This window comes from Pteropus medius, unplaced genomic scaffold (assembly GCF_902729225.1).
Source record: "Pteropus medius unplaced genomic scaffold, Ma_sr-lr_union100, whole genome shotgun sequence".
Taxonomy (NCBI): domain Eukaryota; kingdom Metazoa; phylum Chordata; class Mammalia; order Chiroptera; family Pteropodidae; genus Pteropus; species Pteropus medius.
In genome coordinates, this window is record NW_024354875.1 from 20,188,489 (window position 1) to 20,260,577 (window position 72,089).

Below are 72,089 nucleotides of genomic sequence, written 5' to 3' on the forward strand. Positions count from 1 at the left end.
AATATTCCAAAATTAGGTTTGGTTATACATTAGTTACAGAAACTCAGAGACAACATGATGACTTTAAAACAAATTAAGTATTTAGCAGAGACAGAATAAAATGTTGAAGTCAATGTAAATGTGACCATATCAAACAGTATTTAATTCTTTCCTCAACTTTCTAATATTTGTAACCTTGAAATTTTATCATAATGTTTTGCTTGCTTAACTTTCAGAGTGAGTTGCCATCATGAGTGAATTAAATTTGGTCTTAGACAATCACTGAAAATTCAGTTATTTGGTTAATTTTTGCTTATTTCTCTTGAAATATATTTTTAATTTCAAAGAATATAAAGATAGCATCCTGGTCATAACAATTTGCAATAATCACAAGGTATAAATGGTTAATAGCTATAATAAACAACAACTAAAAATTGATAGGAAAAAGACAAACTATCTGTGGTAGTTTTAAAACACTGGGCTTAAATTGTTTTTGTAAAAGTCTTTAACAATTCTTCCAGTGAGAGATCCAGTCTATACACCTTTCCCTAGAATCTGGAGAGCCTTGTACCTGCTTCGACCAATAGAGTGGGGCTGAGTAATACTGCGTACTTTCCAAAGCTGTATCGTAAAACACCAATGCAGTGCCAATGCAGCGTTACCAGAACACACTCTTGGAGCTCTGATCCTCCGTGTAACTGTTCACCTATTCTGAGGACACGCTAGTGTGAGAAAGCCAGGCTTCACGGGACACCTCAGTTGGGTATTCTGCTCAGCACTCCTTGTCTTTGAGTCATCCCAACTCAAGTACCAGACATAGAGAGAATGAGTTTGTGTGTGTATTAGTGTTAATTGTGTGTATTAAAATATATGTGTTTTAGTTTCTTACACTACTGTAATAAATTACTGCCAACTTAGTGACTTGAGACAACCCAAAGTTATTATCATGCAGTCTGAAAGTCAGAAGTCCAAATGGATTTCACTGAGATAAAATCAGTATCATCAGGATTATGTTCCTTCTTAGATTGAGGACCTAAGAAAGAATCCGTTCCTTTGCTTTGTCTAGCTTCTAGAGACTGCCTGCATTCCTTAGCTTGCAACCCGTTGTTCTATCTCCAAAGCCAACAATAGCCCATCAAGTTTTTCTCCCATCACATCACTGACACTTACTCTCCTACCTCCCCTTTTCATTTACAAGGATCCTTGTGATTACATTGGGCCCAGCAGGATAATCCAGAATAATCTCCCTACCTCAAACTTCTTAACATAATCACATCTGCCAAATCCCTTTTGCATATAAAGTGATATATTCACAGGTGCTGCGGATTAGGAGGTGGAGAACTTCAGGACCCATTAATCTACCTATCACAGGTGATATAGGCAAGACCAACTTTATAATTTTCAGGGTTCGGTGTAAAATAAAATGCAGGATTCCATATTTAAAAATTATTAAGATTTTCAAGACAGCCACAGCAGAATATTAAACCAAGCCTGGGTCCGTTCTAAGTCCAGAGCCCTGTGTGACTGCCCAGGTTGCACATCTACTTATGAAACTGGCCCCAGACACAGCCCGCAGTCATCACATCACTGTCTAGGTTTTAGTCCCCATGGCTGATGTCTCAGACATCATGTAGCAGAGATGTCTTGCCATCTTGCCATGTCTTTCCAAATTCCTGACCAACAGAATGCAATAACGCAATAAAAAGGGTCTTTTAAGCTGCTGCATTTTAGTGTAATTCAGTATACAACAATGGTAAATAGAACAACATCCAGTAGAAATAAGATTACATGACAAAAACATTACATTTCTCAGGATAAAGTTTATAAATAAACAGCCAATACATATAGAAAAATCATTTTAACTTTATCATTAGTCAAATAAATGCAAATTAAACAATAATATAATATAGATCTGTTCTTTTATGTTGCCGAGAGATTGAAAACATCTTGTTATTGAAAGAGTAAAGAAATTTTGGTGTTTATAAGTTTGTGCAAACATTTTAGAAGGGCAAATTATTAATACCCAATGACATTTAAAATGAGTATGTCCTTTGGCCAATAATCTACTTCTGCAAGTATTCTTTAACATCTGCTCAAGGTTACTGGTACAAATATTTTGACTGTGGTATGATTTAAAATTGAAAAAAAAAAAACATAAATGTGTAATAATGAGAAAAAGGTGGAATAAAGTATGGTACAGGATTATTATGGAATATAATACAGTCAATAAAGGAAGCTATCTCAGTAAGAATTAATATGAAAGTTTGTTTATATAGTGTCAAATAAAAAGAATAAAATTTGCGCAGTAGTTCTAGTTTAATCTTGTTTTGTAAAAATACGTATATTTACATACACATAAAAAAATATCTGGAAGTTTATATCATTAAAGTTTAACAATTGTTAATTCTGAAGAGTGAGTTTGGGAAGCAGGAAAGGGGACAGAGGAAGTGATTACAAGATTGGTCCCGAGGGACAGTTCTGATTCACTTTTGTTCTTGGAGTAATTATATGATTATGAATTACTTTTACTCTCGAACGTATTCCCATTTAGCTAAGATGGTCACCCTAGAAATAGGGATTCTCATTTCTTAGGTTGTTACACACTTCTGTGTTTTCTGAATTTTCTAAAACATGTATTTATTATTTTGTCACATACATACATCCTTTTAAAGGTCAATTTGATAGTGGCTCTAAAAATTTTTAATGCTTACTCACTTTATTTCCCTTCCAGAGAGTAGGTAGAAAGATTTTCACTACAATTTTTTTATAATAATGAAAACTGGAAATAAACTAAATTTTGTCCTATAGGAAAAAGTTAAACCATACACAAATTAGCAGAACACTAAGCAATAGTTTTTAAAAATATAATTAGGTTGATAGAACAATACATACAGACATGGGACAATTGAGAGGAAGAGACAGATGAGAGGAAAGGTAGAGAGAGGGACAAGGACAGGGGCAGGGATGGAAAGGAGGAAGGAGAAGGGGAAGGGAGAGGGAGAGTTTTAATAGTTAAATAAAATAAAATAAATACCTAACAAGAGGAGTGGTTAAATAAAACAGGAGGTCTTCTAACATGGAATACCATACAATTATAAATAAAATAATTTAATTTTCCAATGAATTCAATTCCTGATTCTAATAAAATAGATATTCTGTTCAAAATATACTATAACCGAAAGAAAATAAGAAGTTACTTAAAAATTATAAACTTTTATTGTTTTAAAATTTAAAACACAAAAACATTATTGCATAGAGTGGATTTGCTGTTTTTTATTTTTTATTTTTTATTTTTTTGTTTTACACTTTTAATCTTACTAAAATAACCATATTTTACTAGTGTGTTCTTTCAAATTTTTGAGAAATAGATCTTTTCATTGCTCTTCCATATGTAAGATGAGCTTACTTTTATTACATTGGCAAATTTTGTATTCCAAAGCATTAACATTTCTAAGAACAGGAAAGCTAGGCTGCTTTTACTTATAAGTACAGGCAAATAATGCTGAATAAAATAAGAGCAACTAAATTTAAACAGCATCAAGAGAATTCACCATAACCAAATAGTATTTATGTGTAATTATTATTTACTATTAAGAAATAAATTAACAAATTAAAATTAATTTTCAAAAATAAAATGTTTGTTCAATGAATATTCATAAGGAGCTTAATAAAATGCAATACCATTCCTGATTAAAAATATAAATAAAATCTTCTAGCTAAACCAGGAAGGGTTCTTACCTATGTGCTAAGCCATTTAATACATTAAGAATATATTATTTATATTTATAAATTATTTATATTTATTTATAAATATAAATATAATTATATTTATAAATTATAAATATAATTATCCAGACATGGCCTGGATAATTATAAATATAATTATAAATTAAATTATAAATATAATTATTTATATTTATAATTATCCAGGCCATGTCTGTATTTATAAATATAAATATATATATTTAATACATTAAGAATTAAGAATCGTGGTAAAGAGGAGATAACATTATTTTCTTATAGTATTATTGTAACAATAAAAGCAATCACTCTGTCTCTTTATAAGTCTTTAGTTGTATAAGCTATGAATTTAATATTCAGTTTACTATTCAAGCAAAACATATCAAGTCAAATATTCCCATTATGCTTTTCATCAGTTTCAGGTCTGCTCTCATCTACTGTATTTACATAAAAATAGTTTTATCTTTCATAATAGTTACATTTTTTGGAGCAAAAATGACTCTCAAGTTATTAATAAAATGACAAACACCAATGTGTACTTGATTCTTCAGGAATTATACATATTTTGTTAATTTAATCCAAGTGTCATCCTGTTCTCTTAAATTAGAATTAACACAAGTCCCATTAATTCAAGGAGAAATCCATTGCTCTCCCCAAGATGTCCACAGATGTACAGATAATTATCCAAGCCATGTCTGTATTCATTGCTCTTCTCTCATCTTTCTTATCGCTCTCAGGAAAAATCATATTTGGCTTTCTCTATCTCAGATTTCTGTTCATTTCTGATATTAGAGGATTCAGAAGCTCTCCAACAGTCTCTTTTCTCTTTGAGCTTTCTACAAGCAAAAAGAAAAACTTTTTGCTTTCTAAGCAAACTAGCAGTTCCTTCCCTAAGGAGCATTCGGATGTCTCTTGCTACATAAGTTTACCTCTTCACAGTGCACAATTACATATGTGTATTATCAATACCACCTGCTTGTAAGATGATTTGCATAAGAGTTAAAAACAAGTCAAATTGCTTTGGCCTGAATCCAGAATTTCTCCCTTAGCAGCTATGTGACCACAAAGGTGCAAAGTAGTCTCTTTGAGCTTAAATTTCTTCATCTATGAAAGAGTGGTCATAGAAGTACAAATTTCATAGGTTATTATGAAAACTAAATGAGGTAATCATTTGAAAACATTTACCATAGTGCCCCATAGTAAACCTCAAATTAATATTTGTATTCATATTATCTTTACTAGCTTGCTTTTTGAGCTTATTTTTTGTTTATAGAAATATTGTAGTTTTTTAAATAATTATAATGCTGAATATTGACAAGTATTAAAGTACATAGTATACTTTAAAAATTGATATTTTTCTTTTATATTAAAAAACAATTGTAAATAATGAAATGAAATACTCTACTCATAATAATAACAAAATATTACCTAGGTTTAAGTCTAGCAACAAAATTAAGAGTTTATGAAAGAAGATCTAGGTAAAGAATCCATCTGGTATATTTCTCAATAAGAAGACAATATTAAATGATGACCAATCATCTCAGCTTTTAAAGTAATTCTAATAAAAACCAATAGGTTTCTTTTTTTAACTTTAAAATTTTTATTAAAATTTCATCTAGAAGAATAAACAGGCTAGTATAGCTAAAAATTCTCAACAATAATGTCTCTATACTGAGAATGATTTACTGATTATTAGGAAGTACTTGTTTTTTTGAAATTCATATCCAGAAAACAACAATGCTCATCAATAATGGCATCACCATTCCTTTTTCATTGAGTACAAGTCCTAAGTGTATTGTTGCAATACTGTTCACATTTGTTTTAAGGCAATAGTAAAGGAAAACAGGATGTAAGTATTTTAGCAGAGTGCTGTACACAATTTATCTACCTACCTCCTTCCCTAAGAGAGTTTTATTCCTTGCTTTTCCACACACTTAACGAGGAATGTTAAGAACATGATAAAGAACAACAACCAAAATCTTCTTGGTCTTGGTGTCTTTTTATGACTGAATGTTTCCAAGTTGAAGAAATGTGTTACATTTAAATTTCAGCCCTCTTCTTTTGACATTGAAAGGCATTTGTGTTTTCTAAAGCAAAAATAAAAAAAATGATAGGACCAACTTTTTGCTGTTTTCTTCTACAAGATAGAGAGTTCGCTCTTGAAGGCACATGTGTGTTTTTCTTTCTTCCAAAGATGCCATTTTAGTTCTAAATATACAAGAAATGAATATTTTCTGAGTAAAAGAAGACATGACCTGAGAGCATTCTAATGCTTATCAAGTTTTTTTATCTCCTGACTAGATATAGATTTATTATTTTCAGAGTCTCTATTCAACTTACGGTCTAACTTTAAGAGAAAGAGAGGAGGTGGAAGAGGGTGTTGGTTAAGAAAAAGAAAAAAAACTTGCCTAAGGTGAAGAGTGACAACAAGAAGGAATATTTCTGACGTCATTAGATTTCAATAACCATCTTTTCTTTTCTACCACATAGAAATCATAAAGGACATATGTAAAAATTAAAAATAATATGAACAAGCTTTTTTATTCAAGAAGCAAGCTCTTTCTATTCAGATATAGTGTCACAAAGAAAATCTACTTGTATAAGAAAAAATAGAAATAGCAAAGAAATTTACCTGATTAGTTTTCTCTTTCACTACCCATCCTCTTTATTAGCTCCATATCTTGGACTATTTTAATTATACTGCCTGAAAAGTCCCTCTCTTAGATTGTGCGATGCAAGTAAGTTTACTTTGGAATGACTTCTTTTTATCCTGCCATCTTGGAAACATAACCATTTCCTAAAGTTCTGCTCTCAAGACTCTTTTTTTTTTTTCTATAAGCTTCTACGCAGGGAATGTAATCATTGCCTTGATTTCACACTTAGTTCCCTAGTTGTGATAATAAATTCAACTCTTCTACATTTTTTGTTTTTTATGTCTCAACTATGTTTTCAGTTTCTTAACAAGAAAGTTAGACTCAGGTTTTTTTTACTCTCAATTTTATATCACAATACCTTTTGCATTATACATTCTCCTTCCCATTCTTGTTGCTACCACCCTCATTCATGCCTTTTATATTCTCTACCATGACTGTCAGAACCACCACTCATGTCTTGTCTTTCCCCACTCATATTTATCCACCCTACACACTGTAGTTAGATTAGTCTACTCAAAGGCACTACTGAGATCCCCTCAGCCAATAGAAATTCTAATCTCTAGTTTAAGGTCCACTCGAAATGCCACCACCCCTCTGGCATTCTTCTTGATATATACACCATTTATACTATTTCTCTCCTTTTATACCACATAAAATTCTGTATATGTGTGTTTTTATGTTACTTATCTTATTCCTACAGCTATTTATAAGGAAAAGCACATAAAAAAGAGAAACTCAAAACTTTTCAAAAAACCAATGTGACAGAAATGAAATAGGTCTCCCACAGTTATAGTTGGCATTCTTTGTTTATATAAACTTTCAATCAGGGTATTAATTTGATGTCTCTGTTGTTAAATATTCTGATTCATTCTTCAAAATGTTAACCATCAAAACTGAACTTAATTATTCAAAAACTATGTCAGCCAGTAAGATTTTCACCATTCTAGAAAATGATAATTTGGTACAAAACAATTGTAAGTAAAAAGAGTGAGAGAAAGCACATAACTCAATCTGTATGTCCTACGACAGTTTTGTGAACTTTGAATTGAATTTCTGAATAAAAGCAGCTCACTTTTTCACTGTCTAGAACCTGTCCAAAATGAAAAGTCTGCAGCCTATGATTCCTAAAGGCCACACAAAAGCCCAACTCTAATGATGAAAACTAACCTCCACTCCTGTTTCTTGGCCTACTGTCACTGATGGCTTTTTAAATGGTTGCAAAAGTTACAACTGCCTAACTCCCAGGGGGAAAAAAAATGCACTGCTAAAGTCAAGGGTCTAACTAGCTCATTTATATGGATTAGAAATATTAATATTCTTTAAAGTTATTTCTCATTCTTGTAGATGTAACATCATTGAAATTTAGCATCCCAAGAAAATTATATTTCTTTTATCATTCTTATGGTACAGAATTGCTCTCATATGACTGGAAATCTAAAAGATGGGTTATCTGTAAAAAGAGCTTGAAAAAGATAACATATTTGGAGTCCATGTGACCATGGTCACAAGAATAAACAATTTGCTTAACCTTATCCCCCACTCGTTTGTTTTCCCTAAGATGAAAGAATTATGCTAATGTAAATTAAATATTAAATTAAACAACTTAAGTGAGAAATACACAGATCTGATTGGAGGACAGGGAAAGTTGAGTAGAAGGCAGAGATTACTTATAATCAAGTTTTTGTGTGCAGAGTATCAAAAACAAATACAAGGAATGCCCAACTCAATGCCTGCTAGCTTCATAATAACAATGGTATCTCCTTTCACTTTTAGGAAAAATGGAAGCCTTAATTACTTAAATGCTTAGAGGCAAACGTTTAAGGCAAAGTGGAGCTCTTGGCTAAAGGTATAAATTCTTTAAATTTTTGGAATACAGAAAAATCTAAAGTAATCTAGAATGTAATAAAGCAACATCTTTCAAATTCTTCTCTACGGTTCATTCATTTTCCTAATGAGAACTCTCTAGATTTTTGAAAATCTCAACTAGGCCCAGTCAAAATTTGATTTTGTAATCCACTTCACTAATATTTTTGTATAATATTTATAATTTATAGAGTGATGAAGCTTTTGGTAAATGATCTATAAGCAGACCATCAGAGTTGTCGTAGAACATTTGTGTAAAGCATGGGTTGGAAGAATCTAAACTTCACTCCCAGTAGAATTCTTGCTTAAAAATAAGAAGTCTTTTCTCTTTTTCTCTCTCCTATAAAACTCTCTTAAAGCCACTTTGCTTTGTTAACTTTCATAGCATGTATTCTCACCACAGCCTTCAACACCTGAAAAATTAGTGGAAGAATTTGACTGATTATAGAGGCTGTTTTCCTTGTTTCACGGCTTGTTCTAAAAGGGATACTCAGCAGAACTTGCATTTTTTTCTTTCATTTTGTGCTGTCTGCATGAGTAATTACCTCCCTGATTTCTGAGATGCAATTGAGTAGCTTCCACATTAGAAAAATTCAAAGATTGATAGAGCCATCGCTCCTAAAGGATTAGTCTGCTGCTGTAATTCCACAGAGTAGGTCATTCAAATAGCAAAATGCAGGAAAGCTTAATTTCTCCTGTTTTTAAAAGCTAGATATTGTTACCAATTTCAGGGAAACTGGAAAGTTCCCATGGGTCCTTTAAGTAGATGATGATCTTTAAATTTCCCCCGAAGGGTTGTTTCTTGCCCTCATGGATGTGTCATCCCAGAGAATGGCTTTGTGACAACCAAGGTGCAACATTCACTTTCTTGAAAAACAAAGCTTATGACAATTCCTTTACTCCTCTGTTAATTACAATTTCTAAATACCTGTGCTGATAACTTCATAATAAGTTTAAATCAATTATGCAAAACCCCTTAGCAGTATTTGAACTATGAAGAAGCTTTATAACCTGGTTCAATTATAAATTACTTCTTTTAAAACAGGTGTCATCATAGGATGAGGTAGCCTCTCTTAATCAGCTTAGGGGTGGAGGGGGTGATAACAAAATACCATAGACTGAAGTGGCTTAAACAACAGAAATTTATTTTCTCACAGTCTGGAGGGAGGAAGTCTGAGATCAGGGTACCAGCATTGTCAGGCCTCTGTTAGACCTCCTAACAGAATATTAGAGAACTCTCTTCCTGGCTTGCAGGTGGCTGTCTTCCTGTGTCTTCATATGGTGATGTGTGTGTTGGGGATGGGAGGGCGGTCGCGGGTAGGGGAGGGTGTGTGGAGAGAGAGACAGAGAGAGATCTAATGTTTCTTTTTCTTTTACAAGGACACCAGTTCTTTCAAATCAAGGCTCCAACCTTATGACCTCATTTAACCTTAGTCACCTCCTTATAGGCCCAATCTCCAATGCAGAAATATGGGAAGTTAGGGGTTCAAAATATGAATTGGGAAGGGGAACATTCAGTCCATAACACAGCCCAAGAATAGAGATCCACTGATTTTTCACACATGCAGATGCTCAAAAACTACACAATTCCAAACGCATATTATGTGTGGAATCTGGCTAATGCTTCTGCCTTTTTTTTTCTTTTTTTTCTTTTTTTTTTTTAACTAATCAGTCTAGTAGTCCCTTGTATCAGGCAGGTATCTGGCATGTATACTGCAGAGACTGCAAAAGCCGTTACAAATACAATTATTTGTAGCTAGCCAAAGAAAATGGAATCGAGTTTTGTTTATTCCCTAGTACTTTTCAAGTTAGCTTGTTTATTATATTTACTAGCCTGTTTAATTTGTTGCAGATGTTCAGGGGGAAGTTTTGTAAACATTCACTGTTAGAATGTTTTTTCATAAAACCCATTTTCCAAATGTCTGAATAATGACAAAAGACCTCCTAACAGAATATTAAACCAGGAAATTCATCTAAATATCACAACTGTAATCATAAGCGGTATAAGTTGTAGTTGCTGTCTGATTAATTTTGTCTCAGAATTGTGTTGTTAGAGAGATTACTTTTGATTTAATTGTTTTTCTCTTACATAAAAACACCAAAGCAGAGAGGACACAGGAAGAAATATTTGTTTTTTTAGAAATTTTCCGTGATACTATTTATTCTTGTCTTTTAAAATTAATTCTATTCCATAGTTATTTTAACTAAGAAGCAAGATCTTTGTAAGTTAGCTGCACATTTAATTAATTGAAATTTAACCTTGCAATACAAACTATAGATGCTCTATATATTGAGTACAGTGTCTTCTAACCAGCTGTACTAATCTAGGCAGTAACACTGCCTTGTAGCTAAACATCTGGACAGAGCTAGAAACCAGAATAATAAATTGTTGTAGAATCCTATCAGACAGATACCTATACATGACATCAGAAAATATTTTTTAAAAAGAAAAAATATATATTTGTTGCCAAATACAGTTTATAATGTGAAATCATGCAAATTTCACATTACTGTTCTCAACAAATTTGACTTAAAGCAATAAGATTTTCCATTTTATAACTAGCTGTCAGACTACGTTGTACAAATCTTAGAATTTAAACAGATGTGAAGTTGTACAGTTATAAAAATTGCAGCACAGTTTGTAGACACAAAGGCACTGGCTCTCTTACATTTAGTACTATGTCAGGAATAAAGTTAAATTCCCTAAAATGCATCATGTCAAAAAATGCTCCCTTGCCCTAACCCTGCCCACTGCATTAAGACACCACTGAATTCACAAGAATTGTGAGGAGTTGCTTACTTTTGAAGATTCTATTTGGGAGGCATATTTTTCTGTCTGTACAGAATTCACTATAATAGTTGATATTTGTTTTCACATTAACACAGGTGGAAGTTAAAAAGGACTTCTACAGCACTTGCTTTAGGTGTCAGGATTCCAGAATAACCAACCAACTTTTAATATTTATATTCCCAGGGCAGATTTAGGAATTTTGGTAATATGAGGGAAAATAAAGAAAGTCTCATGCCTAATGGCAAATTTCCATTATTATAGGAATTCAGAGCCTATGTTTATCTAATAAACATATCTCTTCTAGCTAGACCAGGATTACTTAGAAAAATCTTCCCTAATTTCTTATTAGAAAAATAGGAACAACCAAGTAGATATAATATTCAAATAAGTTGAACATAAAATTAGCATAACTAATGCATACAAAATAGAATAAATGAAAACTTTAGATTTATTCTGCAGAAAGATCGGGCATTCAGAAAACTGGTTGGTTTCCTCAATACCAACTCATAACTCTAATTAAGAGGTCTAGGCAATCTAAGAAAAAATATTATAAAAATTTTTTTTAGATTTGTCACTTCATGATTAGGCATAAACATTTATATGCATAGTTCTTATTTTACCCTTTTGATGTTATTTCAAATATATATAGAAAATGACTGGGCATTTAAAACTTTCTTTTAGATGTAAACATAAATATAAACATTCATAGAGGACAATATTATTCATTTATGGTATTAGGCCAAATGTTTTTCTATCTTAGCTTTCAGATTTTATTTCTTTTATATTCAGATGAAAAAGATGTTTTTATATAAGTGAAATTTGAGGGAGGTTTGAAATTTTTATTATTTTTTTCATTGCAAAATGAAGTAGTAGGGTGTGTACCGTTAGGAACTCACAATATCACTGTAGCTGAAATTCATATACCAGAAATTTATCATTTGATAAAGAGGAATGAAAGGATATCCTTAATGCTGGTAGTTTGCTTAGCATCATTTTCACATTAATAAAAAAGTAAATAAGTTTCTTAGAATATATCTAGAAAAGTATGAAATGAAGAAAAAAGATTCTCTCATTCTAACATTTAGTGCCTTGATTGAAAGGCTGAAAGATTGGGTAGCAGAGGAGTCCTAAAGCAATCCTATCAGAAGATTAAGGTCATAGCTAATAAGAACCAGGAAGACAAAATTACATTAAGGTCATAATTATGGGAAAATACCAGAAAGAATAAGCTAAACATTGAATAAGGTATAGATAAGGGAACTAACATTTATTTACTTAAATTATAAACCCAGATATGTGTGTTTTTACATAATTATATAACTAAAAGGATAGTTAAGTAGATTGGTAGCTAGATATATATGGATATTTAACTGTGCCCAAAAATCTATACATATATTTTTCCAGGAAATAGAGCCTAATTTCTAATTGAAATCAACATAGACTAACTTCCTCAGGTAACAAGAAATAAATCTTACTTATACAAATGTAGTAGTCAGTTAATATTTTATACATATTTCAAAATGCTTTTTTGTAAGTATATTATACATAATGCTCCTAAAATATAAACCTTGTTAAGACAACAATATGTAAGAAAAATAGTCTTGCCAAATTATTTTGGATAACATACTTGACTCAAACTATTATCTGGGAACTATCCAACCTAGATAATTATATACATAGGAGGATATCTTCAACAACATACATAAATTTTTTAAAATAATTAATTGGAAAAAAATTAATCCCAAATTATAGAATTAGAGTTACATATAGTATAATCAAAACATTATATACACATATGTATTTGTGCATATATTTATATCGTACATATACTTACATAATCTATATACATAAATAATATTTTTTTAAATAATACATTTTACTATTAAAATATTAGTATGCATACTGATACGTAGTGGAATGGCTTAGACAAATTAGAACTAAGATTTGAATATTATAGTGATAGCAAAGAGATCATCAAAAATCCAGAGAGAAGAGTAGCTAACAGTGGGTATTCCTCATCCAGTTCTGTGACCACTATGATGTTCCTTGAGGATATCAGGTATGTTTCCTCCTTAAGCAATTGGACTTGGCTCTTCTCTCTTCCAGGAATTGTCTGCCACTACACGGATGTACTTTTCTCCTTTGACTTCTTCAAATTTTGTTTCATTAAAATTGCTCTTTTGCATCCCTGGTTCTTGTACTTCCAGTCATTCTCACTTATTCTAACTTTTATTGTTGTGTTGTTGTTGTCGATTTTCATCTAGAGCACTTACAACTTTCTAACATATATTCAACTTATGTGTTATGTTTACTGTCTATATTATGTTTACTGTCTATATTATGTTTACTGTCTATGTTCACTGAATATATTTTTAAGGTCTTTACTCCTTTCAAATGTTCTGCAAAATATCTACTATAGCATTCATGATCACAAGAATGGAATTTCTCTATTCACACTAAACTGTCATCTTTCTTTCTTGCTCTGAGATCCCAGGGTTACCTTGGTGATAGGGTTATAATTTAGTGAAAAAGAGCACTCCACATGCTCTAACTTCTAAAATATTTTCACCTGTATGGGCTCATATTCTATGATAGTTCTAATAAAATGCTCTTAACCAACATTGTCTGGCTATATCAAACTGTGGTTTATTTTCTCACTATTTCATGTCTACTTCTCTATATCCCATTATACACTAGATGGGATTTCTCCTGTGAATAAAGGGCACTTTCATGGTCTGAGACTGTGAGGAATTTAAGACAGAGAAATGGCATACCCTACTTTGTAAAATGTAAATTCATTGCATTCCTTTAATAAAAAGTAACACCTCACATTTTTACAGCACTTTATTTCATTGGATCTTTACAAAATGGAGGTAAGGCAAATATCATCAGTCTTCATTTTTCAGATAAGAAACAGAGGTTTAAGTAAATTAAGTTTTCCAAGGTCAAATTTCTAGTAAGATAAAGAACTGAGACTATAATACGTCTCTAGCTTTTAATACAATGTTATTTTTTCTAAATCTTTCTGCAACACTTATATCAAAGCATAAGTCACAGCAACTTTTATGCACTTAGGGAAATGATAGCCAATTTGAAGGCAACCTGAACCATAACTCATGCTAATTCATTTCTAATTTGTTCTACTCCTTTTGTTCTCATAACTTTTAAATTTCAGCGTTCTCTTCAAAAATAACAATAATAACCAAAATTTACACGACTGTCATTATACTAGTTGTTTTATTCATATTACTTCATTTAACCCTGTAGTATAGGAACTCAAAAAGATGACAGTGGCTGGGAGGAGAAATAAAGAAAGGAAAAAAGGAGGGAAGGAAGAAAGGTTGTGTCTATTCTGTCTTCTTCCTGGCATTCTAATAAATAATGGACTGTGTAGATTTCAGACATTCACTTTTCTATTCTTTCTAAATACACCCAGAATGAATGTAAACATATATGGTATTCATTAGAAAGGACTGAAATTACTCTCTACATTTATAGTGAAAACAGGACTTCTTAATAAGCCTAACAGATACATGTATATACACATCATTTCATGTCCCTAATTCCATAGGACCACTTAAAGACCGAAGGAAATGTTCTGTTCATTGAACAGCAAGGCTTAGATTCTTGGAAAAATTTTACTAAATCATTTTATATCACTTACTGCTGGCATGGATTCACGTGTGATAGAACACATGTTCTCTACCCTACTAAAACTCCCTATACCGGCAAATGTGATCTATTATTAATTCTAGAAATATTATAAGAAGCATTAAAAATAAATAGGGAACATTAGCATTAGCTGAATCTTTTGATAAAATAAGACTTTTTTCAGGTGCTATCAAATGATCCGCTCTTGTTTTCATATCCAAAACAATAAGTGTAGCAAAAAAGGATAAGCATATGAACATTTAGGGATAGACTGCCTAGTTTCAAATCTTCCATTGCTTAGCTAGTGCTTTATGCTTGTGTGTTTGTTTCATTTGTAAAATGAGGATGATGACAATATATATCTCATAGAGTTGTTGAAATGATTAAATGCATTTATATATAAAGTGCTTAAAACATTATAATCTATATATGTGTTCACTTTTATTATTCAAGATATCATTTCTACCAAAGTTTGCAAATTCTCTCATTTTAGCTCAATAATGTCACAAGTCTAATGTAAAGATCTAACCTGGAAGTGAATAAGTCATCTTACATTACAAAGAAAATAGAAATGAGAGTGAGAACTGCACAAAGGCAATAAAAGAACACAATATTTAATCAGGGCTCTTTTGAAAATGCTGACAGCTGTGCTGTGCTCCACAAAACTAGCATCTGCCAACACAGTACTGAGAAGGGCTTCCAGAAAAAAGCTGGGGCCATCCAACAGCATACTGTCACTTCTCAGGTCCATGGACACCTTTCTACAAAGAATGTCCTCTCTTCCTGTACTTTGTCTCTCTCTATGGTTTTGAATTATATCCACTTTTACCATTTTGTTTCTATTCAGGCTCCTTATTCTTCCCTTCGTTGAACTCTCTCAGTTTGATCCATTATTTCTATATTCTCATCACTTTTCATCCACCTTATTAAGTGGTTCATTATGCTCTAGCTTTTCACTATTCGGAAATACTACAGAGAGTGATATCTACTACTAAATAATTTTGAATAGGGGAAAGAAGGTAAGGAAAGAATGAAGGGAAGGGGGAAAAGGGACAATAAATTACATTCACCCTTTAATTTGTGCCTATGTGCAACTCCAGTAATTTTTTTTATTTTTAATTAATTGATTTTCCAATTACAGTTGACATACAATATTGTATTAGTTTCAGGTGTACAACATTATATCTTACAAAGTGATACTTTCCCCCAATAAGTCTAGTATCCATCTGACACCATGCATATTTATTAAAATATTATTAATTATATTCCCTATGCTGTACTTTACATCCCTGCTACTATTTTTGTAACTGGCAATTTGTACTTTTTAATCCCTTTCACCTTTTTTACACATCCTCCCAACTGCCCTCTCATCTGGAGACCATCAATTTGTAGAACAGAAAGAAATTCTTTGCCTACTAATAGATTATGTTCCAAAAGTCTACTTATAATGTCATTTATTTATGAGTCCTTAGTAACATTTTCTCTGCCTGTTGAAAGTGGGCAGACTTGGAACAATTTCATTGCATTGGGTTTAAATTTTAGAAAGAACATAAATTTAAACTTAGAAGAGAGTCTGTTTGAGGTCTGGAGGTGTGTGCCATATCTGAGTCTCACTGCAAGAGAGTAAGATTGCACCACAGATCTGTTGGCCCTGGGTTTGGAGGATGACAGATGTTCCTATTGTCTTTCAAACCAGCTGGTCATTTTGAGTGTTTTTCTCCTATACCTTCTGAATTCCATGTTCTTCAGAAAATGGAGCTTGCTTTCTGAAGCACATCAGTTGTGTCCCTATGATAAAAATATGTTAAATGCCAAAAGACAAAAAGCAGTGAGCTTCTGGCTAGGTTAATAAGCATCTTTCTCTTTGAATATTCTCTTCTTTCTCACATCACAGATAAGCAGTCAGTTTTGTGTGTTCTGGACTCATGAATTTTAACTTGCATAAATGGAGTTAAAAACATGAAGAGATAAAGGCAAGTGTTCCAGAGATTAGAGGAAGTAGGCTTTTGCAGTCAAGGAGATAAGTAAGAGGTCATGTTTGTTATCTCTGGAATAGCAGTGATCATGTGGATATGTGCAGAATAACTAAAAAGATCAAGTTCTAGATATTAGAGTTCCAGGCTCACAGGGTCCCTATGCCCCAAAGGTGACAAAATTTGAAGAACCACCAGACTGAAAGGGACTTCACAGCATGAACCAATGACTGTGGGTCTAAAAACCTCCTTTATATTTTGGTTTGGAGGTGACCCTTTAAGGAAAGTGTTAATTAGGTTTAATTTTCAGTTTTGCAGGAAGAGAATCCCAGAGTCAGATTTAGGTGGATCTTTAAGAAAATAAAGAAAAATGTTATCTCCTACATACTGAGTTTGTGAGCTAAAACCTGGTAAGCATGAAAGCAACACTTACTGTAGAAATTCTGAAGGAAACCATGTCCTGTGATTTTGGAGATTCAAGCAGAGATAGCAAGAAAAAAAAAGTTAACTATAGGAGTAGAATTACAATGCCTTTAGATAACATAGAGAAATAAAAGGATCAGAAACTGAAAAAAGAATGATTCTTTTAGAAAGGTAACAGGGAGAACATTGTTTTCAGGGAGACTAATTTTGTATACTTCAAGTGTATACTCAAGTCAAACTTCTATAATTTTTACATGTGTAAAATGTGGAAAGTCTATTTCAATTACATTATATTTCTCAACAAAGCTGTCATTGTCATTGTGATCACATAGAGTGAAAATACTCCAATTTAATAAAATGTTAAGATAGGAAAGAGGTTACCTTTAAGATAAGATGTAGATATTTTCATAGACAATTATGACAATAAAGTATTTGTTAGCCTTATCTGATCTAAAAAAAGAGGTAAATATGATTCTGTTCTTGGGGATCTCAAACAAAATCTATGAATAAACAATTTGAAAACAATTCATCTATCCAAATGGCAGCATATGTGGTAGACATTATAAATGGATATCATTACCATTCAGAGAAAGAGAAGACACATGGCAAAGAAATCGTCCCAGAAGATAGAAAAATACTCCAGAAGAAATTCTGGCCAAGAGAGATCTTTCTAATGTGTATTTTCTATGAGCGTTACATTAACAATAGATAAGTAGTGTCACTATATTCCAAATTAAAGTAAAAATAAAAGTAATTTAAATAGAATCATTGGTGGAATCTTCAATACATCAACATTTAAGAAATAAAGATGTCTAAGAGCAATTATATCACATGTATGTTTTATGTGTCAAATGTACATTAATTAGCACAGTAAACATGAAAGTTTAAATTACAAAGGCCCATGGGAAGATAAAATGATCAAGTCTCAACATTCTAAATTTTGTCTCCATTTTACTCCAGATACATCCTGTCATTCACTAAAACACATGGTATGACTTCTCATAATAAAACATATGCAAATAAAAAAGATCCCCAGGACCTGAGATTCCCCAAACTCTTAAGCAACAGCTGTGAGAAAAGAGCAATTGAACAAACTTTAAACTCAGCCCATCATGAGTCTCCTAAGTAAACTCTGAGGGTTTGGTAAAATGATAAAAATCCACTCCCCAGGGGGAAGCCTAGTTGACTACAATAGCTAGGCATGGAGCTCTAATCATTATTCGGTATGTCTTATAAAAGGTCCAAAGTCATTGCAAAACTTTTTTTTTTCCTCACTTAAGTGGCACACGAGGAGGTGAAAACCTACAAAAGCCATTAAACATAGTTCTTATTAACCAACATTAACTGCCTGCCCTGGGAATTGAGTTCTGGTTCTCAAAAGCAAATAACAAAAAGTAAATTTCATCACACAGAGATTTTTTTTTTTTTTTGGTTGGGTTTACAAGTGTAGGAAGACGATTAAACACAATGGCCTTAAAGGCCACAAATGTCCTACAGAGAAGGCTTGCTTCCTAGGATTCAAATCTTTTGCAAGAATTACCTGTTTTTTCAGAGACAGCTTTCTTTTGATCTCTATAAACTGGCAGTTTTCCCTTATGCTCTCATTACATTACACAAGAACCTTTTACTGAAACTTCAATTAGTTTCATTGTGTATCTAAGTGAATAAAAATCTACCTCTTCATTGCAGATAAATCAGATAAAGCATTCACATTATTTTGATAATTGGTGCATGTTGATTTTTCAGTATTTATATGCAATGTGTTAAAGAAATTTAGAAAAGACTATTAGCAGATATATTCTGATGGATTCCCTGTTGTGTCAGTTCACCGATAAAATATCTATTTGGCATATAATTTAATAACAAATATGAGATCGTTGGCATTATTAGACTTCAAAAATATGCCACGAGAATAATTGATTATATTTTTGTTCCGTTATTACCAACTTAATTATCGTGATAAAGTTAATTATTTAAGCCACCCAAATATTATGAAATGGTAAGGTGAGCTAGCCCATATAATTCTCTACTTGGTTGTGACCATAATACTCAGGGAACAAAACTTCCTGGACAAAATTTTAGCAATTTAACTAAAGTCTAGAAATTAGAATAATAAATATATGTGTTGGTCTGTGATTCCTTGTCATATTCTCTTGTTCTATTTACTATCTAATTACCAATCTGATTTTAAATAGAAATTAGTAATATTTTAGACATATGCAATTAGAAATTCATAAAGTAAAAGAGATTAACTGTACTTAACACTTTTAAGCTACATGCTTTCATCTTTTCATTCTAAAAAGACTTTTTCTAAATTCTAAATTTCACTAAAGGAAAATGCTTCATCCTTTCAGAGTCATCAAATATCCATGTTGATCTGAAACTAGATTGCTTTATTATGCTCAAAAAAATACTAAAAAAGAAGCCTGTCCTTGGTTATATTGAGGATTTCAAACTCAAATGTCTACTCAGGCCAGGAAGTTAATAAAAATGAGTTAAGTTGTCCAGGGGTGGACTGTTTTAAACTGGACAAACATGGCTTACCCATCTAAAAGGAACAGCCACCATTCAGCAAAAGCTTATTGTTTCCAGAAGAGAATAGAGCCCAGACTAGCCAAACCTTTTGACATTCCAAGAGAAATCAGGGTTCTAGATTTTTAAGTGGGGAGGGGGGTAACAAAAACTCATCATTTTTAAATTCTAGGACCAACTTAAATATGTTTAAAATACTCACTATAAAAGTTAAAAGAAATACATCTGCTGCCTGAATTAGCCCAGTTTGGACCTCAGAATTAAACAACGATGCACTTCAATTGGGATAAAGGTCATATTTGATTCTTGAATGCCATTGTAGATTATTACCATTCTTATCCCTTTTCATTTTAGAAAGTTATCTAAATTTTATGTTTGTCACATTTTTTTTATTTTATATATCTTTTCATCATTTAATTTAAAATGATTTATAAGCGAATTAGGGTTAAGGAAAAGGGTAATGGTAAGGAATGTTCATATGAACAACAGTAAGAGTGGTTAGATAGCTTTTTCCCAATTATCTTTTATAATTTAAATTTAGATTTTCCAACCTGACTCAAGTAAACCTTCAAGGAAAATACAGATTCCTATTGGCTCTTGTTAACTGAACAGAACTAAAGATCAGTGTTTGATCCCTATAACTACTAAGGCAATTTAAAACCACCAGTATATCTCAACAAATCTAGACAACAAACAAACAAATAAATAAATAAAACCCTGAAGATAGCAATTGGAAAACTTCTAAATTCTTATCTCTATAATTCAGAACCTAAAGACATTCAAAAATCCTATCAATGTATTCAATATACAAGACCACCGACTATCAATCTAGCTTCCTGTGCAGCCTTTTCTGTCTAAGAGGACAATAAGTGGTGGGGAAAAGGGCCCCTCAATAAAGTGTGATTACATAGAATAAGGACATTTTTCAGAAATCCCAATAAAAGGTCAATAAAGACATCACAAAGGAAGAATTAATGATTAATTTACTTGTGTCATATTGTGATCTCTCAATAACACATATGATCAAACTGATTCACTTAAGTAAAACCTTTCCTCTTCGGTGGAAGAGTCATGGGAAACATGGCATTATCAAGAGCTAAGAGACGCAAGAACTGAAATCGTTTACCAGCCAAGAGGCAGACATGATTGTGCTTCTGCCAGATCATTGCTCATTATAATTAAGAGAGAGCATACAGCATTCTCTGGTCAGACCTGACAAAGTGTAAGAACTCAGTGAGGAATTGTTGATTCAGACTAATAGCCTTCATAAACATAGCAAAAATTCTTGGCAAATATTTAACAAATTAACTCAATAATACATAAAAAAGATTGGTATATAATGACCACATACAGTTTATCACAGAAAAACAAGGTTTGTTTAATATTGGAAAATCAGTGTTTTTTACCTTATTCCAACAAATACAGGAAAAGTATTCAATAAATTTCAACATCTTTCTGTTAGAAATTCTCTGCATGCTAACAATTGAAGAGATCATCTTCAACTTTATAAGAGGCATCTGATTTAATATTTATAATTAATATTATAACTTAGTAATACTAGAAACAACCTAAGTGCTCATCCGTGGGGCAGGATTGAATACGATATATCCAATCAAGCAACTAATATAGACATGAAAGATAAAAAGTGAGAAGAATATGTTGTAGAAAGCTTTATAAGATATATTGAAAGAAAAGGTAGGGTGCTACACCCCGTCTGGAAAGTGGAGTTTAATCCATCACCCACCCTTTTAATGTGAGCTGAACATAGTGACTTGATTTCAAATGATAGAGTACAGAAGGGGGAAAATAGCAGCTTTGTAGTGGGGAAACAAGGCAAGCACTCAATCAAATAAAGTTATCATCACAAGTGATAAGCCAGGTTGATAACACGTCCCCCCAGTAAGATGCAATGAACACCTCATCTTGTGGTGTTCTTCCCACAACCCCATAATCTCAGTCTAATCATGAAAAAAAAATCAGATAAACCCAACTCAATGGACATTTGACAAAATATCTAACCAATATACCTCAAAAGTGCCAAGGTAATGAAAAAAAGAAAAAACCAAGAAACTATCACAGACCAGAGAAGACTAAGCAGACATGATGACTAAATGCAATGTGGGATCATTCATAGGATCCAGGAATAGAAAAAAGACATTAGTGGAAAGCTAGTAAAACTCTGATAAAGTCTGGAATTTAGTTAACGGTAGTGCACCAATGTTGGTTTCTGGTTTTTGACAAATGTACAATAGTAATATAAGATTTTAACTTCAGAGAATACTGAATGAGGAGTATTTGGAAACTTTCTACTATCTTTGCAATTCTTCTATAAATCTAATATTTTTCCAAGATGAAAATTTGATTTAAAAAAATGTGAGTTATAACAGAGTGTATGTAATATAATACCTTTGTGAGAAAATAAAAACATAAATATATACTTTCGTTTATTTAAAAAAACACAGGAAAGATTAACTAGAGGCCAATGAAAGTAACTTCCTTTAGAAAATGGGCAGGATTGGAGTGGATGGGATACACGTGGGAGCAAGATTTCCCTGAATAAATCATTATCTATAGTTTTGATTTTTGAAGCATGTAACTTTTGCATATCTAAAATATATAATTGAATAGAAAAGAATAAAAACATTGAATACGAACAAACAAATGATTCTAAAGTTGTCCTTGCTAGATTTATTTGCACTAAATCTTGAAGAAACAAAAGAATCCAGAATGCCGGTTCTCCTACAGGACATCTGAACTGAACTTTTTTTTTTTTTTTTTTTTTTTTTAAAGAACTCAAAGTCAAGAAGAACAGAGTAAGGCCTGGGAGGAAGGAGGAGATGAGGTTGGGGGCGCTATTCTAAAGGTCACTAAAGAAAAACAACAATTAATTATTATGTGTGAATTCTGACTGGATACTCAATTAAAAGGGAAAAGAAATGAGCTATATGAAACACTTTGGTGAAATGGAAAAATTTAGTATTTAGTGTAAACAACGTACTATAATTTATTATTCCATAAGTAATTGAGATATTCTTGGGTGCAATGATGGTGCTTTTTTTGTCAGAGGCTGTCTTTATTCCTGGCAAACCTGTGCTGAATTTTTAGGAGAAAGATATTGTGATGGCTAAAACCTGCTTCACATGATTTGGCAAAGGGGATTGTATGTCTTTAGAGTGAGATGGAACAGACTTGGCAGGATATTAACAGCTGATAAATCTAGGTGTGAGATACGCTAGTGTTCATTGTATTATTCACTAGATCTTAGCAAAAAGGCCGAGAAAACAATTAATCGTAATGTTCTTTTAACTTTTCATAGGTTTGTAATTTTTCAAATAAAAATTAGATTTCAAAGAGTCAACTTAATCTCTTTTATATTCTTTCCTTTTGATGAGAAGTCTCCATCAGGCACTTCAAGGAGTCAATTTCATCATCTACTTATATTCATTTTATCTATAATTTATTGACCTATTTATGTTTTCTATTTCTCTGATCAATTTTGTATTTTCTATTCTTAGAAATCATCTATATTTTTTTATTGTTTAGCATTCTCCATATGTTAAAGAGTACATACAAGGAGTATTGTATAAATTATAAGCATTCTGCTCCCAAAAAAGTTTTACTTCCTTTTATTCTTGTCATTGACAGAAGCCTAACTATAGAAATAGCTATGAGCAGTATAGGCCAACATAGTCAGTGCCAGTTAGCGTGCTAAAATTCCATTAGATTTGAGAGTACCAGTACTAGTTAGCTAGGAAAAAGTGCTGGTCATATCTTTTTTGGGGGCCAGTGCTAAGAAAAGTGGAATCTAGTATCATTATCCATTAAATATACGAATGTATACTTATGATTTTAACCTGTCTTGCTCCTAAATGTCTTTCTCTCTGATATTTTCTAAAGGACAGAGTACAAAGAGCCACAGTCATACAAATTGGTTACAGGCCAGTAACACTACTGGGTGCCTGGCCGAAGCAAAGGCCAAACACACAGTGGGGAAAGATTTCCTCAAATGCAAGGTGTTTTCCTAAGTGCACCATGGCATTTGGGAGACTTTTTCTAATTGTGTCTCTTTCTTCTCTTTAAGTTTACTCTCTATACTATAAATATTGAAAACTTGCTATCTGAATTATAAAGAAATTGAAGACAATATATTTTTTTTACTTCTTAGCCTCAAAATATTAAAATCTTAAACTTGAAAAAATACTCACCAAATATGGACTTAAAAGCCTGCTTAATGCCTCTATATATAATACAATATGAATATTCACCCAGAATTTTTAATGTCCTTGGTATGATTTTCTACAAACATTTCAAGATTATTCAAGAATTTAGAAAGCTGGATTGTAAGAACAAGTGGATGTTTGTCCTATATTTTAGCTCTTTATTATAAATAGAAGAGGGTGATAATTTAAAGAGTTCTAAAGGATTGGAGGACTAAAATTTTATACTAGGTATGTGGTTAAGTGCATAGGCTTTCTGAATTCAAATCCTAGTGCCACCACTTCATAGCCATGTCATGCTGGGAATGTCACTTAGCCCTTGGTTTTGATTTCCTAGAACAGGGGGAGCAAATACCTACAAGATAGGATTATTAGTAAAAATAAATTGAAAGCTAGAAACAAGGTAGACTAAACAGAAAATAAACAGAATGGATCAAATATGACAAATATATTTTAGAATTTGTCTCCCAGAAAGAAAAAGGAAAATCTCAGAAGTTGGAAACAAAAGAGAAAACAAAGCTATAGTAACAATGCCACATCTGATTCTCTTTGAGTAGGAAAATGGGGCTATCAAAGTTAGTTATGACCAAGAGTTCAGATTTATTGCCTACACATGGAAAGATTATTAAAGATTGAGACTACAAGACGCATGAAATCAGAACTGGCACACCTTACTTACTGAGACCTTTAAAGGACTGCATTTTCAGTAAAAAGAGAAATTAGAGTGGGGGAAGATCAGTCTACCTACTCAGCAAAAACGAAGAAGTTTGTATCTCTCTAGTCTCTAGGAAAAAAAAAGTCTCATCTGAGAATTTGAAAATCAGACTGTGTCTTCCTTAGGTTTAGAGTCTAAATGTGTATTACATGTATGGTATAGTAAAAATCAAGCTGAATTTAATCCAAGTTAAAATAAAAAGTGAATAAGGCAAAATTTAGAAGCACAGATTGATACAAGGTACCAATTGGTGTTAATGGCTCTCAGTAGATCAGATGTGAAGTGTAAATGTGAATGATTGTATTAATCCAATAAGGAACATTTACATGCAGAAAGACATGGAAGAGTAGAAATTGAGGGTGTTGGAATTATAGGGATTCAAGACTTAAGCTGAATAATATGGGAAGTGAAATTATTTGATACTGAGAGATAGGAAGTGGTAAGATGGGCACAAGAACTATGGGCATCACAATGATTTTGAAACAGGTGCAGTGGGAGAAACTGAGTGAGAGATCTGAAAGATTAGGTGGTCCCATTGAGAGATCAGTATGCTACATTTACTATGCTAAAATTTGAGATTCCTATGATGGAAAAGGTTCAGGATAAGGCCACAGGAGAGAATTTCTGAATAGTAAAATTAATAAAAGTTATAATTATTAAAGAAGTCAATGTTAGGTTAAGGACGCCGACCATTTTTCCCCTCCCCCAGGATTCTGGTTGATAAAAACAAAGAGGTAGGGATCAAAATCTCAGCTCATAAATAAGAGTGCCATGCCCTCCAAATGTCCAGCTCTATAACAAGCTAAAGAGAATTATCCTGCTGGCACTTGAGACCAAAGTGAAGGCCTTCAATTGCCTGCACCAAACAGACTTTATTATTCACCTGTTGGGAGAGTTAAGTCTGCAAAGCAGATTCTGACTTACCCATCTGGTTTTACTATCAAAGTGAGTCATGAGCAAAATGGAAGGTAGAAGAAAGAGTGGTGACCTTCCAGCCTGATTATGCTTATCACATAGAAAGAGAAAGTAGAGGAGTCCAATTCTCTTCGTAAAGGACATAAAAGTGATAGAAGGAGGGAGGGGAAAGATACAAGGGAGGGAGAACAAGAAAGAGAAAGAGATTGAGAGAAAGACACACACACACAGAGAGAGAGAGAGAGAGAGAGAGAGAGAGAGAAGAGACCCATGTTCCATTTTTGAGGCTAAGTAATAGCATATGCCAGAAAAAGAAAAGCCTTGGTTCAGTGGATGTTAAGGTCTGCTTAATTTTCCCAACATATTAGCCACCCCTTTTCATTTAGACACAAACAAGAGTGGTACAATTTTTAAAATGTGGCAATTCCTGTTGCCGTGTCTGAAAATCATTTCATGCTGACCATGCCAGTTATTTACTTACTTACTTACTTGTGTGCTTACTTATCTATTTTTTGACTAGAAAATGTTTTCTATGCTTATACTGCAAACTACATTTTCCAAGCTCCATTGCCAGCTGGCTGACAGCTAAGTTCAGTCCGTAGGAGCATTGACAAGACATAAGAGGGGAGGATGAAAGGAGAAGCCAGGATATAGCTCAGCTTCTCTTATTTCCTCAGGTAGCATCTCCAGTAGCAGCAGTAGCTTCCACAGGGTAGGATCTTCCTCCAGGTCACAGCTTCCTCAGTCAGCCCCTGCCATGGATCCACCTGCCATCAGGCAGTCCCAACTCTGGGGCTCTAATAAAAAAATCTTCCCTTTGTCTTCCAGGTCTAGTTGTGCTGTTGTTTCGCCCTATAACAAGAGACTGGGCTTCGTCACCTTGTTTTTTGTTTTCAGTTCTCCCAACAATTTTGTAACTAGCTGTCTGTATTAATTCCCTCTATGACAATACATAGCATAGGCTGTGTTTTCCTGATGAAGCCAACTCAGAGTTAACAGTGATCTTTTTCTTATATATTGACTCAATGTGCATATGATTCTGATAATATTTATAGCCTTATAGATAGATTTTATTCCTAGAAATGAAACACCTATGTTTGCAAATCTCATAGAAAGTAGAAAGAACTAAAATAATTTACGAGGATTAGGGACATTGCTGAGAACCATAAGGTAATTCTTTTCTTTAATAAAGTGAGAGTTTATTTTTCACATCTATCAACTCTGTCATGGGCAGCCAAAGACAGGCTACCCCCAAAAATGTACCTCTAAGTGAGTAGCTTAAACAATAGAAATTTGTCTTATAATTCTGGAAGCCAGAAGTCAAGATCAAGGTGCTAGCAGGGTTGGTTCCTCTGAGGAAGCCAGTTATAGCTCAGCTTCACTCTCTTCCTCAGGTAGTGTCTCCAGCAGCAGCAGCAGCTCTCAATGGACAGGCTCTCCTTCCACAGTCCCAGTTTCCTCTTAAAAGAACTATGAGGAAAAATCTGTGCCTCTCCATAGCTCCTGGCAGTTTCCTGGCAATCTTTGTCATTCCCTAGCTTGCAGAAGAATCACCCCAATCTCTGCCTTCAATCTTCACATAATGTTCTTTCTGTGTTCATAGCTGTGTCTAAGTTTCCCCTTTTTAGAAGAACACCAGTCATATCAGATTAAAAACCTGTACTACTCCAGTATGACTTCATGTTAACTGATTACATCTGCAATGACACTATTTCCAAATAAGGTCACATTCTGAGGTCCTGGGAGTTAGAACTTCAACATAACAATTTTGGGGGGCACAATTCAACCTATAGCACAGGCTAAGGTGCACAGTAGGAGAACATAGTTTTTTAAAGGTTGCTGTAAAATCTAGATACTTCTTTGAACATAGTATTCATTCCATAAAAAAAAAAAATAGAAAATCTGCAAGCATTTTCTTTTCTTTGCAGATCATTTGGAAAAGAAAAGGGAGAAAATTCAAATGTAATCAGGCCTCACCTTTATTCATAACCCTAGGTACTAAGTGATTTGTGTAGATATCAGCTTATGTTTCACTTATATTATGGTATTGAATGATGTAATTCTATATAATTTATGATGGCTCTTCCAATTAGTTGAGTTCCTTAAAAAGTCAGGTCACCCAGAGAGGTTCTGGAAGCATATTAATTAGAATCAAATAAGACAGATTGGCATTACATGCCATCACTATAAAAGGCACAGCAGATTCAGAGAAAGAAGAGATTTGTTATGAGCTATTAGAAAGAGGAGACACTGTATCAGGGGGAGAAAACTCGACAGGAATAAACTGAAACTGATGCCCTGAAATCTAAGAAAGAATCAGACTAAAATATTGCTTAAGACAGCCTATAAGTAGAAAGAAATAAAATATTAATAACACAGAAATAAAGCTTAAAACCAAGTGAGAATGAATTGATACAAAGATCCTAAAAGCAAAGTAGTTACAATAAAATATTTTAAAATTGTACTTGCATTTTTCTTGAAACAAGAAAATCACTGACACAATATATGGGAAGGGTAAAGCAGGTTATCTACCACCATCATCTCAAGGCTAAGAACCTCTTTATGGAAAGGTGCTTGGGAGAAATAATTTTCTGAAAAAGACTGCTTGGAGAAAAGAAGTACAAATTTCTTGAGCTCTCACCACATTTGTTTCCAAAATCTTTGAATTTTGAACGGAGATATTGGAAGTTAGAAATGAATTAACTTTCAAAGCCACACAGAGCTCTAGCTTTGACAAAGCTCTAGCTTTGACAGGACTTGAACTCACCTACGGGGCACATACTTTCTTTGATTTTTAAAACCACTGTAGTAAGTATTTTTAGTCAGGGAAATGCAAAACAGAGCTCCTCTTCCGAAATAAGGGAGTTTACTATGCTCCAAGAAAGTAATCTTCTCTGTATGGTTGTATGAAATAGTGTTGTGGGAAATAGTGCATCTCTAGGGTCATGTATCTTTCTGAGAAATATTTGAAATAATAATTTGCAGTTAAATAACTCTGGAAATTATTGTTTTTGGTGTATGTGTGTTCTTATTCAATCAACTGACATCAGGAAATGGGAACTAAAACCATGAACGCTACAAAATCTCATATTACCCTCAAGCTAGAGGACAACCTATAACGGGAGAAAGCAGGACAGGAATAAACTGAAACTGATGCCCACAATCTAAGAATCAGACTAAAATATTATTGTTTAAGACAGCCTATCAGTAGAAAGAAATAAAATGTTAATAACACAGAAATAAAGCTTAAAACTAAGTAGGAATGAATTGATACAAAGACTTCAAAAGCAAAGTCTGCACTTGGTGATGCTCGATTTTACCTGACAATGTGTCTTCCGAAGAGGCTTATGCCCAGCAGAATAAGTCAGATTCTGGGCAATAAATTAATGTCTGATTATATTTTCTAATATGACTATACTGTTGGATACTAAAGATAAGAGCAACTTCTATGAATAGGGTATGAGTAGGGAGTAGATATCCTAAAATGGAGATTTGGGATCAGAAGTCGAGGACTTGATTTTAGACTAGAGTGAAGAAAGACTTATTTTCCCCTTCGGGAGGCAATTAGATGCATGCAGAGGGCTGGAACTACTCAGCGCATGGATATACTGAAGTCTTCCAAGTGTAGTGGTGGAAGAAACACTGTTCCTTATGATGCACACAGGAGTCTAAGGAGTTATATGTAATATTGAATCCAGTTTGACGTGTCCTTGTACTGGGTACTCTTCTGTTATTCTTAAGACTTAAGGAACAACTTTTAAATGCTACAATCTGGTCTCATCTGTGTTTGGGAGAATTAGGAGCAGAGTTTATGCCCGTGTTTGGAATCGAGTAGAAAAGAAAAGCACCCTTATTCTTCTTCCATAGGTCAAATATTGACAATAACATGTTCCCAAAGGAAATCACTTTTCTAGAACTGCAGAAGATGATGGGCAGCATAACAAATAAGAGGTCTGACTAGGTGATTACAAGACTAAACTTAAGCATAAGAAGAACTTTGTGGGAGAACTTCGATGGAGGAGGTATTTCTCATAATTTCCAGAAGTGTATCTAAGGATAATGGGAATTTGGGGTCAGGGTCCCATTATTACTCATAAGGTAACCACTGAGCAAACAACAGTTATATAAACTTAGAAGTTTCTATGCTTTATATGCTGTTTTCTGTATAGTATTATTTGATTCACCTCTGATAAATAAGTTAATGTATGCTGTTCTTACAAAACATGTTTTTAAAAAGTAAAAGTAATAAGTACATTTATCTTTTCTTCGTACTTGAGAAGATGAAATCCCTGAGTAATAAAAATATATATCTCATTTCAACTAATAATTTCTTTTTCCTCTCTTGCCAACCACTCTACTCTGACACTTAAAACTTTTAACCAGTCCTGGAAAATAGTTTTAAAAAAAGTGCTGAGTTTCACCTCCTCTCTCTGCCTACTCTTTGATAAGCTTGTTAATGAGTAATGAAATAACCAAAAGGTGAGGAGAAGAAGGAAAAGAAGAGAGGTTAAGGGGCTTGAATAATCAACACACTAATTATTCTCATCTGACTAATCCTTGATTCATAGAGGAACACAGAAAATGTCCCCAAATATTAATATCATTCTGACTAGATAGACTATTGATATTCTCACAGGGGAAGGAGGAAAAAAAACCACCTTTGCTGTAATTATCGAGGAGGAAATGTCCAAAGAGTATATTTCAGGCATAAAGGGTAAAAACAAAGTTCTTTCAGGCATCTTCTAGCACTAATATAAATAGAAATAAATTTGGAAAGGGTAAATAAAGGGTCATTTAATTCATTCTTCTGTCTTCTGACAGAATAACACCTGTATTTGTTGCCTCACAATTAATAAGTCTACCCAATAAAAGGAGGTAAGTAGAGGAGAGCCCTACATTTTTTTCAATAAATATTTTGTGAAATGTACATAAATCAAATATTTTTTTAAAAAAGTATACTCTATTTTGTCTAAAGAAATTGTGTAGTGTTCTTTTTTGTCTAAGTAAATATTATTTTAAGATTAAATAATTACCTTATGATATTTTTAAAATTAAGGTATGTCTGTGTGTTAACAAATAAGTTAATGCAAAATATTTATTCTATCTATGCCCCCGTAAAGAAAAGAAAGGTTAATTAGAAATTTTATGGACTGAATAATTTGTGATATTTCCTAACAAGATATCTTACCATCCTGGACACAGAATTTCACTCCCCTTCAATCCCTAGTACATCCCATGCTTTACTAAGAGGAAATGCTTTATTTGAGTTAAATATTTCCTGTTGCTAATCAGTGGCAGGACTAGGTTCAGCGCTCTTTCAATTGTACTACCTTGTTTGTCTTCAATACTGCTCTGTTCGAAACTTGGGTTCTAAGTACTCCCTGGATGCAAACATTCCCCTCAACCTGTCTATACCTTCTTTTTCTAATTTCTACTCTGTTTCTCCACATCTTCTCAATTTGATATTGTCCATGATGCAGCCTGATAATGCCCTTTCAAAGGTAACCTTCAGGAGAATTAGTTACGGTTATACCAAAAAGAACACCAGTAATCAATCTTAATTTCTCTTTTCCTGAGAAAACAATTATAATGTCCTTTAAGACCAATAGGTCCAGTTGTTTAGGGAAAACAACACTGTTATAAGTTCCAAAGGCCAGCAATCCAGGAAGGAAAATCTTTCCTTAAGAAGAACTCAAAATTAATTCAAAAAATTGATATAATACAGAGGTGATGTTTTTTTCTATTCTGTGCCATTTGTTCATTTGCATTTTCCTAGACCAAGTGGAGAAATTCAGGTTAAATTTGTGCCCACAAAGATCTGACCTGATTAGTTCATGCACTATAAAAAGAAATTATTATGTTCAAATGAGTAAAAACCTACTGTGGATAACTCTGTTCCCTTCTTCAGGAGAAAAAGAAAGAGACTTTACTATTTAAAAGTGGAATATTATATATAGCTTTACAAAAAAACCTCATTATTAGACTTTCATTGTATTTTAATTTTTTATATATCCTTAAATGTCTGAGAATAAAAATATTCAGATAGCAAGAAGAGGAGTGAGTACCTGGTCCAGGATAAAATACATTTTATTTGACTAAGGAGAACTAGATGCTATAGTTCTGTTATAGAAAACATCATCAATTCCCCCAAATCAATCAGGAAACCAAATTATTTCTCTGTAAGGAGGAATGGAAGAGCAAGAAGGAATGAGAAAACATTTGTCATGCTAGTCCTACTCTAATGCTTTCTGGGACCTATTTATCTCTTGCTTATTATGTAGTTGATATAGAAGATACAGTCTCTAAAAGCTGTCCTGCAGCTCGGGGGAATAGTGAAAAGTCATATTCCATGGACTTCACAGAGAGAACGGTCTCTCCCTTGGAATCAGGTATGGCTTCCCATGGCTACTCAACCTTACAAACTTGTGGAGTGTCCACGGTCCAGGAACTATTAAGGTAATTTTGGTCTGGATAGAACTCAGAGAGGAGCTGTTCTTCACGTGCTATTGATCACAGATGGAAATATATCTTCCTTAACTGGGTGTGCTGCCCTTTAAAGTCTCCCACTTTGATGTAATGGGACAGATTGAATATTTTTCCATGTTAGTGGGTGGAAGTTTTTCCAATGCCACCCAGTTGCTCTTTTCTTACAGAAAGCAAAATACAGATTTCCTTTGGGTGCAACAGACATCAAGAAATAAAAAAAAATAGCTGTCTCACATGCAATGCAAAATGACATCCAAAGAAATCACACATCAGAAATCACACATGGCAGACGTAAGCTTCCTTTTCGAAACATTTTGGCACCTGACACAAGAGTAAAAAATTGCATAGACCACCTGAAAAAAAAAAACCATGCTGTTATAAAAAATAAATTAAATAATATATTTCTTACAGACTTGTCCTGAAAATATAGATTGTGGGCTGCCTGTTCAAACACAATACTTTTGGAAATATGTTTACCAAACTAAGAAATAGCAGTCAGATCTGTAAGAACAAATTGTAGCTGGTTCGATTGCCTACATGATACAGAATCTGCCTTATATGTTGTAATCTAAGCAAATCAGGTACAAATGGACTCAAACCATTATGAAAGTTTTCTGGTTGAAATGGTCAAATAGTTCCCAAGACTTAAAAGAAATTTCCTAAACAGAGAAGGTTTCCCTTAAGTTCTCGTTCAAGTGGGTTGCAATACCCCTTATTGGATAGAAATCCCAAATACAGAATTTCAATGGGCTAATCATTTTTTTCTTAAAAAGACATGTTTCCTTTGAAATTTCCCCAGTCTTCCAGAGATAATGGAATTCTCCCAAAATAAGTTAGATGGTGATCCCTGGAAGCAGATTAAGGGAAAAAGCGTGTCTCATTCCTTGAAAAGCTGCATTTTTGTGTGTCTGCAAATACTAAATACCAGAGACTATAAGAATTGAACTTTATATAGTACACCTGTGTGAAATATTAATGAGACAAGTTCCCAACCTGTGTGTAACTCAATGAAAGAGTTACCTAGGCAGGGAAATTGGCTCAGGAACGTCTAATATATTGGTTGAAATGTTAGAGGTGACATTCGAAGTTAGTAGTCTGTCAATGCAGGTAAGAATATGACCTACTTCACTTGTTACAATAGCTTACATCTTTTCTGGATTTTTCTTTATAGCTTCACAACTACAATAATTTTAGCAGATAAAGTTCTATAAATTATACATCTGGTGTCATCGTGTGCTTCTTGGTCTTTCTTCGAAGACGAGAGAATTCTTTGCAGGGGATGAACAAATGTTCGAAATTTCCTTCTGATTCTTTATTTTTTTTATTCTGGCTGTATTTTCACTGAGCTTTTCTGTAACCCATTGTTATGTATATTGATTTGAATTTGAAAGTTTCTTATTAAAATTTTTTAATGGATATTAATATGACTTTAAAAATACCACAGAGAAGAAAATAGCTCAGAGGAGAGAAAACATAATCCTGCCCAAAGAGATTTAGAAAACCTCACTAAGAAGATGTCTTTGAGCTCTGAAGCATGCATAGAAATTTTCTGTTTAAAAAAAGAATTTCAAAATTGAGGAATAGCATGTTCAGAAGAATATAGTACTACAAGGGTTTAGTGTAATCAGGAAGTGACAAGATTTTCTGACCAACTATAGAATAGAATAGAATATGAGGAGAAACAATGGGTTGGGGCCAGCATAATTATAAGCCAATGCAAATTTATTCTTCAAATAACAGTATTATGAAAATCTCCATTTGTATGGCGATTCTGCATATGCCTAACTCCACTTTACCTTACAATCTTGCTCGAAATGACACAAGATATGTGTTGTATGAGCCTGCCAGTTGACAAAGAAAACCGATAGAATATACTTTCTTTAAAAGAGAGACTAAAGTTAGAAAGGAATCGGAAGCAAAATTCTGCAAATAGAATGAGGAGATAAATCCTATATTCACAAAAAGATAACATAATGGGGGTAGTATATGGGGTAAAAGGGATTAAATATATGATGACAGAAAGAAAGCTAACTATAAGAGGTGAACATACAATGTAAATATATATATGCCTTACTGTTAAAATGTACAGCTGAAACTTATCAGATTTCATTAACCAATGTCACCGTAAAAATAAATTTAAAAAAGATAACAGAAAATTTAGATAGAAGAGGAAACATTACCTGACATTAGTATTGGATGAAATAAATTGAGTTGATGAAACTGTATCTGCGCAAAGAGGTGATAGACACAATGACAAGTATTTGAAAAGGGAAGGATAATAATATAGACAACAATTTTCTTATGTATCTTGAGCCTAGACACAAAAACTATTGGCTGTTGTTTCCCAGTGTTTGAGGTGGCTGATATAAAACAATATAATACATATAATAGACTCCAAGGATTTTATTCTAAGACTACTTGAATCATTTACTCGGTTTGGCCTAGTCATTGGGTTATTTCTCTGCAAGTGAAAAAATTCCCATACTAAATGGGACATCATGGGAGACCTTTATGAAAGGGGATAGTAGTATATACAGATTTGCTTCTTAGAAGATAAACAACAGGTGACACTTTAAAAACCTAGAATGTAAAGAACCACTAGACTCTATAATGCATAGAGAGTGAACGAAAATTAACATGATTTAGATGATGAATGAGAAATTAATAACTGATTACTGCTAATAGTTTATCCAAAGTTAATGAGGATGGAAAAGCGAACTAGCAACAGCCAATACAAGCTACTCTATGAGTTGGAACCACTTCTTTCACTGCACTTGCCAGGATATGGTATAGCTTATGAGAGGACCTATAGGAAGTTCAGTCAGTCTGGTCATAAGATTTAATCATGCAACTTTGCAGGAAGTTTGGAGAGAAACGAGAGCAAAGCATTGATTATTATAGAAAGAGATATGGCTTTCAAATAGTTTCTAAAAAGCTGGCACCTGCTCCAGAATAAATAACTACAAGCATAATAAAATGCCATTTTAAAAGTCATCACATGAGGAGGAAAAAAAAAGGAACTCAAATGTATTCTTTTGTGGGTAGAGAAAGTATTTGAGGGCACCTCACACTGGCTTGGACATTAGACTTTCAATTTTTTCTTTGGCTGGTAATAATTAATAAATCGAGATCATTAAGGACTTCTAAAACATCTGTAGGCTCGTGCTTTATATAATAGGTATGTTCTTTAGATATTCTTTGAACATCAAAAATTTTAAATCTAGACATTTTAAATGTCGTAAAAGGAAACTAGTTATTTAAACATATCCTGTGATAGATGCTTGCTAAAGGAAGGATTCTTTGGTAACATGAATAATTCCCCCATATTTTAGGTTAGTCACTTTGAATTTTCATGTACTGAATTATGTGTTTTTTAAAGGGAGTATATCCTGACTGGCAATGATTTTATGTTACAAAGTGTATATTTTACATTTATTTCAAATTTTAGTGAAAAATGAATGCAAATATTATTCCAATCACCTTTACACCATAAATATGCCAAAATATCTTAGCTAGTGAAAAACTCCCCACCGCTAAATACATGTTTTCATGAAAAACAAATTAGATACATTTTCCTAAGGAAAATAATTTAAATGTATTCTTTGAATCATGCTCTACAATTTTTTTTCCAAAGCAGCTTATGCCGTTCCTTACAAAGTCAATGTTTACCAGTATATTTATATGATTTTTTTCTTTTGTTTTCTCTCTATTTGGCAGAACACACAGTACTATATAGGCATGTGTCTGAATATTTAGCCATACTATTGCCAGGAGTCCACACAATGCTTAGGACTGTTTAGTTTAACAAAGAATGTGTGGCTTTTTCATGTGCTGGCACATTTATATGAATGGCTCCAAAACTCTATTAATGGCAGAACATACTTGTCACTTGAAATTTAAAAAATGCAGTGAGTTTAAACAAACCACCACCAACTTTATAAATATTTCCTTTTTAAACTTGTTGAAAAAAAAGAAAAAAGAAAAAAACCTGATGAGTATTCGAAGCACGGGGCAGTACATCAGAATTTGGGGAAAAACTCTAGGGCCACCTCCTGTGGGTGCCTTTTGAATTTGCCCATGTTCTGTTCAAAATATCATTTATAACTTTTCATAGAAATCATTTACAAGTGCTGGAAGAATCAAATATTTAATAGTCATTCAATCTGCCCATAGTTTATATCTAGTTTGAAATCATTGAGTTGTGACATTGTGTGTAGTTAAATTGGGTAAAACTTAGGTAATTACCAGATTTAAACATAATAAACTATTCTCCCTTACATGGTGGAGAGCTGATGGAAAACTATCTTTTCTGTCTTTGGATTTCTATGGATAACAGGGAAGATTTCTAATTGAGGCAGGTATTTGAATCATTCACCAGTAGAAATAGTATAAATGCCAAAAAGCTATTTTACCTAAATGGAGGTGTCTGCTTTATCATACTAGTGCTTCTCAAACTTTAATGAAATATCTGAGATTTTGTTAAAATGAAAATCCCGATTCATTAAGTCTGGGTAGGGAGCCTGAGATTCTGCATTCCTAACGAGCTCCCAAATGATGTTATTTTTTAAAATTAAGTTTATTGGTAATATTTGAAAAAAAAGTTCTTATTAATTTATTGGGGGGGTGAAATTGATTAATAAAATCGTATAGATTTCAAGTGTTCATACAAGTCAATAATACGGCATATGTATTTTGCTTTGTGTATTTACCACCCAAAGTCAAATCTCTTTCTGTCACAATATATTTGATCCCCTTACCCTTATCTCTCTCTGTTCCCTCATCCCTTTCCCACTGGTAATCATTAAACTGTTTTCTATGTCTATGAGTTTTTATTTGGACAACATCAGCAGTCAACATTAATTATTATCCTCTTTTGCATAGTGTTGTGATGTATCTTGTATTTTCCTAATTACCATTCTTAGTTTTCTACCTTTCTTTTAAGTATTAAAAATTATCAGTCTGGAGTTGCAACATTTCTGTTGCATATCCAATGATTCTTCCTCATGTTGTTTAGAAGGAAAAAAAATAAAATATAAACATGAATTCTGGAATTACCACTTTGTATTCTTCAGATTTTTGGAAGGAAACAGATCAATTTTAAGAAAGAATACATGTTGAGAATCTGAAATTGTTTCTCTAAAAATATTCATATCTGAGTACTTTCTGCAAATTCTATGTGTACCTTCAGGGGCACACCAGAAGTTTCATATTTAAAAACCTTTCTTCCTTTATGTTTAAGAGTAATACCTACCTTACTTTCAAGACACAAAATCAAAAGTACCTCTTTCATGAAGGTTTCCTGATCGATGTTTAACCCACTCTCCTCACCACACAAACACACAGCTAAATGTCAACTTCCCCTTTTGAAACCTCATAATAGGATTATTATTCTCTTTGTAAGATACTTTTTAATGGGACAGGTCTGTGGTGTAGATATAAACTTTATTTTCTAATTCCCCTATTAAATAGCAAACTACACAGTGCAAAATCTGTCTTAATATTCTATGACTCTGAAATATTTAGCACATTGTTTTGTACATGGCAGCTACTCGAATAGTTTTAAGCTCTCATTTTTAATACATATTAATTTATTTATAAATTATACTTATACATATACTTGCTAATGTATTAATATAACATGCGCTTATAAGACATACAAAAAAGTAAGGATAATATTATGTAAAATAAAAAAATAGAAATGCTAACATTTTCACCCAATACCCTAAATGCACTCATTGAAGTTTGGAATTCTCTCTCTCTTAGAGACTATTAAGCACATAAATATTGACTTCTCTGCTATATGACTGTATATCTAGTGTGAGTATAATTTATTGAGACCATTCGATGTGTTAAATCCTTAAACACAACTTGAATCAGAATCCACTTATTGTATACCCTTAATCAGAATCCACTTATTGTATACTCCTCCAGAATGCTTACCACAATTAATTCTTCTCATCTAGAATCTAGTTCTTCTGTTCTACAGGGCAAGAGGACTATCCTGGAGTATCTTAAGGAGTTAGATGACAAATCTCTGATAAAACACAATTACTAATGCCTAACTGTTTCCATCAGCCAATAGTCATTCTAATCCTGCTTAGATATTTAATAGAAGTTAAAGGGTGCACATCTACACCTTATATACATCTATTACATCTACCTGAGTTCTTGTATACCCAACAAGCCACAAACATTTTGTAAAGGTGTCTTTATAGGGAAAAATGTAGAAGGCACAGATATAGAAAAGATAGTTACTAGTTGTCACAAAATAAATAAATAAATACATAAATAAATAAATAAAAGTGGGAAGAGAGCTAATGGATTGCAGAGAACAGAAGGAACGATGAAAATGAGGAACTTCCTTCTTCCCACCATCCTTCTGGCACTGTTAGTTTTGGTAGATCTGTGCTTTCTTCCCACAGGGGAAATGTTCGTTTCATCTTGTTTATCACATCTTACGTTACTAAAGAAAAAGGAGACAAGTTTGGAATGGTTTTTTCTAAGAAAATATCTTGTAACTATTGTTTTTCTACATGCTAAGATTATCTGAATTTTTATGAAGTCTTTTTGTTTTTTTAACAAAGGCATAAAAAATTGAGAAAGCTAAATCAGTCTTAGGAGGAACTTAAGAATCCATAATCCTCTTCTATGTCTTACCAGGATTTGGGTGATAATTTAATTTCATATTCTAATTTATTAGAAAAGCACATCATTTTATGCCACAAGGGTTCATTGGTCACAAAAATGTTTATTTTTTGAGGCTTTATTAGAAACCCAATATAGAAAAGGACTATCACATGTGTTTTCTAAAGGCAGATTGTTCAGCCAATTAAATTTCGTGAGGAAAATAACTTCTCATGACTTCCAATCACCATTTTTCTCCATTGGAGTCCAGTATATTTTACCCAGCAATATCTTACCACAACAAATCTATGGATCAAAATGGGAAAATTCTAACCAAATATGGAAAATTTGTCATATTAAGGTTAAACTGGGTCAAAAATAAGCTTCCAAAAGAAAATAGGCTCAAGCTAATGAGATTTTATTCATGGACTGCTTGAATATGTACTACAGAGGGCTATAGCTTAACAAAGAAATTTAATTACTTTGCCTCAGTGGAATGTGTTAAAACCAGCTCCATTCTAGTTTATATGGGTAACAGGATTATTTTCTCTGCTGGTTTCAATGGTTAATGGGGTTAACTACCAATAATTGTCACTGAGAAGGATGACATATAAATCTGTTTTAAAGAGTTTAGTCATCTGAGTTTCATAGGTTGGAGGTTCACCCTTTTTGTAAATTCCTAGAGGCTTAGAACCTTAATAGTCTGAAACCAACCTTGAATTAAATAATATGACTAAAACCACATGAGTAACATGAAGAGTAAAATAGTTCCAAATGTTAAGTAAAAATCTCTTTGTTACACACATACCTATCTTCTACCCTAAGAATTAAACCGTGATCCAATTTTTAATAAAAAGATGCTTATAATTTTCTAAGACCTCATATAGAAATATTTTTATATAAAACTAATACAGCATTAATATGAGAAATGATCAGCCTAAGATACTTTTCGAGGGCCTAGTAATCAGCATTGTGTAGTGATATCTTGGTACCTGCCATCATGAGCTTTTACAAAGATAAATAATATTTAAATACAAACCTATGTGCAAAAGTGTGTGGAAAAAAAACAACAGATGCCTTTGGAATCCTGACTGTGGAGGAGAACAGGAATTGGCACAGATAAGAAGGATTGAGGGAGGAGGTAAAATTTAACCTGGGCCTCAAAGAATTGGATAAGATTTTAATAGGTAAAGGAAATTTGTTAGAACTTTCTCATTAAGGAGAATAGCTCTTCGCAATTCCTACTTACTATCTAGAAAACAATAAAAGCCTCACCAGGAAGCTCTAACATACTAGGAGAAGATGGGGAAGTGGCATCCTCTCTGCTGAGAAATTTTTCTTCCAGAAAGAAAATGCGACTTTTTATACTCTGCTTAGCAAGAAGGGAACACTAGATGAGTTTCATTTAAAATAAAAGTAAAAAGACATGTCTATATTAGAGGCATAATCAAACATGGATCCAAAACATATCGACTCTGCTTGAAACAAGTGTTGAACAACAATTTACTTCTATGAAAAGGTTAGAAATTCCAGTCAACAGGTATCATTATATTTGTAAGCCAACAGAGAAAACAGTAATACAAAATAACGTCTTTTTTAAATGCCAGTAAAGATTAAAGATCTTTAAAAGTTATTTTTTTAAAATGTATCTCCTATTTCTTTCTACAAACAATTTATTTTTCATTAATTTCATACAGTTTGGAAAGACTTACTTATGAAAGCCATAGCTTGTTGGAATTATGATACAGATGTTTTAGATGTTCCTGACAAGTTGTATATAGCAAATTTCTCTCAGCTCTTTTTACTGTTTGGAGTAAATCCTTTAATAAAACAAAGATTTTTTTTTTCTTTCTATGACTCAAATGTTTAATTCATATATTAATGTTTTTGCTTGGAGTTTTAGATGATGCCAAGTTTTATTAATGTTGAATGTGACACAGAATTCTCTGTAACCAAGAAATGAACACAAACGCTTCAATGACATGATGTATGAATATGCATCATAGTCTATTAAAGCAGAGAGTGAGATTTAAAGGTATGTTCTAGTACAATGTAACATCAAAGCTTGAATAATTTTTTGTTTGTTTGTTTTTCTCTCTTTTTCTCTCCATTATTGCAAACCAACAGCATTAATGATAAATGGTATTTGTTGAACTCTAAAAACAGAAAGATACCATGCCTTTCTAAAACAGTTGCCTACATTCAGTACATGCATCGAATATATGTGAAATACTTTGTATTCTTTGGAAGTACTTTCAAAAATATCTGCCATATGAAAAGAAAGACAAAATTGATGTTATATTTATGCAATAAAATCTTACCAGAAAGACCCTTTCTTTACTCTCATAATAAGTTGGGGTATTCTTTTATTTCTTCTCATGTTACATTTCAACAAGTCTCATTTCTATTCTCTTTCCTTCAGCAATGAGAATTACTCATTTTGCTTTGTGCAAGTGAATTAATTTGAAGAGTTCAGTTGAGTACTTTACCTAAACCCCACAGATGGATGCCATATAATTGTTGCCACATTCTTGATTATCATCAAGATACATTGCTGTGATAACTTGAAATCCTTGGCAAATTTAATGGACATTTTATATAGTGCATCTTGGCTTGAAAATGTCAAGCAAAAAAAGTCAAAGCAACACAGTTTATATAAGCTCTCCACTGAATGTGATGGGCTGCCTAAGACATGTAGCTCTGACTGCTGGGTTTCTAATCACAAAGCTAAATGACTCGAGTGTTATCAAACTTATTTCTTCCAAGTATTCAAGTACTAAAATGACAAATCATAGGGGTGGCTGTTAGCCTGAAGACACTTCTGTTCTATTATTTAAAGTCTGTTTTTTTTAATGTCTGAGATTTCTATGTGGAAAAAATAATGAACTTTAAGAAATGTCACTTTTACTAACAGAAATTATGGCTTGAACACCTGAATATGAATATTAAATACAAAAAAGTACATTTAAATAATGTTAAGGTTGTGACACAAACTGACAAAGGCAGCAAAATTCAAAGTTAAGGATGACACTCCACCTTAACTCACCCCGTTATGAGGGGGAAAAGGGCACCAGAGTGTACAACTGGAAACGCTATCTTGGCCTTCATTCTCTGTCACCTGATTGTGTCAGATAGTGTTTTACCCTTCATATTATTTAATTGGTTTTTGGCATTTGATTCCCTCTTTTGCTTAAGAGAATTTTTGGTGCCCATTTATAAAATGTCATCTGCAAACCTGCACATATTTATACTTATACTGGTTTTTAGGGGGTCGCTTTTGGGAAGGATATCATTTGAGATTTTTAGAGAATATGTGTGGGTTGTGTGTGTGTATGTGTGTGTGTGTGTGTCTATCCGTCTGTCTGTCTGTCTGTGTTTGTGTGTGTTAGGAGAGAGGCATTTATGAAACAATGTTAGTACCAGGTATAAGACAGAAAAGTAATAAAAGCTAACAATTTTTGAGTGTTGAGTCTGTTCTAGGAATTATTTTAAGTGTTTACAGCATTAACTTCTTCAATCTTCACACACAGACACAGACACAGACACACACACACACACACACACACACACATCTATGAGAAGATTACCACTGTCATCATCATCACCATTATTATACATACTCATTTTACAGATGAGGAAACAGTGAGTTTGGCTAAGATCATATAGCTAAGAACTGCTAAAGTCAAGATTCAAACCTGGACTCTAAACAGTTAAGTTCTTAATCACTATGGCCAACAGAAACAAATACCTCAATCAGCGTGTTCATCTACAGCAACTAGTACATAGCTAAAGCCAATTTAGGTATTCTAGGTCCCATTCAACAAGCATCATTTATATATTAAGCACCTATTATTTGCAAAGCTTTGGAATATGTGCTTTGGATAAAGAGAAGGAGGCAAGAACTCATATTTATAAGGAACCTGCTACATGCCAGATACTTCACTGAGGAACATGCTTGGGATAGCTCTCCTAATTGTTTCAAAATCACTCTAATATTTGTTTTATAGTGCTGGTTTTAAAGATGAGTAAATTGAGGTTCAAAAAGATGAAATAACTTGGCCAAGACAATACTCATTTCCTCATATTGTTACACATTAGCTGTACCAACTCATTCAATATACCTAACTTCTCTGAATCTTACTCTTCTTTTCTTTAATATAAAGATTTAAAAAACAAGTCTCTTATGGTAATTGTGGTTCACTCTATCTTTCATTTTCCAAGAGAATCCTACCTACTATCAATCTGTGAATTAACAAATATTTGCTTGAAACTACCAATAGATCTACTAAGTTTTCTGGGATTGAAAATTAACACAAGATAAATTAATACTGGTCATGGCATAACATATAGGCTTTGTTGGTAAAAATGGTGATTAATGGCAGCCAATTCTATCATGTTTCCACTTCAGCTAATATCTATTTAATAATAAAGCAAATGCCGCATTAAAACATTATATTATATTATTAAAAGAAATTCTAGATGGTATCTCAACCAAATTTCTTTTTATTGATGCATAAGCTGAGTTTTTCTAACGATTATATAGCCTGCCAACAGCAGACCAAGGGTTAGAGTTAAAGTTCCTGACTCTCAGTTGAAAACATTTCACTTCACCATTCCTTATTTTGTCATCAATTGTAGAGGCTACCTTTGCTTTAGAAATTGTGCACTGTCTCCTGATTATTTTTATCCAAATTTATTGAGGTAAAGTTGTCTGACACTTATCACAATGCTACCAAAATACTACACAATATGATGGTGGTTAGGAAATAAACATTGATGAAATTCAAGATAATTAGAATTATATTTAGCTCAGCGGAACATCAAGGCTTTATAAAGTGGGATATACAATGTAAAGATACAAACTTTCATGCAAAGTCAACCCTCATTCCCCCAAACTAAAGAAGGGAAACAGGATGCAGGTGACCGAAAATATGTAAATCAAGAATCACTAATGATAGTAACTTGTGAACTGGGAATTACCACCAGATCCAAGCTCTACGCTTTTCTCCCTGGTCTGGGCCACAGTAAACTGATCTGTGAAGAAACAGAGGGAGTGTGGAAGTCTCTGTTTTTGTGCTTCTTTTTAGCAATAGCTACACTCACTCCCCAATACAAGTTTCCTCTTCTGCTGGGCAGTCCTCCTCCATGTTCTCATGTTGTCTTGGCCTCTGGTAACTGCTTCTTTCCATGACTTTTTATAAATAGATAGTAGTGATGTAGATGGTATTATCTTTTACCAATATTCGGGGCACTTCACTATACATGAAATACACATCCTGACATGTTAAAGTCAGGTATGACCACATGACCAACTTTGGCAATAAAAAATAAAATGACTTGTGTCACTTCTCAACCACCCTCTGCAATGCTCTCATTTCTCTCTGCTGTGGTCACAATGTTAACAAGAGTTGCATCATCAGCATAAACAGGTCCTAGAAGGAAGACAACAAGACAAGCTGCAAATAACTATAATAAATATGTCCAAAATAGACACGTAGCATGAGTTCAAAACAAATATTTTTAGATTTACTTATTTGGAATTATTTGTTACCATAGTATAACCTAGCTCACCTGTTAATTTTTAGCTTCTATCAGAATCCCCTAGAGTGCTCATTATTCCTACACCCAGAGTTTCCAATTCAGTGGGTCTAGGGTGAAACCTGATAATTTGCATTTCTAACAGATGATACTGATACTGCTAGTCCAGGGCCCAGACTATTAGAATCACTGACCTAGTCTATCGTATGCCATAAGTCCTCATTATGACGTAATGCTTTCATGCTGTTGTTGATTTCTTATAGCCTCCATTACTTCTTTTGCTTCTTTCATCCTGCCCATACCTCTGTACGCAGTTGATTTAATTAATTTCTCTTCAATTAAAACCTTCATGTGGAAATTCTGTTTCATACTAGGACCCTAACTGACACGTCCTGTAAAAAGTTGCTCTTGACAATGTCTAAAAACTATCAATATATGTTATCCCCTATGATATGCACAACAACTTTGAAAGCTGATAAGGCAAATGAAACAGCAAATGAGGAAATAGTTTCAGACAGACAGAGACTAGCTTCTTCTTAATGGCTAATCTGTTGGAGATCTTGGATCGAAGTATTTATTTATTTATTTGTTTATTTATTTATTTATTTATTTATATTTTTATTTTAATTTTTTTGGATTGACTTTACATAGCCCCCACTTCATTTTTCTTAAATGATAACATATTCTAGACCATGTTGAAATATATGCTATGCTTTTCTTTTTGGTTTTCCTCAAAGTAGTTTATTGCATTTTTAATTACATTTTACAACAAAATGACAAGAACTAGTTTAAATTTCCAAAGAGGACAATAATCATACTATAAACTTTCTGAGAGACACACATTATATCATATGTTCTGGAAAAAAATTAATTTGACCAATAATGAATTCAGCAAAAAAGTCAAATCACATAGCAATGGAATTAAACTATACCTGAATTAGTTTTAAGTCTTTGATCACTACAAACTAGGTACCAGGAAAACTCAGTAGAGTGGTAAAAATTGAATTAGACATTTCTATTATTAGTCTAATAATCTTGAATTCCTTCCATTAGTAATTCAGAACCATTCATCAGTACCATTATTTACATATAAAAATACAATAAATTTTGAACTTGAAAAAGATATCTTCAAACATTTCACTTTAATGGGAGAAAATGTTAAAATGATAAAAGCTATATAAGCTTATTAGATTGCTTTATACTATATTTTTTGTTCAAAGTTTAGTATCAAACACTAGGGATTATTATTATACAATTACGAAAGATATGGGTAGAAGAATGTCCTTTGCAATAAAAAAATAGAGATAATCTAATATTTGTCAATTGCACATCAAGTAAATTCTGGTACATTCATTCAATGAATGTGCATATATTTAAAGAATAGATTACAGAACAGTATGCAAAACATGCCTTCATTTTTCAAATGTGTATGTGTGTGGGGATGTGTATATATTCAATTATACAGTAAATATATGGAAAAAATTCTAGTATATACAACAAAATGTAAATAATGGTCATCTTAGGGTTGGGCAATTATAGAACATTCATTTTCTATATTATATTTAAATAATTTCTGAATTTGTAAATTTCTCAATTTAAAATTTTCTGAATTTTTGGCAATAGTTATCTTTATAATATCTATATAATAGTATATAAGGAAATGTAGTGGTATTTTAAAATAAAAACCAATAAAAGAAAAGAGAGGCAAATATCATAAGGAGCTATAAGTAGAAATACAAAATTAATTAGTGATCCACAAGTTTAGAGAATAGCTTGGAATAAGAAAATATTAATAATAATAATAGCATAAATAAGTTTTTGTTAACATTTATTAGGCTTATTTTTTATTATGTAGTAATTTCCATTATAGAAATTTTGCAAAATATATAAGTTCAAGAAAAAAATAAAATTATTAATAAAATTTAGTTTTGTTGTTAGGAGTACACTTTTAATTAAATTTTTAAATTCACCTATCAGAATAAAATATATAATTACAGATTTCAGTCTTTTACAGTTTAATAAATATTCTTTTTGTCAGGTTTACAAGGCATGATGGAAAAGAAAGATACTACCAGGTAGTCGATAGGCTAAAATTAGACTAAAAGATTAGAAATAGGGAATTACATCTTTGGTACGCCAGAGAAGAGATGACTTGAGCACCTCTTGAGTTATCTTCTTGATTATAAACAAACTAACAGATTTTTAAAATGCTAAAGCAAGATAAATAAGTCAATACATAAAAATACTTTTTTACCTAGAATTTAGGTTTACTGTTTTACATAAAAGGAAGGTCGAAAGCTGTCATCCAATCAATGAAGGGAGTAAAGAGACATTATTCAGAGGGACAAAAGTAAAGCAATAAGTAGAGAATTACTAAAGAAGACTCTGACTTTTCTGTTTTTTCCTGTATAATAAAGCCCCTTCCACATTGCTCTAGGAAGCAACTGGCTTGTTCCTACAGAAGGATTATCAGTGGTGGACACAGCTGGCACACGATGAGTTTTTCCCCCCAGATTTGCCAGCTCTCTAACCTCCTTCACCCCACAGTTGTTGCTGAGAGTCCTCTAATTCCTCTCTGAGAAAACATGATTTAAGCATGGAGCCTGCTTCTCCCACCCTTGCCCCCAAGGGTAATCTGCCATCTCAGTTAATAAAAGTGTTTTCTCTCTGCTATTTTTCAAACATTTGGAAAAAAAGGAGAAAATACATAGTATGAGAATATCTATGACCCTTGTATGAAACCCATGGTTCCTGCTGCCTTTTGAAATTTTGGCTTTGGTTATGACTAATGCAGCCTAATGCAATGTTGGAGAAAATATCTTCTGCCCAAGTCAAAAAGGAAGAATATTGGTTTCAAGATCCTACAGCATTTATCTAGATGTCAAGTATTAGTATGAGAATAAAGAACACAACTCAAAACCAGCAATGAATACCAAAATAATGTTTTAACTATGCACTAATTTATATTGTAAGGATTTTCATAACTATACTCTATCTAAAGAGAAACCAATGAAACAATTAGCGCAATAAAAAACTAAATTTTTCTATCTTATAAACCACTAGATATGTTTATCAAAAAAATAGTCTCAACTGATGGATTTTTTCATCAAATAAGTAAAAAATATGTTTTTGATTTTTTTATCCACTATTCATTTATTTGGTCAACAAATATTTATTGGTCACCTGTTATGAGTCAGCAATGTTTCAGGTGCTTGGGATACAACAATGAACAAAAGATGACAAACTCAAAACAAACATGAAAACTCTTGGCCTCACTGAATTTAAATGCTGGTATGGGAGACAGATGATAAGCAATAGACATAATAAATATGTATATAATGCAGTATTTTAGAAAATGATATATGCTCTGGACAAAAATTAAGCAAGATAAGGAAGAATGAAATGTCTTGGGGGAGTTGCAAATTCAAATAGTGGGTCACTGTAGGTCTTATTGAGAAACTAATATTTGATCAATGACTTTAAAGAAGTGAAGAAATTAGCCATGAGTTATTTTGAAGGAATATCATTTCATTTGGAGAAAATATGAAGCAAGAAAGCCAGTGTGACTGGATAAAGAGTAATAGGGAGAGAAATAGGAAATGAGACGAGATGAAGGTTTCAGAATATATATGGCCTTGTTGACCACTGTGATGATTTTGGCTTTTTTTTCTGAAATGAGGAGCCATGTGAGGGTTGTGAATAGAAGAGTAAGTGATTAAATGTTTTGTAAGGCTCTCTTTAGTTATGAAATCTCTTTGGGCATGAGATTCTGGATGCAAATACATAAATCAGTTATGAGATTTTGCTGTAATTTGGGTGAAAGATAACAGGTACATTACTATGAAGAGTGAACGCCATTTTAAATATTTTTTGCTGAATGAAAAATGTTCACTCTATTTTGCAAATCAGTTTGACAAAAAGATTGCCAAATAAAAATTCTGCAATTGTGGTCCTTAGAGAAAGACAAGTTGGAGATTTAGGCCAAGTTGTGAACTACATGTGCATCTTGGTATTGAGATTCTAAAAGGTATTATCTTTCTCCAAACCTCTAAAGAGTTGTCATGGTAGCATGGTGGCTCTACAAAGTCACTATGAATATGCTCACTACTGAGGGGGAAGATAGGAACTTATTAACAATTTAGATACCATCAGTACATCTGATAATGTTTCAAATTGTATAGTGAGAGTCTTCTAAATCAGAAATCTGAGGCAAAGTAATGAAAGTTTATTCACTTTTTTCAACATGGTAAGTAAATGGGATTTAAACTAAAATAAAAGAGGCCTTAAATATTTGTTACTGACAATAATCTCAATTTCAGGCATCTTACTTTTCTGACCTCTCCCTCTGTCTCTCTAGCTTACTTTCTTTAGACTCTTGACTTTAATAGTTGTATGACTCCTTGAGACCTTCAATCTACTGATGCAATACCCATTTCATTTTTACAAAAGTCCTTTCGTTCTTGACCCACCTTAAATTCATTTTAATCATTCCTTTTCATACATTCTCTTTCTTTTCAACATATTTACTTAGAAAAAAATTGCAATCCTGGATAAACGTAATTACCTATCCGCTTTGTGCCTTTAAATTTGTAGTTGAATATAAGTGACAAAAAACACATAACCATGTCCACTGGTTTCCCTTTCACTTTATGATCACAAAACTTAAACAAACTTCAAGTTATAAAAAAAATAACTATTTTATTTCTCTAATCAATTCATTCTCCTTCATGCCCATTTTATACTTACTCCATCTTTCTACAACTACCATACCTCCTCGCCTATCTCACAAATAAGTAAAAATAGAAATAATCAGAAAAGACATTGCACATACTTGTACCACACCTAACAATTTACCCAAATCTGTGCCCTTATACTGTTTTTTCTTTGCTTTTCATAGATGACTACTGTCCATGCTCTTATTTGACAGTTCCTTCCCATTAGACCACTCAATTCCTTCCCATTAGACTACTCAAGTGCTTTATTCTAGAAAGAGTTCCTTCTTTTTCCTACACCATTATTTCCCCCTCTCTACTGGATCAGTTGCATTAACATAGAAACACACTGTAATTACTCTTATTTTAAAACAAAACAAAAAATCTCTCTTGAATCCGTATTAACCTCCAATTACCTTTCTGCTTGTCTGTTTCCCTTTACCGCAAAACTCCCTAGAAGAGTAAAAGTATAATTGATGTCCCTACTTCATTTTCTTATCTTTCTTCTTGAAAGCAATCTAATAAAACTATCACCCTAAACCTTCCACTGAAACCAGTCTTCTCAAGGCCACTAATGCAAACGCCAAGGATCAAACACAGCGTTCATCTTACTTTTCAGTAGTGTTAATTTGTTTTTTTTTCTGATGTACACCCTGAGACAAGGATTTAAATGTGAATATTTATTTAGGAATTACAGGGAACACTATTAAGTAAATAAAAAGTGGAACAGGAAAGGAAGGCCAGTCAATAAAGTATATATTATTAAAATAGCTATCACTTGAACTTAGTCCCATGAAGAAACTCACAGAAACAGTATCAACACTCAGCATTATTTCCACTTATGGATCTAGAGCTGGAATATTTATACATCAACTCCCTGTAGTCATTGGTTAAAGGCTCCTGAGTGGGAGGATTATGTTAATTTCCTAGTATTTCTGGCTCATGCTTGGACAGAGCATTTTCCCTTGATTTTAAAAACAATTCTCAGGTGTGAAAATGTGGATAATGATAGCCGAATGTTGGCAGCAACACTCAGAATAATAAGGTCCAAATGATGTGAATGAGGCACCAATGGCTTTTGTTAAAACAATTATTCTCCTTCATGAAATGCTTTCTTCAATTGGCTTTAGAGATAACACAGACACTTGGGTTTCCCTTCTATCATTCTAATCTCTCTTTGTTTTTTAAGTTTAACTTTATAAAAAAATTCTTTAATGTCACCACATATTTGACCCCTTTTACCCCATCTACCTCCCTCCTCCTCCATCTTCCCCTATCCTCAATTCAATAGTCTCTTTTTTCAGTTTTCCTTTTCATCTCTAACCACTAAATGTTCTCTTTGTTATCTATGCACACGTCCATAGAAACTTTATCAAGTTTCTATATGTTGATATCTTTGAAATGCATACCTTTAACCTAAATCTTTTTTCAAAAAAATCCAGACTTATACATCAAACTATCTACTTGACATCTCCACTTAGTTTTCCAAGAGGCATTTTAAGGATATTACACCCAGGACTTGATCTCCCAGTAGTCTTCTTTATCTTCAAGGCATTCCCATATTTCAAATCTTCAAGCCAAAACCTCGAAAACAAGTGTAACTCCTTTTTTTTTTTTTTTTTTCCGATACCCATATCCAATCCATTAGTAAATTCTATGAGTTCAACATTCAAAATATATCTGGAATCCAACCACTTTTCACCATCCTCATCATTAGTAACCAGGTACCATATTTTGTCAACTAGATAATTACAGCAGCCTTCTAATGTGTCTCCTTATTTCCATCCTACCGCTTCCCCTCCACACATTCACACACAGTCTCTTCTTAATGTAGACGCTAGAATGATCTTCTAAAAACATTAGTTAGATTATATGGACTCCTCTCTTCAAAATTCTCTAATGGTTTTCTATCTCACTCGGTAAAATGATTCTTATATGTTGTGGCCTCTACTACTCTAGTGATCTCATCTGTTACCATATCCCTTTCACTCCCTTAGCTCTGACGATGCTGGCCCCTCACTTTTCCTCAACCATACTAATCACATTTTAAGTCAGAACCTATTACTTTGCTGGCCTCTCTGTCTTAAAGTCCTTTTCTCCTATATTAGCATGGATCATGTCCTCATCTCCTTCACACTTTAGGTTTTGGTACAAATGTCTTTGTAACAATGGGGCTTGTCCTGACCAATCTATTAAAAAGAAACTAGCCTATCCTACAGCAGCACTCTTCTTCTTACCTTGCTTTGATCATTACCTGACATATTATACATTTTATTTGTTTATCTGTCTCCCTTCACCTGAATGTAAGCTACATAAGGGCTAGGATTTTTCTCTATTACTCACCACTATAGTTCCAGATACTGAAATAATGCATGTCACAAGGTTGGCACACAGTTAATACCTAGAAAATGTATAAAGGAATGAATGAAGAATGGTTGAAATTTGACAATTAGCAAAATACAATAGAATGTGCTCAGATTACCTAATTCTAAACAAATTCAAATGAAAAGAAAAAGTACAATTCTGTTTGTTTATTTTTTTATTTTCATTTAATATGGTTTTAGTAGAAAATTTGCTGTTATAAAAAGAATGTATTTAACCAAAATACAAGATGTGAAACTTTATAAGCATTTTAGGTATTTTTCATTGAATTTATACTTTTTTATAATTTATTATAAATTGGGGAAGAATGATGAGCAGATGACATGTTTTATAACCTGCTATTATTTAGGTAGACATTTTTTCAAGCAAAGTTCCTAGGGCTTTAAATTTCGCTGACTACTGCTTTATAAATTTTCCAAATTCTGATTATTGTTATGATCACATTTTGATATCTGACTCACATGTAATTTCTAGTAAATATTGCCCTTTTTTTTCTCACTTGCACTATTTTGTAAACAATATTGGCTAGAGTTAAATTAACAGAAGGCAATTTGACAAAATTAAACAGTAATTTGTTCCTTTGTTAAATTGCCCAATTCTTTCTTTTTTGTGTTTTGCATGTATATCTTGTTCAGGACTGCAGACATGCAATTTTTTTGGTTTAGCATCTATCACCTTTTCTGTATACATTCTGGTATATATCCTTTATGTGTTCCAACTCCTTAAAACCTACATTTGCATGATGTGCTTTCTATCATTTTGGCTTCTGCTGGTCATTCATTGCTCTGTATCAAACTTCAACCTTGTACTGGCCTCCCTCACTTATTTTAAGCAAGTTTTATATTTAAAGCACTGATTTCACATATTAAAAACCAAGAGAACACATTTGTATCTTTCTTTTTCTATTACTATGTTCTCTTGTCATCCATACCAATGTGTTTTCCTCTAGGGTGCTTTGCTTAATTTCATTTTTTTTTTCATTTTCTGTTAAATTAATTCCTGACTATGACAATCTATGGTATATCCGTCACTTCCTTATTTTATTCTTATTTACTTATCCTATAATGAATCAACAATTGTGAGGGAGGCTGTCTTCGAATAATTATTTGGGGAGCAAGCTATTAATAAATTATTCTATAAAAATAAAACTTTATTAAGTTTATTCAGAAAGTTAACAAAGGTAAAATATTAAAGTAGAAGAAAATTACTCTTGAGTAACAGTGTTATGAACTGAATGTTTGTATCACCCCAAAATTATATTTTGAAACCTAATCCTCAATATGATTGTATTTGGAGATGAGACCTTTGAAAAGTGATAAAGTCATGAAGGCAGAGCCCTCATGAATGAGATTCGTGCCCTTCTAAAAAAGACCCCAGAGAGATCCTTCCTCTCTGCCACCATGTGAGAACACAGGGAGAGGACGGCCATCTGTGAGCCAGGATGTAAGCCCTTACAAGACACAAAAATCTGCCAGCACCTTGATCTTAGACTTCCAAACCTCCATAACTATGAGAAATAAATCTGTTTGTTTATAAGCTATCCAGTCTATCATATTGTGTTATAGCAGCCCAAATGGACTGACTGCCTAATTTATTAAAAAATAATAATAATCTTTAATAGAATATGAGTGAAACCTTCCCAAAATTATTGTGAAAATTAAATGATATGATATATAAGAAAGAAACGTGTGCAACATTAACTCGTCATACATGCTTCATAAACAATGAATCTAGTGCAAGATTTATTCATAATCATAGTTCATGTAGTCAAGCAAATGTCATGACTTTGCTCAAAATGACTAAAAAGTTGATAATCTGAACATGGCTGAACACTGTTTGATAGAATCTAAAGAACTTAATAGAAAAACTCTTAGAATATTAAACCTCCTCATTATACTAAATGAGTATACCATTTTGAACATAATTGAAATACAAAACACAATAGACTCATCAGAATGACCAAACTATTATACTATAGTATAAATACTTTATATTATATTGTTCTATAATTACATATTATACTCTATGTATAATTATGTATAAATATGTATAATATGTATAAATATGTATAATTACATATTATACATATTTTTAAGGGTTTTGTTTGTTTATCAGACAAAATAAAATCACACACTTTTTTTAAAAAATTATGTACGTCAACAAAAATTCTAAAATCAAACTAGCACTCATTAAATCTTGAAATTTTCTTTCAGGTATAAGGAGATCAAAAATAATCAAAAGTAAAATATTCCAGGCCTTAAAATTATTTCTAAATAACCAAAATTGTAAATATAGTATTGATGATGAAGAACCACTTAATATAAAATCTACGTTTCCTTTTTATAGTAGATATCAGAAAACAAAATTTTAAAACTCACTTTAGAATAATGATTAAGTCTTTGATATACATTTCAGATATCTTTTGTTAGAATTTAACCAATTACTTCTCATTTGCAGACTATTTACTAGTTAATAGTAAAACATTTATAAAATGTTTTATAAATTTTAAATTATTTTATAAATTTTGATAGAATTGTTTGCTAATAAAGATAATTTTTATTCACTAACTTCTATTGTTTTTATAATCTCTCTAAATTTAATTCAAAACTTCATGATGTATTTAAACAATAATTATGCTCAATTTTTTTATTGGAAGTAAATGATATAATTTTAGAAATAAATAGTTTAAGACATACATGTTTTTCTTTTTTTAAAAAACGGTATGTAAACCACTTAGTTCAAAATTTATTAAAACATTTTTTTTGGACACTCTCTATCCCCACCACATTTATGTATTTATGTATCTAAATATAATGAGACTACTGTAGACTTTCAAGTATACTTAGTATATCTGGAGAACAAAAGACAATGTCTCACTGAGAAAACAGAATCAACAGGGAAATAAAATACATTTTATGATTTTTTAAAAAGTGCGTTCTAGCAAGAAGGGAGGGAAAAGGCACAAAGTTTAAGTAACTTTACCAAGGTCATATGGCTTAACCACTCTGCTATGTAGCCTCTTGTGTGCCCTCTTTTTATACTTCTATCATTAGGGTTCATCCTTTTACTAAAGAAAAGTCTATCTTTATCAAGTTTTTTCATATTTTTGTCATCCATTGCAAATTTAATAAAATTCAGATACTCTATCATCGCCTCTCAAATAAACACATTATAAAAGTAGGTAGCTAGATGACAAATAAGTACATGAAAAAGTGTTCAAAATCATTAGCTATTAATAAGATTCAAATTCAAATGAGGAAACACCATTTCAGTCCCACTAACATGGATGAAATCAAAAGAGATGATAATATCAAATGTTAATGGAGATGTGGAGCAACTAGACCAATTATAAAAAAGTGTAGGTGTGTAAAATGTTTCAACTACATTGGAGAACTCTTTGGCAGTTTTTATTTTTTTTATATAAAGTTAAACATAGGCCAGTCTCACAATTTTTCAGTCGTGGTAACCCCAGGTCTATTTCCACAGGTTCCCTGCCACCTATAGGTAATTGCCTACTGAAAATATGGAGGACTGCTGGGATCCTAATGACCCAGCCTTAGCCTCTCTTTCACTTTGTGTTTTCCAAACTGAAATTCTTTAAAATAAACCTCAGACTCCAGATGATGTTACTACACTTTCTTCTGTGAACATTTTTAACAACTTCTAACTTCTAGTTGCAATCAAGTTGAAGTATGCACCTTCCACTGTTTCTCTTCTACCGACTACAACTAAAAACAGTAGACAGAATGCACAGAGCAGCTATCCAAAGACTCTAAAAAGTAAATGGTAACTGAAAGAATAAGGGAAAGAACCAGAACCTGACTGCCACTGAACTGGTAGTGAGTTTACCATGTATTTTTCCACCAGTATCTCCTGGCCTGGACTCAAAAGTATAAAACCTGGGCCCATGCACAGAGTATGAGCAGAAAATGTTCCAAGGAAAACTCCCTATTTCTGGTCTACGTAGTAGGAAAGGAGGCCTCAATAGATCAGAGACACTGTGGGAAAATTCATGGTTTTTATTTGTTTGTTTTTGCAGTTCTCTCTTTCCCCAGGAAATCCTATGGCTACATAATCATGCTTCCAGCGGTAGATGGGCAGGTGCCTAAAACTCCAAGAAAAGAAATCTTTCACAGTAACCAGAGAAACTGGTCTTTTAAGCGGAGAAATCCTGCTGTGCTTCTCTCACTCTCCTCCCACTCCTCTCTTTGCTTTGTTTTCCTTCTCTTTTTCCTTACTACTTAGCCCCAGAAGCAAATGTAGTCACACAAAGGAAATGACAAAGCAAGAAAACTAAAACCTAAGATTTTCAGCTGAAGAAAAATGTGCTGGGGAAATTACAGAGAGGTGGGAATTCAGGAATGCAATTTCATAAAGTTGTGATAAACTCCTGGGCTCACCACTAAACTAAGCATACATGGATCTGGGCTTGCTAAAACGAACAAAAACAAGTGATATTCTCCACAGGACTAAATGAGACCTAGAGTCATATAACGTAATGTCAAAATATCTGATATAATCCAAAATAACCTGACAGACAAGTATAGAAAAATTTGAACCTCTCACATTTAGTATAATCAACAGATGCCAAACGTCAGAAGGCACCAATATTGGAATTATCAGACAAAAGATATAAATTGGCTATTAAAACCATGCTTCAAAAAGTAAACACATGAAAGAGAATTGTCTTTCAAGCAGATGTTTCACTGCTGAATTCTACCAAACATTTAAAGGAAAAATGTAACAATTCAAAACAATTTATCAAGGAAAACAGAAGGGGATGGATCACATCCCAACTCATTATATAAAGCCAGAATTACCCAAAAAACAGACCAGAAAATAAAGCATAACTACTGACCAATATCCCTTATGAATATTTACAAACAAAAGTTAACAAAATATTAGCAGATCAAATCCAACAATAAATTTAAAAAAATAATATATCATGACCAAATGGGGTTTATCTCAAGAATGCAAACTTAGTTCAACATTGAAAATTAATTTTTGTAATCCAGCCTATTGTTTAATCCAGATTAAACAATAAAAACTATGTGATTATATCAATTGGTGCAGAGAAAAATCTGACAAAATTTAACATACATTCATGATAAAAAAAAAAACCTCTCAGCAAATCAGGAATAAAATTACACTTTTTCTATCTGGTAAAAGATTTCCAAGAAATAATAATATTCATAAAACAAACCACACACTCATAGCTAACACCATTTTTAGTGGTAAAGAATAATTGCTTTCACCTTAACCTCAGGCATAAGGCAAGGATGTCATTCTTATCACACCTATTCAATATTTTATTGGAAATCCTAACCAGTACAGTAAGTAAAAATAAAATAAAGTAAAATGGGTACACTTTAGAAAATAAATAAATAAAATTACACCTATCTGTTGTTTACATAATTATCCATATAGAAATCTCAAGGAATATAAATTAAATTTTGTAACTAATAAGGAAGATTAGCAAATTGATAGGAAGATAAAGCACCATTAAAAAATAAATTTCTGCTTAAAAAAAATCAGTATCTGAATATTTATAACAACTTTATTAATATTATCCCAAAACTAATAAAACAGTTCCAATATCCTTAACTGAATAAATTTGAAAAACGAACTAGTATAGCTACACAATGGAATACTATTCGGTAATAAAAAGGAATAAAGTATGATTGCATCCAACAACATAGATGAATCTGAAAGTCAGTGAGCTGAGTGAAAGAAGCCAACCTCAAAGGTGTTAAACTGTATGACTATTTGTATGACATTCTGTGAAAGGTCATCAGGGGTTAGAGGAAGGGGAAGTGTTTGACAACAAATAGGCATCACAGAGGAGTTTTTGGAGCAATAGAACCATTCTGAACCTTATGGTGGTTACACAAATCTATTTATGTATGGAAATTCATAGTAATTTTTAAAGTAATTTTTAAGTAATTTATGTAAATTTTTAAGTAATTTAAAAAAAACAAAGCATACGTTTAACCTATGATCCAACAATTTCACTCACTCATAGGTATTTACCAAGATAAATGAAAACATATGTCTACAAATGGCTTGTACTTAATTGCCTTATAGTAACCAAAAACTGGAAACATCCCAAATACCCTAGAATCAAATGGTTAAACAAATTGCAATTTTTTATATAATAAAATACTACTCAGAAATTAAGAAGGAACAACACTAATGAATCTCAGAAATATTTTAAGCAAAAGTAGCCAGATTTTTAAAAAAAGAACATATCCATACTATACGATTCCATTTATAAGAAGTCCACAAACAGTGTGTATGTTTGTGGATGTGAGTGTGGGTGTGGGTGTGGGTGACATTAGAAGTCAAAATTTTAATTGTCTATGGACATGGGGGGAGTCTAAAGTTAATTTTAAAAGAACATTGAGAAACTAGTGGTTACCAGAGGGTAGAGAAGTAGATGAGGTAAAAGGGGTCAAATATGTGGAGACAGAAAGAAATCTAACTATGGGAGGTGAATACATAATGCAATATATATATATATGCCTTACTGCTAAATTGTACATCTGAAACTACTGGATTTCATTAACTAATCATAATAAAAAAATTAAAAAATTAAAAATAAATAAATGAAAAAAATTCTTTAAATAAATAAAAGAAAAGAAAAGAACATTAAGAGAACTTTCAATAGATATTTTCTATATCTTGTTCGAGTAATGGTAACGTGGGTGTATATAATTTTCAAAACTCATCAAACTGAACATGTGAAGTATACTTCAATATAACATGAAATAAAACTAAAGCAATACCTGATAGAGATTTTGAAATTAAATTAGGGGTACTATAAGTGCCTCATTTCCACAATAACCACAGTCATAAAATGATGCACATGTGGGGGAATGTGAATCAAAGAGTCAGCATTAGACATGAATTCCTTAACAAGTTATTTATTCCCTAAAAATAGTTTATTAAAATAACATTAATTGGTTTCAATGTCTTATAATAAGAGGAGCTGAACTGTTTTGGACATCTGATAGTACCTTCTAAATTACATCTCAGATAAAGTCATTATATAGGCCCTAAGAGGGCAATCCTGTATCAATTCTAAACAAAATATTTCCCTTTTTTCGCCCTCTCTCCTAAACATAAGAGTATAAAAAGCTTACATCCTCAGGCATGAGATTTTAATTTCCTTTATGTTAAACACAGCTTTTCAGGGTACTTCCAATTCCTTGGGTCATAAAGAAAATGAAAAGTGTTTGAAAAGAATCAATCTTTGTAATGTCAGTGCCTCTAATAAATGGGCATCTGTACCACAGTACCACCAAATGGTTTCCTTCCCAGTGGCTTTAATTTGCCAACACCATTATTGTGCCAGTGGAATAAATGCAGAGCCTTGCAACCCAATACCACTTCCCTTAGCCATCAGAAATTTTCCTTATCTATGGGAAGTTCTGGTGAGATAAATATGTGTGGAAGAGAAAATCAGAGAAGACCAAAGATAAAAATTACAGAAAAAAAAAATTTAACTAATAAATATGACATATATCTTTTTTTAAAAAGTAGTTAAAAAATAGCAGCCCATGTGTCTTGACTTCTCCATCCTGCCTTTAAGGCACTTGTCACTAATGCCTCATTGTACTTTTTCCTGCGAAGCCTGGATAGAACCTCAGAATCATCCTTACCTCACAATATCAGAACTGCTACCAAATGGTCACAATTAATATGCAAGGAAAAATCTACTTGCCATCGCATGAGAGTTGTATGTTAACTTTACAAGAAATATTTCTGAAAGTTATCTAATAGTAGTATTGTTTATTGAGGAAAAGATCATTTAAAAACTGATCTTCGTGTATCTGGATTTCATAGGAATGACTTTTTCTGCAAAGACCAGATCAGATTCACTTGAAATGTAAGAGTGCTGCCAATGAAAGGAATTCCCAAATTTCCTTATAATAATAAAACCACTTCCCATCTTTCACTCCACAACCATACCACAAATCTCACCTACGCTCCTCCAGGATTTCTAACCTAGTATTATTTAAGTAAACCCACTAAAATGAGCAGAATACAACATGGTATCAAAAGCTCCAAAAGTGAATATTAATGAAACTTTAAAATGCAAAAATCTGCTAATAGAAGTTGATCCCAATTACCTATGAGCCATTCCTACCGTTAGGAATTAAATTTTTATATGTAATCAAAGAGCAATGAGCATCCTTAGGTCTGGAGAGCTTTAAATAGAGACTTTAGTCCCATTAAGAGAACATTTAAAATTGTAAGTCTCCTCTAGTTCTGCAAACAAAATATTCACTATAGCTTATGTATTTAAGTTTCTTAGAAAAATTCAAATTGATATTATTTGTAAATGGTCTACTATTCTAATTTGAAAAATCATAAACCACATCATTTGAATATGATGTAGGACAGCAAAGGTTCGATGAAAGCTACACAAATTATAGTTTTAATTCCCAAACTATTATAAATTCATCATTAAGCATTTTCATCTCAAATACACCAAGAAATTAAAGATTATTTGACTTGCTGCAATTAAACAAAAGCACAGTCATTATGGAGGCATTATTTTTCATGCAAGTAGTCTAGTTCTAAAGATTTGTTTATTTTGTTTTGTTTTTAAAGCAAAGGCATTATCTGCTCAATTGCCCAGCAAGAAGGTTTTACAAATTTCTCTCAAGTTTCCATAGAAATGCATTGATTAGAGCATAATTTCCGTTAATATTTTCTTCTTTTTCAGACTCCTCTGCTCGCTTAAACTAACAGTGCACCTGCCCCTTGCAGTCGTTTTCATCTTTTGTTCGGCTCAGTAGGTTACCTAACTGGTGGATTTTATTGAGTTAAATCAAGCTGTCACTTCATCTGCCTGAAGGATGACTCAAATACTACACATAATAATAAAAGAAAAGTAGGATAAAATAATCTTGTCAAGCCAGAAAAACTGATTGCTTGAAGTTGTAGCCTTCAATCAATACACTAATTCCACAATTTATACCTTTTTCAATTGAAGAGGAAAGAAATCCTGATATGGTATTTCTTGGCTCACTGACCAACTTTGACCTTCTATCTATATGAATGTAGGATTAACAAGGGCTTCTGCTTAGCGAAATCACCTATGGAAATAAGAAAACAAATGTGAGCATCTGTGGCTCCAAGTAACTATTAATTTCAGAAAAGTGGGGAGCACACAGTGCTTACTTAGCATGTCTACTAAAATCAAGATTTTATTTAGCTTGATGTAGGTGGTCTTTCCTATTTAGAAATACTTTGAAGCTAGAATTTGTGGCACAAAACATCTTAGAATTTGGCAAGGTGCAATCTCCTAAACATTTTTTTTCTGTTTGACCTATTTATTAATAGTTTATACAAAATAGTAGAGAAGTAAGCACTATACTACTTTTTTTCAAATTCTATACTTATTTGGCTTCTTATGAAATTTGTCATCTATGATAAAATAGTATACCCTTCTACTGAGCTAGAGCTATGATTTCTTTTAAAACTATTTTTATATTATTATTTTAAAAAATAATTTATCATATTCAAAAGCTTAGGTTTATTTGTAAATTGTGATTAATTTGCATACCTTTTAAAATCAATAAAAATACTTTATTTCAAAATTATGGACTCTCTTTGGCTATTAGATTTCTGCTTTCTTTTCATAATTCCTCCCCTGCAGGCACCAACCAGGAAATAAAATTCTTTGTTTAGTATGCCTTTTATATTTCACTAGGCCACCTGCTTACCTTGAATTGTGGCATGCAATCAAGCACGGTCCCAAAAACTACTACTTCTTCTCCTAGCTCATATCTTAAATATGTTTGTGTATACTACAAAGCAACCTATAAATTGGGTCATTAAAATTTTGGTCGAAAGCATTTTTTCAATGACAAAACTAAGATATACTTGTCCAAATATTTTCAGCTTTAAATAAGTTATTTTCTTACATTATCAAGTATTAATATTTTCATTAAAATAAGAGATAGAAATTATATACATATTATATATGTATTACATTTAATATATATTATATGTATAATATATAAATGTGTATAATAACATATACATATTTCTGAATTAAGGTCCTTTAAGCTCTGGCTGTTGTGGAAACACAAGACACCTTTGTCCTTCCTCTATGCTTAATCGCAGCTCACTGCCAACTTCAGTTTCTTAAGCCCAGATTTGAACTTTTGAAAGAACTGTGTGAGACCATTCTGTTATGTAATTGTAAACCATCTGAATAGCCCGAGATCATCAAATGAAGTAGAAGATAGATCTCCAAATGCTGCTAGCCTTTAAGAGTAGTAAATCAGAGTTTGAGATGGGTGAACAAAATCTGGAGTTTCTTTATTCTTCACAACAAAGACAAAAATACTTGCCCGACTCAGAGAATACCCCTCACATCAGACCATGGCATCCTACTTCCATGCCATTTGTAATTTGTTATAAGAGAGAAAAAGAAGGTAAAGAAAAAATTTTTAAATATTATGTGCTTCTCCTCTCTATAGACACCTACATGTACATTCACACATACACGCATGCACACACACACACACACACACACGCACACGCATACATGCACACACACCTTTTTACCTCCAGCAAGGACTAAGCCAAATCATCTCTTTGAAAAGCTTACACATATACATATAGAAACATATCTTCATTTCTAAATGGTGAAGAAGCACATTCAAACCAGTAGCAAAATTATCTAGCAAGTAAATTCCAGATCGCAATTAAAGGTCACCAATGGCTTCCTGTTTGTTCAGTCCAATGGACTTGACTCACTCTTTATTCTCTATATTTCTGTCGAATTTCATTCATTTGATTAATTTCTTCTCCATGAAAATATACTCTTCTGCCTTCTCAATCTCTTCTTTCTTTCCCCTTCTTCAAACATTTCACAAGGTTTGACCCAAAGACCTATACTTATATTAATATATATTCTCCTCCCTTTGAGAATTCATTTATTCTAAAGGTTTCCATCTTCTGACTGAACTATGGACAGCAGTCATTCTAGGGTTCAGGCTTTGGTTCCTAAGAGTCATGGAGAGGTCAGGAATTAAGCATAGGGTCAAACCAAGCAGACAGTCTGGAACCAAGAAGAGTACAGAAGTCAGCAGTTAATGGTCAATTGGAAGATCAAGGCTGAGTAAAATGAAAAAGATCATGCCTCAGCCAGATGTCAAGCTAGTAGAGTGGATTTTAAACTGGGACAAGATGCAGAGACCAGAAGCATACATAATCTTATATACCAAACTTCTTAAAGAGGGAAATACTGCCTCGTCCACACTCTTTGTGCCAGGCAGAAACCAGTGACTGGCTTTCCCAGAGAAACAACACACAGAATCCGGATCCTCTTGCCATTGTCTTTATGTCCTCCAAAAATTAAAAACAAAAATCCCAAGATTTTTCTTTTATACAAATGTCTTCCAAATCTCTACTTCTTATTTGACTTCTCTTAAGTCTCATATATTCAAAAGCCAGCTCTCCCTGGAGGTTCTGCTATAAATTCAATTTGACAGAAGCTAATCATCTTTTCACTTGAGTTCTCTATTTCTGTCCATTTTTTTCATTTAAAAAAAGTGACTACATTGTAATGGGCACTATTCTGGGAACAGCAGAATATTCTGGGAAACACCAGAAAACAAAAGTGAAAAAAATCTTTTTTTGTGGAGCTCGCTATCCAGGGGTGAGAAGAAACAGAAAATTAACAAAATAAATGAGTAAATCATATAGTTTGTTCCATTAGAATATGATGTATAAACAAGACAGTGTGGATATAGCATTAAGATAAAAAAAATAGATGAGTAGAACAGAATAGAAATTTCAGAAACCGAACTACATATATAGAGACAATTGATTTTTGACAAAGATGTGAAAACAATGTAGTGAAAAAAATAATAGTTTCATCAGCAAATGGAGGTGGCATAATCAAAGATTCATAAGCTAAAAAAAAAAGATCCTCAATCTATACATTACATCATATATAAAAATTAATTTAGAAAGGATCATAGACTAAATATAAGTCCTAAAACTATAAAATTTCTGAAAGAAAATATAAGAGATTTTTGTGATTGATAGGCAAAGATTTCTTAGATACAACACCAAAAGTAGAATACTTAAAAGAGAAATACATAAATTGGATTTCATTAAAATTTAATACTTCTACTTTTCCAAAGAACTTAAAATAATAAAAATACAAGCCAAGAACTGGGTGAAAATATTTCCAAACAATATATCAAATAAAAATACTCGTATCTAAAACATGTTTTTAAAAATACTCAAAACTCCAACAAAAAATAATCCTATAAGAAAATGGACAAAGATTTTAAAGACACTTCACCAAAAAATGATATAGTAGTAACAAATAAGCATATGAAAAGATATTTGACATTATTAATTATTTAAAAATATAAATTAAAATCACGCTGTTAATACCATCACAGACATATTAGAATGACTAAGAAATTAAATGACTGCCTACACCAAATGTTAGTGAGAATGAGAAGGAACTGGAACTCTTAAATGCTGCTGGTGGGTAGGTAAAGTGGTAAAGACTTTGGAAAAAAATATGTCAGGTTTTTTTAAAAAAAAGTAAAACATCCATCTACCATGTGAGTTGGCCATTTCATTCCTGGGTATTTACCCAAAAGAAATAGAAGTCTATATCCTACAAACACTTGCACATGAATGCTCATAGCAGCTTTATTTATCAGTACGAAAAATTGGAAACAAATGTCTATCAACAGGTGAATGGAAAAACAAACCATGGTAAATTCATTTAATGTAATAGTGCTCAGCAATGAAAAGGAATGGACATTTGATGTACAGAAGAACATAGATGAATCTCAAAATAACTATGCTGGATAAAATTAAGACAAAAAAGAATTTATATCGTACTATTCCATATATAAAATTCTGGAGAATTCAAACAACCTTAGGTTGCCTGGGGAAGCGGGGAGGGTGGAGGAAGAGCAGGAGAGATGGAATACAAGGAAGCAGGAGGAAACTCTAGGGGTAATGAATGTCTTCATTATCTTGATTGTGGTGATTGTTTCATGGGTGTACATATATGTCAAAACTTATCAAATTAAACACTTGAAATATGTACAGATTATTGCACATTAATTATACCTCAATAACAATGCTAAAAATAAATATAAGAGAACGGGAGAATAATTGAAACAGATATTAAGTATGTGAAGTGAAGAAGGGTGACATGATATTACAGATATTTTTTAATTACTCTTTTAAGAATAAACTATAGGGAGAAATGAGTGGAAGTAAACATGTAATTTAGAAGGTTAACACAAAAATCTAGGCGTATACAAAATTGTTGTTTGCATCAAGACTATAGATGCAGAGAAGTGATTGAAATCTGAATATATTTTGAAAAGATAGTCAATAAGTTTTGCTCAAGAATTAGACATGTAATGTGAGAGAAAGAATTCAAGAATGACTCCAAGATTTTTGGACTTAGCAACTGAAAAAATTAAATTGATAAGTATGTGACAAAAGTTAGTATAAATAGAAAGTAAGTCCAAACACTGAGCCCTAGGACTCACCACATTGACAGTTTGCATAGAAGAGAACCAACAATGGAGACTGGGAAGGAATAGCAAGTATAGTAGGAGGAAAACCAGGAGAGTATGGTTTTCTGAAAGAAAAGTGAAAAATGTGTGTTAAGAAAGTTTGTCTCCCTATAGTTTATTAACAAGAAAGAGATAACAAGCGATACGATGAAGAAAGATGAGAACTGAGATTTGAGCAACCTACTTATGCAAGGAACTCATAGAATTTTAGCACACATGAACTGTACAGAACCACTAAATTAATTATATGATTGATCTTAAACCTCTACTTAGCACTTAAATGTCAGGCATTGTGCTATGTCCTGGAAGATATGAAAAGCATATAACAGGAAAAAACCCTGAAACTGGAGACTGAAGCTTTCAACAGGTGGGGAAAGGGTAGTAAAATATTACTGATAAAAAAAAAAACAAGAAAATGAATAATGAATGAATGAAATAGGGGCCGAATGGAAGGATGAATGAATGGAATGTAGGGCCGAATGGAATGGAATGAATGAATGAAATGGTTGTTGAAAATAGATGGAAAAGAAATATTGAAAGGAATGTAATGAATAATGGAATGAAATACGAAATACGAATGAAGGAATGAAATGGAATGGAATGGAAGGAAGGAAAATAATGGAAATTTGTTGTTGTTGTTGTTGTTGTTGTTGTTGTTGTTGTTGTTGTTGTTGTTGTTGTTGTTGTTGTTGTTGTTTGTTTGTTGTTGTTGTTGTTGTTGAAAGCGAAAATAGTTGAAATGGAAGAAAGGAAGAAAGCCGAAGATAAAAATGAGCGAAAATACGAAAAGAAGAGGATATGAGAGGATGATGATGATGAGTGGAGGATGATGGAGATGGATAAAGAGATGAAATTATGATATGAGGAGGAGATGAGAGCAGAGAGAGAGGAGAGGAGAGGAGAGGAGAGGAAAGGAAAAGAGCTGTTCTAGATCCTAACTTGCTCAAGAATGGTGAAACATTATAAAGAAGATATAAAGACTCAAAGGGAGTTGACAACTCAAGAGATAAATGTGCACACAAAATGGCAGATTCAGTGAAAGCACATTTCTTAGAACTAAGGATCATGGCAAGGATGCACTCAAAAGCAAGGCAAAATTACACTCATTCATTCACTGACTGAGCATTTATTATGCACATAATAGATTCTGAAAACTGGGGATTCAGATATACACCTGGGTTCTGTCATTCCATACCCACAGACTACTTGAGCTATATTTTCTTTTGTTTTTTAAGTTAACTCTCCTTAAAAACTAGTGTTTTTTTAAACTTTGTATCATTGACATAAATTAAAACCAGCAATCTTGCTAATATACAAAATACAAATTTGAATAATACATACAGGAAAATAAGTTCCTCAATGAAAAGAATAGAACTGTTTGTGACCAGCTGCTTATTAGTAACTATAAGCAATGATTTAACCTATTTTGGCAAAACATGAGATTCTATGTCAATAAGATCAACTCTTTTAGGTTCTCTGTTAATCAGTACCAAGAAATCCCAAATCTTGCCACTATATGGAAGAACATTTCAAAAGATACTTACCTTCCTTTTCTTAAAAGTAAAATGCTGGGGGTATGTATATTCTAACACAAATTTAACATGAAACATAAATTTGGAAAATAACAATCATAGACAAAATGTTTTGTATCTACACAATACATGTAAATTGAGTCTGAAAGCATGGTGTCAGTGTTTCATTGAGATATAATTCACATACTATACAATTCACCCATTTAAAGTGTATGATTTTCTGTATATTCTCACAGGTGTGCAACCATCACCACAATCAATTGTAGAACATTTTCATCATCTCAAAAAGAAACCCTGTACCTTTTAACTATCACCTTCTATTTGACTCCTCATCCCACCCCTCAGCCCTAAGCAAACACTAATCTACTCTCTGTTTTTATATATCTGTCTGTTCTGGACATGTAAAGTGAAATGAATCATACGATGCGGATTATTTTTGTCTAGTTTGTTTCACTTAGCATAATGTTTTCAAGGATCATCCATACTGCATGTGTCAGTACTTCATTACTTTTTATGGCAAATAATATTGCATTATGTAGATATACCACACTGTGTGTTTCTATTTATCAGATGATGAACATTTGGGTTGTTTCTGTCTTTAGGCTATTATGAATAATGCTGCTATAAACATTTATGTATAAATTTTTGTGTGGACATATTTTAATTTCTCTTTGGTATATAACTAGGAGTGAAATTGTTGGGTTAAATGGTATATTTATGTTTAAATTTTTGAGAAACTACCAGATCGTTTTCCAAAGTGACTGCACCATATTATACTCCCATCAGCAGTGTGTGAGTGTTCTTATTTCTCTACATCCTTGTCAACACTTATTAGCTGACATTTTGATTATAACCATTTGATTATATAAAGTGCTATTTCATTGGGGTTTTGATTTGCCTTTCTCTGGTAATGAATGATGTTGAGCACCTTTACATGTCTATAGTGACCATTTGCATATCTTTTTTGAAGAAATGTCTTTCTGGATCCTTTTTTAGTTGGGTTGTCTTTTTATTATTGAGTTGTAAGAGTTCTTGATATATTCTCTATGAGTCTCTTATCAGATATATGATTTGCAAACATTTTTTCCCATTGTGGTGATTGTCTTTTCATTTTCATGATAGTATTCGTTGATGCACAAATATTTTAAATTTTGATTAAATACAATTGATCTTTTATTTTATTTATTTATTTATTTATTTATTTATTTATTTGATTTTGCTTATATTTTAGTTTCCTGTTGTTAGGTGCATATATATTATAATTGTTTCATCTTCCTGGTAGATTCATCATTTAATCATTATACAATGTCTTTTTGTAGCTCTAGTAATACTTTTTTTTATTTTAAAGTTTATTTTGTCTGATATTAGTATAGCCACTCCAGTGTTCTCATTGTTCAGTTAGTTTTTACTGCTAAAAAAGGATTCTCTTTGGATTATGAATACATCAATTTTGGCTTAAAATATTAATCAGTATTCATTGTCTGTCCTAAACAATAAAACCCACACTTTCACTAGGTCTTTAGTGCCCTTGTAGAACTTGTAAAAAAAAAAAAAAAAAAAAAAAACTAGTCTTTTGGCCCCCTGACCAACAAATTTAGAATCTTCAGTAATAGGATCTAGGTGCTACATATTAACAAACTCTCTGAAGGATTCTTATTTCCACTGCCATTTGACAGCAATTGTGCCAAAGATTTAACTACATAAGTATTTTTATTCTAGATTTTTAAAATTTGGATCTTCTTGTGATTTCTATTTGAGATCATTTAGTCAATCTCCTTCCAGATTATAAATTCCCTTGAAATACAAGCCTACAGTTAGCAGTTAAAGACTATAAATGATTCTTTATTCACAGCAAATACACAAGAAAGGTTGAGCAAGAGATAAACAGCCTTTTAGAAAGATTACTTCACCTGCAGATCAAAGGGTTAAATTCCTCAATATTCCACAGACTATAAGACAAAGGCTAGACTACAGAAAAAACTGAAATACAAAAGAGGGGATGGATAATAAGGATATTAAAGGCATAAAATCAACATAATTTGGTTGAGAATAAAAGATAAAAATATTTACTACCATGATTCCATAGTTTACTTTAAGGACTTAGATAATGGTGGATTTGTTAACTAAAATTTACAAAGAAAAGTGTATGCACCCAAAGATCATATACAGTTATACAATTAAGTTCTAGAGATCTGCCAGCATAATGTCTATAGTTAAAAATATGGTGCTGTGTACTTAAAAACTTATTAAGAGGATAGATCTCATGTTATGTTAAGAGGATAGATCTCATGCTAAGTCTTTCTACCACAAATTTCCCCCCACCCTAAAAAAGAGAGAAAGAAAAAGTAAAGGGACTAAAAATATCTTTTGAAGGTGATGAATTATTATCTTGTTTGTAGTGATATCATGGGTACATGTATACATCCAAACTCAAAATATATACATATATATATATATATACACATTTAATATGTGCAACTTTTTTCCTATGAAGTATACCTAAATAAAATTTAAAAATAAAATAAATGCATTTTTTAAATTATAAAAAAAAGGCTTTATAACTCTTAAAAATTAAAGGGCTTTAAAGAGCTATGATACCTAACTGCAATGTGCTATCAATGCCCTTCTATGAAAGAGATTATTGCAACATTTATGCAGTTAGAATAAAATCTAATAATTAGATAATAATATTATATTACAGTAAAATATTAAAAATGTGTGCGGGCCCACATTTGGGTCTTAAGTGAGGGATTAGAAATAACTTTTCTTGATCTAGCTGTTGGACCAAAATTTGATTGATTGAATGATTGATTAGCTTTTTTTTTTTAAATACTATGTGAATTTGAATTGTACATTTTCTTTATTATCTGTAATAGTTACTTATGGCTGTGAAACAAATTATCCTAAAACTTGGTAGCTTAAGACAACAAGAAATATTTTAAATCTCAGAGTTTCTCAATGTTAGGAATTGAAGAGCTTCTGAGTTAGTTGGTTCTGCCTTGGAATCTCTCAATATGTTAGGTTCAAGATATTAGATGGGGCTGTAATCTTGGACTTGGTCTGGAGAATCCTTTTCCAAGGTAACTAATTCATATAGCTAATAAGTTGATGCTGGTGAATGGTGGGAAACACAGTTACTAGCCAGGTTGGCCTCTCCAAAGGACTGCTTGATTGTTCTCACATGTATGCTACCCTCTTCCAGAATAAATAATCTAACAGAGAGAACAGGTAGAAACTATCCTTTCAACAGCCTAGCCTCAGAATAACTTGGCATTCCTTCCGCTACAATTTATTCATCAGAAGGAAATCACTAAGTCTGGCTTTTTTCAATTGAACAAGAGGCAAATGGCATTTCATGTAGAGGCCTATTAAATAGAATAACTTGATTAGAAAACTAGTTAGAACACGGGCTCTATCTTTTGAGGGAAAGAATTTGTGGATATATTTTAAAACTACTAAATTGTGTATTTAGCTTCCAAGTTGAAATACTTTATTTGAACAATCAAAAAATCTCGATATTTAGTTCTATTCCTCAAAGAATTTCATATAACTTAAATGGATTATGGACAAAACAGGATGAAAGGTGCAGAAAAGTGTTTGCAAGAATCTAAATATAAAGTGACCAGAATTTGCTGGTAAAGTTCGGTGCCGAAAACAAAGCAGAAAAAGATCCTTGCAAAATACTATGCATGAAATCATGGAACCTCTCTGGTTTTTGATGCTTTTCTCTCTTAGCCTCACCCTTGTAAAATTTCTCTAATCATTTTATCACATGTCACATTTCACAGTTAAATTTTAATTACATAAACATTTAGTTTATTGTGTATCAATTAGTCTTTGCTGATGACTTAAAACAAAGCAAAAACAATTTATTATTTCTCAAATTTTTGTAGGAGGGAGCTTGGCAGTTCTGATCTGAGGTGGTTAACCTGAGGTCTGGCTAGTCTAGTTTGACTTTATTCAAATTTCTGAGACTTCAAATGGCTGGTAAGACTGGAACATATTGTTTGAACAGAGAAAATGAAATGTTTGAGCCTCTCTCTCTGGTCTCTCTCCTGGAAACTAGACTCAGCTTTTTCTCTTGGAGCTCTCAGAGTTGCCAGCAGTGAGAGAGAGTAAGTACCTGTATTAGTCAGGATTCTCCAGAAAGAGAACCAATAGGATATATGTAGATATGCATAAGAGGAGATTATAGGAATTGACTCACATGGCTATGGTGGCTGAGAAGTCCTGTGATCTGCTATCTGTAAGCTAGAGAACCAGAAAAGTAGGAATGCTGAGGGTGTAATGCTGTCTGAGTTTGCAGGCCTCAGTGAAAGGGGAAAGAGGTCAGAAGGAGGGGATATTGATGGTGTAATTCTCAAAAATTCTGAGAATAAGAAGAGGATAATATGGACATCTCAGCTCAAGTAGAGAGGGAAGGAATTTGCCTTCCTTCTGCCTTTTTGCTCTTTTCAGGTCTTCAAGGGATTGGATTTTGCCTACCCACAGTGGAAAGGCCATCTGCTCTCACCAATTCAAATGCTAATCTCTTCTGGAAACGCCCTCAGACACACCCAGAAACAATGTTTTACCTGCTATCTGGGCAACACAGCTCAAGCAAGTTGCACATAAAGTTAACCATCACAGACCCCAACGTACAAAGACTTGCCAAGCCTCTGCTTGAGTTATGTTTGCTAATGTTTCATTAGTCAAAGCAAATTACATGGGTAAGTTCAGATTCAATGGTGGAGAAATAAAGTTCAATGCTTGAGAGGACCAGCAAAGTCACGTTGCAAATGGATATACATATAAAAATAGGAGGAGTTTTTAATTACCTACATTGTTTCTGGTTTAGTTTTTATTGAAATTTTTTATTTTTGCATATTTTTTTACTTTTAGCATTCCAAAGTTTAGTCACTGCCTTCAGCAATAAACAATGTAGCACCTGAAACACTTCCATGAGTGAGAATTCAAGAATTATTTCTTAACTTGGTAACCCCCACAATTTTTCTGAGTTTTCTATGAAGATGCACATTTATTATTTTCTAGGAGCACCCTTTAATACATATATCTTCTCTATCATACAATGAACAGACAGGTGAGCTAGTAATGAGCTTACTTGGTTATTTTCCATCAAGTGATCTACACTTCTTGGCTTCATTTACCTACTTGAATTAATCAGTCCACAAGTTTCCTACCTTTGAAAATTTAATATGTAACATGTATTCCATTTTTCACTTTCTTGATGATGTGGTAATATTGGCAAGCACATATGCATACTAGTTATTTAAGCACTTTGTAGCTTATTAATGAGATTGTACTGGGTTCCATTTAGGTTTTTAATTATGTTATTTTTCCCTTTTGCTTCCAGCTTGTTTGGGCTAATAAAATTATCCACAGCTGCTTTAGATTGGTCATTCCTTCTGGGAGGAAAACCATGTGAAATGCTTGGAACAGGTGCTTGGTACTTGACCAGCTTCATCAATTTAAACAAGTTTGAACTGTGGCACCTGATGTTGGGGCACCAGCCTACAGATGTTTGCAAGAATTATAAAATCACCTCTCTTATATTACAAGGACTGGTAGGCGATGTTAAAAACTTTTGCTTCCATACAAGAATTTTCTCAATCAACACGTGACCACAGCATAGTAAACTTGGAAATATTGATTATATCTAAACTGGCCACCAACTAGGGGAAGAAAACAACTCCTGGGTCCCTGAGCCCTCATATTACCATAATGTTGGACATATTATCCTGTCAACCAAAGAGCAAGGAATAGAATTGTTATTGTCCA